Raw genomic sequence first — 72,089 nt, forward strand, 5'->3', positions numbered from 1 at the left:
CCTAAAAAGTAGGCTAGTAAGAAAGCACTTTACTTGCTAGGTGCGCTGCTTCTTGCCTCCCATTTTTAAAACCCAATTCTTTTGCAGCAAGATAAAAAGGAAATCACTTTGAAACACTCTCCCTGGCAACAACGCTAAAATGTTGGCGCACTAAGATGTCTTTTTATAGGCAATCTTAATTCCTACATTAATTGTCAACCCAAGGCAAGTCTTTATTTTAAGAGTGTTAACACTATATATGCAGTGAATTCAGAGGTTAACTAATAATAAATCGTTGCAATTGCTAATGACTATCTTCTTCAAACTCAATCCAAACAACTCTGAAAGAAGTAACTCTGAAAGAAATTCATAACACAGTATGCAATTCTACTTAACCTATCATGAAAGCAAACAGATATGAATACAACTTATAAAGAAACATGCTCTGCAGTCTTAAATAGAATTGAAGCTAACTCCCTCACTCATGAAAGAGAACTTTAACAATGAACAACAAATCCTAAGTGAACAACAAATCCAAATTGAACAACAAATCTGAATTGAACAACAATTCGAAATTGAACAGCAAATGATACTAGAATAGCAAACGGTATCTGAATGGAAAATGATTGTATAAGAATAAAGCGATCAATTCTATCTCTAAAATCTATGATAACATTAATTTAAATGAACAACGATCTGATCTGGAACTCGCATAACCAATTCAATCAAAATCATTACTCATATATAACACACAGATCAATATGAATCTCCAATGAACAACAAAAGAAAATTGAATCCACAATCCTTACGATAATCAAAAGTAACATTAGCTTAACATTAGCAAGCAGTAAAGAATAAAATAGAAAATATTATGACGCAGGTGAAGTAGTATGTCTTCTCTTGACTGGGCCCAGAGTCGCCAGAAGTCTCCGCTAAGAGATACTCAGAATATAAGTATGAGTTCAACACAATCTTTCTTCATTAAAATAAGTAACCAACTTACAGCATCCAAGATAACAGTATTATACGTCCAAAAGAATAATTACAAACTGTGAAATTCTAAACTCTGTGTAGTTTTTCCTTTTGGCCCGATATTTTACATTTAGAAAGTAAATAGATAAAAACAAATCTTGAGGATCAGGGGATCCTGAGGATTTCGATATACTTGATCTGATTCTGTCATAAAATAGTCATTGGTTTGCCCAGTCTTTTGTTGTCCTGCCTTGCCTCTAACGCTGTCTCTTTCCCTTATGAGATGCTATCATTTTATTGATTGAGTAGTTATTGATCAATTTGCGTCTTCTGCACATAAATATAGTAAAAAATAGCTTTTCCTACTTAGATTCGTCTAATTTGTTACTGATTACTTTTACTCAACTTTAGCTATTATTTCGTCTAGTTTTATTCATAAACAGAGATAATCATGTCAGCATGAGTGCTAAATAAGCTATTAACAAGGAGAAAAAATAACATTTTCTTGACCCAACAAGATTTTCACATATAAAATTGTGCAATTTTGGAGGGGAACCATCCTTCCCTGTAGAAATTATGCAATCCTTGTTGAGCTACCTACTAAGATCCTAAATTTTACAATCCAACCAGGTAGCCCTCCCTTAGAAAATATGCAAAATCCAGGCTGACTCTAGGCTTCAAACTAGAAATTACGCAATTATGTGAGGTAGTGACCTACTAACCCCAAAGATTGCACAATGCCTGAGGGACAACCAACACTGCTCAGCCCAGAAACTACACAAATCTCTTTCCCATGCTTGCAAACTATTGCATGTGACTTTAGGTTGACTAGTACCTTAGTAGACTAAGCTATCCTAATTTGCATGCATGGGTTTATTTCACCCAAATTGTAAAATGAAACATGAAAAAGACATCCCTGGATTTTAGGGATCAATTCTAGTAGTTGGAGTGTAGGCTTATATGAGCCTAACCTAGGTTTGGAAGAGTTATTTAGCCAAACAAATCCTGTAGCTACTTGCCCTTTTAGCAACAGCCCATAGAGCGCGAACTGAGGTCTCACCCGAGGTAGCAGGGGAGTGTGTTGGAGCTAGGTTTCCGCACCCTTTGGATGTCTATATGTGGTTTGGAGGTTTCACACACCACTCTGTGGCTTTCGTCCACTCTGCTTCATGTAGCTCCAGACCTAGACTACTCCTTAATACTTATTAATGTGTTGTTTATAGATTCAATCTACTTTTTATTGTCTTGAAGCAAACATTTATTAGAATTAACCGGCTTGCGCACTTAGAATAGATACAGATTCACATATATTCATTTCGTAAGCATACACGCATAGATCAAACAATTATACTAACCATACATTAGCCAGATCCCCAGTAATTCAGATTTAACACAGAATTTCAAAATCAACTTATCTTTATTTACACTTTCTTTACCAATACATCCAGACTTGTCCTGTGCACTCAGCTGCAGGGGTCCACGCATTTTGATGTGGAATCTTCCATGCCTTTGTGCACATAGATGCAGAGCCTCTATCCACTACCCAATACCCTCGACTTAGACTTACAGACGCTTCCAGATTTTTCTCTCAAAAACCTACTACATATCAGATCCAAGATTTCATATCAAAAGCTACTTTCTACCCATAGAGCCTCACTCTATTTATACTTTCCTATGGTTTGCGAACTGACTTACTTCCTATTATCCTATATTATTTCTTGGGTGGACAACCCTTTCACTCGACCTGTTACATTTTGCGCTCCGCATATTTCAGAGTCTTACAATATTTTTATCCTAACTTATGGGCTTTCAACTAAAAAATTGTTATGCGAGACCTCCGCTACCCAACAGTCCCCCAACAGAATCATCTTGACTCGTCCCGAGTCACTTGTCGGTGAGGCGAGATGTGGTACCTTGGCTTCACGGTTCACCTCACTTTGGGTGACACTCGTTGTCTTGCTACTCCTTCGTTGTCTCCTACAATGCTTCGTCCAACTCCTGCTTTGTTGTTTCTACCACTTATCGTAACAAAAAATTCTCATTCTTCTCTGCTTGGTTAACACAGAACACCCCCTCATGGGATCTTAGCTCTAGTGGGGGAGCCTCATACGGGACCTCCTCGTACCACCGTAGTCACTTCCCACCTTTGTATCTTCTTTTCGCATTGTCTTCTAGAGCTTGTGTTGCAATTTTCAAGACCCTGGCTGCTGTCCACGAGATCCCAATCCTCAAGGTACATCAGAGACAACTTATTAACTACACTTCTACTAGTGGTCTCCATCTTTCCATCCTTCCTCTCTTTTGTTGTGGTTTGCTAGCCCACCCATGGGCGAGGCTGTGGCATCCAGACCAGTTTTGCTTTGTGTCTACCATTGTTCAGTACATCCCCTACCGTCGATGTTGAACTCTGCGCGGTGCCCACAGCTCTGAATACCATGATCTTCAGAGAACCCTATTTCTCGATCTTCAAGATCACCACCCTTGGGCTTACTCCTTGTGCATAGATAATGAAGAGTTCCATAACAGTAGGGAAGCACAATAACTTGCAGTTCTCAAAAGTGTAACTCGCTCGGTGGATGCTCCCCTCTGATTTATAAGCGTTTCAAATTTCAAATTTTCTGACTCCTGCCTATTCTGGCACCCTTTCGTGGCAAATTTTCCCATATCTGGCTCGTACCCCTCCTCTTAATTTCCTGCCACCCACTCCCTTTTTCCATTACTCAGAAATCTTGTCATGAACAGTGACAACAACAGTCACCTCTTTTCTTATTAGTGCATCAACACAACCCGCTCCCCGCAACCGTGACCCTTGGGATAGGCAAAATCTATGTGCATCCTGGCAATCACGTCTCCTTCCCCCAAACTACTCTATCGTCCCACACTCTCTTTCAACTGCTTGAAGTGGTGAGACTATCCTTCAGGCGATTAGTCAGGTGGTCAGCCCACCCGTGTAGAGATTCAGGCGACTGCCACTAACTCTTCCTAGGAAGGGGTCTCCATTGAGCTTGGCAAGCTGAACTGTGCCCCCATCGGTAACTTCTTGGACAACATAGGGTCCCAACCAATGCCTTCGGAGTTTGCCAGGGAATTTATCGAACTTGCTATCATATAGTAATAATAGATCATTTTCTTTGAAAGTGCACACCTCGATATGGCGATCATGCCACGCTTTCTCTCATTGATTCTATACTTACTGGTGGAATCCAGCCAAAAATCAGTCCTCCTCCAGTTCCTCTAGTTGCACGAGCCATTCCTCCAAAACCTTGTGGTTAGCCATGCCTATTATTGCCGCTATTCACAAACTAGGGATAATTTATTCCATAGGCATGATGACCTCTTAGTCATAGACTAACCGGAAAGGTGTTTGGCCCGTCAACTTCTTGCACATAGTTTGGTATGGCCATAGCATAGCAGGGATGAACAAGTCCCAATCGTTTCGCTATGCATTACAGACCTTGGTCAATGCAGCCTCCAAAATTTTGTTGAATGCTTCAACAATCCCATTTGATTGCGGGTGGTATGGCGTACTTTGTTGATGATATATCTAGAATTCCTCACTGAGTGCACTGATCATTTCATTCAAAAAGTGTGTCCCCTGATTTCTCATGAGACTTTTGGGACATCCAAAACTTGTCAACATGTTCTCAAATAAAAAATTCGCAGCTGTAGCAGCTGTGTAGTCCTTAATCGGTTATGCCTCTACCCACCTAGTCAAATATTCTGTTGCAGTGATGATATAGTGCATGCCCCTTTTCCCTTGAGGTTCGATAGGTCCTACGAAGTTGATGACCCACTTCTCAAATGGCTATAGCATTATCTGCAGTTTGAATAGAATTCCATCCCTTCGTGATGGTTTCCTAGTCCAATGACAGATGTCGCAAGCTCGAAAGTACGTTCTCGACGCCTGGTGTAGAGTTGGCCACCATAGTCTTGTGTGAAGAATCTTTTGTGTTGTAGCATGACTTGTGAAATGTCCTCTAGCCACCCCACCATGTGCTTCGGCCAAGATTTTTATGCACTTGAATTCAAGCACATATCTGTGTAAGTTTTTTTCGTTGCCCATTTTGTAGAGATGTGCTACAATAACGGTAAAGTTTGCGGCGCATATCACCAATTCCTTCTTTTCCTAAATAGAATATCCTTGCGGCATGGTTGTCATAGTCAAGAAGTGGATTATGTCCTCAAAGTGGCCATCTGGGACATGCACGGCATACAACTGTGCATCCAGGAGTCCGTCCTCTAAATTTGTGGGCTCTTCACCATTCTCAATTCAAGATAGATTATCTGGGCCCGCGTTGAGACATCCCAACTTTATGATAACTTCAAAATCATATTCTTGAAATAACAGCAACCACCTACAAATGTACCTCCCCAACATAGGCTTATTCACTAGGTAATTTAGCATAGAGTTGTCAGTATACATCTTGAAATGCCCTCCGAGAAGATAGTGGCGGTATTTTTGAAGCACATATAGCATCGCCAATCCCTCTTGCTCGGTAGTGGAGTAGTTATTCTCAACTTTTGATAATCGTCTATTGGTGAAAGCAATCAAGTGATCAATTCCCTTTGCGCCTTCTTGACTAAGTACCACCCCCAACGTGATACATGACGCATCAACATGCATGTGAAATTTGACATCCAATTTTTGGAAGACCAATATCGGAATGGATGCCATATTTTCTTTAAGAATTTCCAAAATTTTGTTGCATTCGTCATTCTAGCAATAAGTAGCATCCTTCTTGAGAAACTATTCCATTGGCGCCATGATCTATGCATAAATTTTTATGAATTTCTGATAATAACCAGTGTGTCCTAGCATGGCACGTGATTTTTTGACACTGCGTGGTGCTTGTAGATTGAGTATGACAACTATCTTCGCTAGATCTACCATCAGACCTTGCCTACAAACCACATGGCCAAGCAGATTCTCGAAGGGGATGAGGAACGTACACTTCTTGAGGTTTAGTGTAATCTGGTGCCGTCGGCAAGTATCCAACATTAAGCGTAAGCTCACGATATGTTTCTTAAATAGCTCGAATATGGTCCAATCATCAAGATATACTTCTAAAAACGTATGTACAAATTCCTTGAATGCAGCTACCACAATGCGTGAGAATATCACTGACACGTTCTTCAGTCCAAAGGGCATCACCGTATACTGAAAATAGCCCCATCTAGTGGCGAAATTTATCTTGCTCCTATCCTCTAGTGCGATCTTAATCTAGTGGTACCCCGAGAACCCATCCGTGAAGGAGTAGGCTTCCTGTCCTCCCACATTTTCCAGTACTTCATCCATAAAGGGCATCGGAAATGGGTCATTTACACAGGAATCATTGAGCTTCCTAAGATCCACACAGATGCGAATTTCACCCTACTGCTTCTTCTCATGCACAACCATAGGACTTACCCATTCGAAATCCTCGACTGGTTTGAATATTCCTGCTGCAAGCATCTTGTCCAATTCATCGCGGACCTTTGCTTTGTATTTTGGATTCAATTGGTAAGGTTGTTACTTAATTGGATTTGCATTTGGCTTCAAAGTGATCCTCATTATTCCCAGGTCACCGAGGATCCCTTTTCACTTCGTGATTTTTGTTGGGAATAAATCGCAATATTCTTGAAGCAGCTTGACGACCTTTTCCACCGTGGTTTCGTCCTAATAATCCCTGAGTGTTGCATACTTCATCTCTTCCTTTGTTACAATATTTACTTGTTTCATTTTCAATGGTGCGGTGATGTCTGGATTTTTGATTGCTATTCCGCGCACCTCGAGACTCCCCTCTAATTCTGGAATATTGATGTTTCTAGGGTCATCGCCATCATCTTCTACCTGCACCTTATAACATTCCAGGGCCTAGCTCAACTGTTGCGACCAGTCTAGCTGTATGATTTCTTGTGGTTCCAGCAATGTTTTAAAAATGGCGGCCTTCACCAGTTGTAACACATCGTCCACAGTATCCATCCATTGATCTTAAAAGAGGAATGTTGACAAAAACCCTTTGCACAAGATATCCCCCTCGCCTATGCCATGTCGAAGCTCTGTTTCAGTATACTAGTTCTTGGGAATGATGGGCAAGGTGTGATACAACAAGTGTACCCATTCTGGTTGAGGCTCCTCTCCGTAGGCTTTGATCCATCTGGTAAGGTGCATGCGTGGGTCATCATGTCCATCATATTTCTCCATTATTTGTAGTTCTAGTTTCCCAAATCTTATCTACATCATGTGCCTACAGGCATGCCAATCTTCGAAGGTCCCTTCACATGCCCCACCAATGCGCAAGTGTCATGCGCAATGCCCATCTCAACACATGAAACCGTTGGTGCTCTGGTACCACGCTTTCAAACTTGGTCAAGAATTCATCTATTATTGTCAGGCCATCATACATCGATAGTTCACGATCTTGTGCCCTAACGCAGTACAGAGCTTTAGTCATCATATTGTAGTGTAACGTGGTTACTCCGTTCAACCTATTATGCCACCGCTCATCCTCTTCATCGAAATCGTTGGTGCAGGACTCTGCATAGCCTCGTGATATTCTTCTTTCCCCCACTGGCTTGACCCATTCTTGTCTTTGTGCAAAATTTTTGTAGATATAGTCTAATTCATCGTTACTTTCTTCATTGTGCAAGGGTTCAATGTAGTGCAGTCCTTCAGGCGAATCTAGTGGAATGACTATGCGGATCGACTTCTTTTCAAATATCATTGTCCTCTTCTTTAAATTAATAACCCCATTCATGTTGGTGGCCCAATCTATTCCTAACAACATAGGATAAGGCGTAGTTTCATCCATGGTTTCTATTACTTCAGTCTTTTCTGGTGCTCAAGCCTTCTATATCTACCATAATTCCCTACAACCCTCCAATGGGCAGGATCTTCTGTTGGTTCACCATCCGCAATTGACTAGGAGACCATTGTAGTGAGGCCTACCCATGCACTCCCACGTTTGTTTAGGCAGTATATTCGCATCTAAGCCCAAATCCAAAATGATCTAATCCATCTCATAGTCATCAATTTGTGTCGTTAATCACATCTCTCGCCCCGTCCGTGTTGCGTGTTTTCCTAATTTTCAAACCACGCTAGGTTCTCGTGTCCCTATGCACATATTTATCAATTATTGCAAGCCTCTAACTGCCTTATTGTCGCACAAAAATTTTATGCATGTCTCTAAAAAGGTAGTTAGCATCGAGCAATCCCTGTCCTACTCAGGTTGATCCCTGCTACCTGGGGTAGAGACCTCCGCGAAGCTTTCCCTAGCTTCCAGATATGTCTCCTTTCCAACGCCCACGTCTTCCTTACTCAAGTTACCTTTATCCTCTCCTGTGGACGTGCCATTTCTTAGTACCGTGCTTACTTTGGGGTCTTCATCGAGGGGTTCAGACCTCATGATCTACACGTTTTGGGACGTCGTAGGTCATGCTGCCTTTTTTGCATGAATATGTGCTATCAATGTAGGGAAATCTATCAGCTCATGATCGAATTACTCACAGTAAGTGCATGATATTCTAGTTGGGTTGGTACAATCCCATGCCTAATGTCTTGGTCCTCTGCAATTGTAACAGATTAGCTACCCGAGACCCCTTCTTGGCCCCATTCCGCCCCGTCCTCATCCACGTCTCTGGAAACCACCCCACACAATCGCCGCAGCTGGATCCTGACCTCGTGCCTCAGTCTGCATTCTATAGGTAGGTGACTAGTCCATTAATAATTGATAGCTATGACTATCTCTTTCCTCGTTGCCCACCGATCTGCAAACGTTGCAAAATAACTACTGGGGGGTCTGGTTGAATCTCGGTAGTAGGTGACAGTTATCTATGTTATGATTTCCTCTCACCTGACAGACTCTACACTAGAGCAGGGTTGTCACAGTTGGCCCTGTCTGTGCCTCTAGTTGCAATGGTGTTGGTCCCCCCATTGCCATGTAATTCACTAAGACCAGGCAGTGATCTTTATCATGCCCCTGGCTCCTACAATTTATACACTAGACTTCCTCCTGGACTTCTGGGTCAGGTGCATATTCCTGTTTTAACTTCTTCATTTCCAAACATAGGTTTTGTATCTGTGGTTGGATTTGTTGAACTCCCAACCCCGGGTCCTGTAACGGAGTTTCATGCAACCTCATCGTTGTCTCCAATGCTTTAGCCTAGGTTGAGATCTTTTGTTGTGACAAAGTTGTCCTCAGATGTGGTGTTAATGATTCCATAAACAAAATGCAGTGCTACACATCCATTAGTGTCATGTTTGCTTCGCAGACGATACTTTTCATTCTTTGATTTCAATCCCACGGGGTTTCACCAGGCATCATCATGATCTCGTTGAACCATATCATCGATTGTGTTTCTGACTTCGCCCGGCTAAATTCTTTCTTTAGTTCAGTCTGGATTTCTACTATCCCCGCAGTCGAGTGATCACTTGAGTACTTTATGTACCATGTTAGCGCTTGGTCCTGCAATGCACTAACTAAGGTAGCCTTTCTGATATTATCATCCATAATTCTGTGTGTGTTCCATACTGATGTTACCATGAACCAAAACTGTTCTGGATCTCCGCTTCCTACTCCTTTGAATACTAGTAGTTGGATCGCGCTCATCATTGTCAACCTCTAGTTTGTACGTCAATGTATTCTGAACTACTGCTCCTGATTCCTCTGAACCTTAAATTCTTTCTCTATAGAGTTCCAGTGTTCAACATCAGAAACCCCTTAAGCCGATCCCGGTCCCTGAAATGGAACATTTTCTTGGCTTATATGGGCTTGACCCAGGTTCAGAAGAGTTATTTAGCCAAACAAATCCCGCAGCTACCGGCCCTTTTGGCAACAACCCGCGGAGCGCGGACTGAGGTCTCGCATAAGGTAGCAGGGGAGGGCATTGGAATTGAGTTTCTGCACCCTTGGGATTTCTAGATGTGGTCTATAGTTTTTTCGCACCACCCTGTGGCTTTGCGCCAATCTGCTTCGTGTAGCTCCAGACCCAGACTACTCATTAATACTTATTAATGTGTTTTTTATAGATTCAATCTACTTTTTATGGTCTTTAAGAAAACATTTATCAAAATTAACCAGATCGCGCACTTAGAATAGATACAGATTCACATATATTCATGTCATAAGCATACACGCATAGATCCAACAATTATACTAACCATACATTAGCCAGATCTGCAGTAATTCAGATTTAACACAGAAATTCATAATCAACTTATCTTTATTTCCACTCTTTACCAGTACATCCAGATCTTTCCTGCGCACTCAGCTGCAGGGGTCCACACAAACAGCTGTGGACACTTCCAGGCCTCCGTGCAGACAACTATAAAGCCTCTATCTATTACCCAATACCCTTCACTCGGACTTACAGACACTTCTATACTTGTCTCTCAAAAACCCATTACATATCAGATCCAAGATTTCATATCAAAAGCTACTTTCTACCCATGGAGCCTTGCTCTATTTATACCTTCCTATGGTCTGCGGATGGCCTTACTTCCTATTATTCTATATTATTTATTGGGCGGACAACCCTTTGACTCAACCTTTTACATTTCACACTCTGCATATTTCGGAGTTTTACAATATTTTTATCCTAACTTATGGGCTTTCAGCCCCAAAACTATTATGCGGGACCTCCACTACCCAACATGGAGGTTACATGCAAAGATAATTTTAGAAACCTCCTGCCAAGTGTAGCTTTTCCTAGATATTTGGCATGCACGTCATAACCTCCATCTTATGAAAAATCATGTATCAGACATTGCAAAGCTCATTCCTCACATTGATCTTGTAGCTTTGACATCCCACATCGCATTTATGAGTCTTTGGAACATTCAACTCAACTTTTTTAGGGTAAGTCTGCTTCTAGGTTTCCGTCACTTTTGGTATTTCTCTTTCTATAAGTGTCTCCTACTTGATTTCAATGAATTCTTGATGTCATTTTGATGCATGTTAGCTTGTAGAAGTATTGTTTCAATTCTTTTTGCATGTCACTGCTATCGCGTGCATTACATTGTTTCTACACTAACGGTTGTCATCGCCGCGATTCACTTCACGCACATGCTTGCTTTCTTTGTTTTATGAAGCCTACACTTAATATTTGCATGCATGTTCATTCACTCTTGTTTACACTCAACTTCGTCATGCACTCAGATTTCTCATGTTTTGAGTCGCTCGTCAGCGGGTCTGGGACGCCTTGGCCCAGAACTTGTGTTACTGGTGAGCAATGTAAATTTATGGAAGTGAAGGTTCTACCTTCCCTCTAGAAATTACACAAATCTAACCCATCACCAGACTCCATCGTTGGATTGCGTAATTGTGGGAGGCAGTGCCCTACTGACCCAGAAAATTTCTCAATGCAGTCACTAGGCTTGCATGACCTTAGTGACTGAAACTGCACATTGCGTAGTTTCAGTACTCAGTAGGCAAGTTGGACTATGCATTATGTAGTTCCAGCTGTCAGTCAGGCTCCTAACTGCCAACGCTATGCCTTGCACGGTTTTGGCAGTTAGTCTCCTAGCCTTCTGGTGAAAATTTCACAATCTTTACAATCAGACATAAAGGTATGTTTCAAGTCACGCCTCAAGATTGCTTTGGTTTTCAACTGATAGATTTCTTGCCGTGAGTGTTGCTATGTCTCCAGGTATCACAGGTGTTTTTCTACCTCTTAGTAGCATAGGTACAATGGCCTCCTACGGAGTAGGGTCAAAGGACACAATTAAGAGCGCAACTGGAGATGTAGTTGAGTGAGTGTCTATGATCATTCCTATCTACAAATACACCAAGTTTTTCGTAGACGAGGATATCAATATGAAATGACCGTGACATCATAGATAGCAGCACCATCAGTAGTAGCAGAGAGTAGCAGACTTGCACATGACAAAGGCAATAGGAAGGTTGTTGATAGCACAAAGGTGGAGCAAAGTTGCAAGTTCAAACCAGATCCACTTGTGATGAAAGAAACTTTGGAGATTGAGGCTAAGAGATGATAGCGCGGCAAGGGGATCGTGTAAAGGCAAATAAAGAAACGAAGCATGGAGGAAACAGAGAAGGAGTTGCAGGAGTTTAAGTGACAACTCAGTGTAGAACAAGATCTGCGCAGTGGAGAGAAGGAAGCGTAGCAAGGATAGTGACAACAAGGGGTAAAACACATGCAGACTGATGAAACTACACCCATACAGGATATAGACCCATCCTAGTAGCTAGCACAAAGAAAACAAGGTGAGTAGTGTTGTTGATTGCATGCAAGGTGTTCATTAGTGTGGATGTGATTGTGCACATGCATGTGATCCCATCCATTGACACACTCATCAAGGCAAAGGCAAAGAACCTATTCTGACTGGAGTTTGTAAATGTACTTTGATAATTTGATGCACATAGCCACTAGCATGCACAGGGAGATCAACACAGACACTATGCATCAGTATGTTGTCGCCGCAGCCACACTCAAGACTATGATGCACATGTTATCATATGAGTTGGATAGAGGTGCCAGATTAGTGCAATCGAATGCAATGGAGGAGATAGTTCACTTTCAACAGGATGTCACCATTGAGCATGCGAACACCATCATAGACTACCAAGCTTGGCATTAGTTTTCCACCATCGATCGTCATGAAGATGTCGAAGAATTGGTCTTCCCGCAGTTTTCCGAGTCTTAGTAGTGTCTTGCATGGCTTGCTCAAGCCTATTTTGTCTCACATGGGTACATGCACATATTGTAATGTAACATCTTGTAAAAGTGAAAGACCAAGTGTTGGTGGTCGAATGTAACAGTCATGTAGTAGTTGAAGGGTCATGAGGGTAGGTGGAGAGTCACAAAGGGGAATGCCAACGGTCACCCCACCATTTTCTATTTATAGAACCTCATAACTCATTGTAGAGGCTTTTAGGAGCCAAGCTTCCTATAGGTGTATCTTAGAGAAATCTTGGAGTGTATTGCAATGAGCATTGTCTTTTCCATAGCGTAGAGCTAGTATATCTCTTTAGAGGAGCAGGTGGTAGTGATTGTAACGCTCTGTTGTCGGGACTAGTGGTTGGTCATAGTTCTATGTATGATTGGAGCTTTCACTTTCTTAATATAACAATGCCAACACATTTCATGCATATACTGTTATTGTATTTCAACTATCTGAGTTACTCTAATGATATATGTATTTGTTTGTTATGCATGTATGTATGGAATTTTCTATATATGTTTGTATGAATCTTCTCAACATGAGTTGTTGGTTTAACCATAATTTTGGATCGTTGGATAACTTTGTTTCCAGGTTGTGATGTATCTCTCTCATCCGTTCCTTTTCAAGTTGTGTGCTACCACAGGTTTATAAGGGGTTCACTCAGACCCCCATTACGTGTGTTAGATCCATTCATGTAGGTTCCTTGACTTGCTGCGTTGTTCATACCCTTGATATCAACAAGGACATCCTTCTTTCCTGTATGCAAAACCGTGGTCAAGGCGATATCGTAGAACCCACTACTCGTACTGCTACACCAAACGGTCTGAGGCCTAGTTGGGGCTTCTTAATGGGGAGATCCAATGACATGTTGGCAGGTCTAGAACCATCAATAGATGGTTACATGTGATTTATGATTTTGATCTATGATGGTTGTGTTTTGAGCTAACCTGACATGATATGTTTATACATGATGATTTTATCAATGATGCTAGTTTGAGTTGTTATGACAGGAATGAAACAAGATTGCAAGCGTACCTTACTGTCAAGCTACCAATGAGGTATGAGTTTAAAGGTATTTCATTTTATTTTAATCTAATGTAATTTATGTGCTTGGTACAAGCATTATGGAAATTCCCAGTTGGGTGATTGAAATCGACTGCAAGAATTAGTAGCAATGACAAGAGGAATTATAAAATGCAGCAGTATGATGGTAAAGCACTTCAGGAGTAGGGCCATTGTGGGACACTGGTACCAAATAGTGCCTCTTTATTTCCATGAGAATGTTATGACCAGTATAATGGTTTTGAGGCAGGTATATGCCTTGGTTGTTTTACCTTGAAATTCAAGGAAGCCTTGCCAAGGGATGGATCAACTAGGATAGGGAATGTCGAGGAACTTGGAAGGTGAATGATTGCACGAAAGGGGGTGATATGATTTCCTGAGGGACTATCTAGTTGAGAAGGGAAGACTAGGGATATATTTGTTTAGGTCATTATCATTTCTAGATGGAATCGGATGCACATTGGGAGTGCGCCCTGGAACAATGAGCCTGTAACTCTTCACTAACAGGAAAAGTGTAGAAAGATTGTAGCATTGGATATTGGATGTAGATTTGACTTTGACAGTGGATTCTACACAATTTGGGAAGGAGATGAATACTAGTATTACTTTGAGGGTGGATGTGTGAGTCTATGGATCCCCTTGTTGCAGATGCAGACATCATATCCTTTTATTTTCTCATTTAGAAAATGTGTATATGTGTATATCATTATGAATATTGTATCGAGATGGATTTATAAAGCTCCATAGGAAGTATGATTATTTGTTGGGTGAAGAAAATGTGAATGTGTGTATATGTCGTTGGTATTATAATTATTGTAATGAGATATGTTATAAATCTCTAGTAAACGGTATGATTGTCATGTTTTAGCAGCGGTCATAATAAATACTGCAACGAGATATGTTATAAAGCTCCATGGGAAATATGTTTTTTTTTCAAAAATGTTGTGATTATAAGTGTCATTGAATACCGAGGACTATGTTACCGCAAGGGGGAAGGTTTTGTAAAAACCCTAGTTAAAAATCCATGTGAAAAAGTTATATAAGACTATGATTGATGGGACACTTATTCCAAGCTAAATGATGGGAAACATACTAATGGGTGTTCATTTCAGTTATTGTGGCTAAGGAAATTGGCAAAGGCAATGGAAATGGCTTTGGAAAGGAAAAATGGAATTTTTGGCACATTTATTTATGTAAATAATGAAAATTAGGAGAAGTGGAAGGTGAAAGGTCACACGTTCCATGTGAAGAGGAAATTAAAGAAAAATAATGGAAATTGAATAAAATATAGGCCTCATTGACAAAAGGGCTTCTAGGATCAATCGGCAAGCTCTTGGCTCAAGATTTTGCTCACGTTTTTTGTTGGATCAAGAAAGGAAAAGAAGGAAAGAGGAAGGATAGATCAATAAGGGAAAGGCACGATCAAGCAACTACAACAGCATTCTTTACAAATACTTATTTACATGTGTATTTCCCTTGCTAGATTTTGCATGCATGGTATTGCATGTGGCTATTTTTCTATTATGGCATGGGTTTTCCCAAATATAAAAAAAATTCAGCCTAGCCTTGCCATTTCAGGATAGCCATGGTGTGATGTGGTTGTCAAGTTTTTGTTGAGCTGGATTTTTGGATGGATCAATGTTTAGTGAGGTTGATCTCTAAATGATAGAGGACATGGCCTAATGTTCCTTGAACCAAACTATTGACCCCTGAGCGAGACTGTGGGTTGTGGTAAAGCTAGGATTGTGTTGCCTTGATCAGCCTAGGAAAATTTTTGAATGGAAAGATATACGATAATGCCAAGAGGTGGTTTTCTCTCTTTTGGGCCTAGTAATCCCCAGTTTGGGATATGCAATAAATCCTGGAGAATGGGTCTTAGTCTAGGGCCTATTGGTCTAGGTTTGGATTGCGGTAAAGCCTTAGAGACTAGGGGACAGGAAAATTCCTCACGATGTAGGTGGAGAAATCTGGTGGCATCCATGCTTGTTTGGCCTCGTGATCGGGCAGAGATCATGGTAAATCCTGTTATGACATGTTTATTGTGTTGGCCTAGTGACCTGGGATGGATTACAGTCAAGCCTAGTTTCTATTGATGATGGTGAGGCGACTTAGCCTCGGGATGCCCTGGTTGGTTCTTTTGGTTTGAGTCCCACATTCATGATTGGAATATGGCACGAACGTGAATGGCTGAAGAGAGATTTGGCTAAACCATTCTATGGTAGGGTGGAACATAGTAGTCCCATTCTCGCTTTGGATTTTGTATCATTAATATGACGTTATTTCTCCCTGTATTTCTGAGTATTATATTGATTTATATTTGGATCATATGACTATGATTTCTTTGGTATTTCTGCTACTATTATGTTGATTATATATGTGTTTCATGATAGTGGCTATGTATGGCTCTCATCGTGTTTTTACTTGTAAATTAATGGACATGGTATCTATGACCTAATAGACGATAATGCATCAAATGGTATGAGGGAACAATGGTTCTTAGATATTCTTAGATAAGTATGAGATCCCTATGCTTAAATCTGTTATTTACACTTGTAGATTACATATTTGTGATATGTTTGATGAAATTCCTGTCATGGCTAGTAGGGCTCTGATTAAGGGCTTGTTCAACTATTTTATTTTTCATCATTATTTCCCTGCTATTTTATTGTTCTAGAAATGTCAGTGATTTTTGGGCAGTGACCTGGCCTCTGGGCCTGAAAAGGTGGCTTAAAACCCGGGGAAACTGGCACAACGCTGAACAAAATTGTCCCTGAACGCTTGTATGCCTATAGCATGAGAGAATCCAGAGCCTTCTGGACGGTGGCAATCCTATAACATGAGAGAATCCAGTGTTTAAGTGGTGAAAAACATTAGTGGGACTCAAGGGCTAGCTACCATAAGAGTTGGGATGGTTCGTTCTCAAGGGTCCTATAGCTAATGTGGAAGGTTTGTATGTTGTGTTAAAATCAATTCCATTTCTTGAAGGTCACATAGGAGGTTTAATCTAATCATAGTAGCCCATCATCGCATGTGTATGACGGTTGGATAGTTACTTAGGTAGATGTGGGAGGAGGGTGTTACAGACATGGTGTACCCTATGGGGGAATTTGAAATCAATTTTCTTACCCTTTTTTATTCTCTTCACATGTCCTCTTTCCAGAGAACTATTCTTCCTTCAGATGAAGACCTCTACGAAGCCAAGATTGAGGTATGTCCCTTGACATGTGTCTCTTCCATTTGGAGGCCATGATCAAGTTATTGTGAGAATGGTTCTTTTATTGTGTCAACCTTGTTAAAAAATGAAACAAGTCCCTGTGAGGATGGTTCTTTTACTATGTCAACCTTGTTAAAAAATGAACCAAGTGCCTGTGAGGATGGTTCTTTTACTGTGTCAACCTCGTTAAAAAATGAAACAATTTGTTGTGAGGATGGTTCTTTATTGTTTCAACCTCATTAAAAGATGAAACAAGTTCTTGTGAGGATATATATTTAATATGTCAACCTCACTAAAAAATGAAACAAAGTCTGAGCATAGTTATTTTTGTTTCAAGCTCGCATAAAAATGAAACCCATTTATGAAATTCATGAGCATAGTTTTGTCTCAAGATCATTAAAAAAGGAAACAAATCCCCCTTTAAATTGAGTCTTTCATTTGATCTTATCAATGAACCTTCATTTTATCTCCCTATTGGTAACTTGTCGTTTACTTAAGCAGATCAAACGAAGCTCAGTGGTCATGTGCCTCTTCATGGGCACATTGTAAATTTTTGTATCATGTTTTGCGTGTGGCATTTTTTTGTACTTTTTATGATTTTCTACTACTTCTCATGCTTATCTTCTGTTACAGTTGATTTTCAAATGTCGATTACCCCTCAAAATTACATTGGCCCTTCGATGGCACTGGTTTCAGTACTCGGAATTTTCCTTCCTAAAGCTTGGGCTACTTATTAACCCATTGATGTGTTAGTTTGTATTCATGGAATATACCTTGGTCGAACAATGAATAACATCACAAAATATAGTGTAGCTATTGAGCTATTGTTTCATGCCATTTAATTTGGTATTCTTTAACTAATCATTAGGTTAGATTCTCAACTGATGTATTACATTTAAATAGTGTGTATTTAGTAATAAGTCCCACAATGTTAAGGATTTTTTTACGGGTTCATCTCTTGGAAAGATAATTTGATTACATTGAATATCAACACATTCCAAGATGTTTAAATAGATTAACTGATCCATTGGCTAATTATGTGTTAAATCGAAATTTGTAACATCTATAAGAAAAAAACAATATCCATCCACATATTACACAAAATAGAATGAGATAACAATAGTATTTTTCATTAATCAAAATGTTTGGAAAAAGTGTGGCTTTACAAAATTTCATCCAAAACATACAAGGCCCTGTTGCCTTTATTACCCGAACATGCCGATATATCAAAATACAAAATCTAGCCCTGTGACTAGCAGCTAAGAATGGTGATCATGGTAGAAGACGATGGCACAACCTACTCATCGTAATATGCAATTGATCAGTGTAGGAACTCCCATAGTATACCTTTGGGAACAGAGAGGCAAATCATCGATCCAAACATTTGATATCCAGAATCAACTTGTCTAAGTTATGTTCAAGTTGAGTTAAAGCCTTGACTGCATTAGGATTTTGTACCATAGGGGTTGTTGGTTTCTCACAACGTATGTCAAATGAACGTAATTTTGTCGATTTGACCGTGCCCACATTTGCACGTTTATTTTAGATAGTTAGTTTTGGATGTCAAAAAAAAAATTGAAAAACACAAAACAACCAAAATGTGATTACGTATGTCACCCCACTACACTCTGACAAGAAGTGGGATATCTGGATCACTAGTGTAATCCACGCCCACATACGGGAATTCCTCGATCATGATGATCTAGCATTCCACCACCAAAAACTCCAAGAGTGTATCTCATGGTTGGGCCATCACCACCTCCATGGTGTGCCATCAATGAAACCCACTTTAGCATACGAGGATCTCGAGGTCCTTCTATATCTATAGATACCTGTGGGTAAAGAAGTGGAATCCTCTCTAGAGAAAATGAGACCACAATGGCACCATACACAAAGTTTTTGAGTTTTCCAGTATTCACTCTAGTTCTTTTCCCTTTGAGATTGACAGCAACCTATTCACACCAGTTGAAAATGGTAGGCAATGAACTCTCCATGGAAATCTACATTTCAGCCTTAGTGAGAAAATAAAGCACTACACTTCTATACAATCATTCAACAGTGAAAGAAATGGTCCTCAACAGAAGCCTCTTGATAGTTTTGATATCAATCTGTCCATCTTTGAGCTGGGACCCTCCAAAAAATTGTTGTTGTAGGTAATTTTCTATTGTTTCTCCACCTTGTCTATGCCTATATAAAGAAATATTAACTCCATACCATGGAAGCCTAGTCACTAAATAGATGTCATCTGCATCTATGGTAATTTTATGGTCTCCAATCTGGAAACACTCTTGCCGAACATTCCATGTTCTTACTATCCATGTCAACAAATCTAGTTGAGCCATCATGCTTGGGATCATGAAAATTTTGTATAGACCAAAATCCCACAAGGCCACTAGTGTGTCTAGGTTATCCAAAGCTACTACAACTTGATGTTCATGTTCTCTCTCCTTCCATTCCATTTTTGCAGTTCAAAACCTTAAATAAAACCACGGAGGATGATTAGAAAACAATGTGATAATTTTTTCACAAAACAGTTGGCCATTTTATATATTTTTCAAAACCCTAAGTGTTGTGCGTGGATCTTTTTTATGAACAGAGTGAAATTTTGCGGTTCTTTTGTAAAATATCGTGCAAATCATGATTCTCAGCAATGTAAAAAGAGTCGGTGTGCGCGGTCTCGATGAGGATGAATTGCACATGTTGAGGGTGATTTTTTAAATTCATAAAACCCCCTAAAAAAACTAAATTTATAGTGAAAAGAAAAATGTAAGGAATAAAAACAAATATAGTGGAAATGTCTCTTACCTGGAGAAAGAGGTTCGTGATTTCGTCCATTGGTTTGATTAGAATTCACCTCTGAAGTTTTTGGTAAAAATGCACTACCAACGACTCTCAAATGGTAAAATGTTTTTTTAGTTTTTTTATTTTTATAAGCATTTTAGGCTAATTAAAATATTAATTTTCTCCTTTAGCTTCTGAAAATTCAAAATTTTAATGTTTTTACTATGATTTTTGAGTAGTTATGATGATTTTTTGAGTTTAAATGTGCAGAACACAAATTAATTACAAAAATGAATCATTTTGGTGATGAGTAGACTTTTGTCACTTTTCTAGACTCGTTAAAACCTATGAAAAAGAGAAACACTCAAGTTCTCTTTAAGCCCTTTTTAGACTCCATAAACATGAAATGATCATCAATTATTTACGGAATGAACTAGACTATTTACAAAGAAGGCATATGTTGCCTAATCGTGGTCAACAGAGTTCTCTCCACCATTATTTAACCCTTTTTTGGGCTTGAGAGACTAAATTTATGAAAAAGGACATTTCACAGTTTACTTATGTTTTTCTCCTGACTTCGTAAAAATAAAAACACTGAGCTTTACTTTCTCCAAGATCGTTAAAGCTTTACGTTGGAAGAATTGAGCAAGTTTTCTTTCATTTCATTTCGAACTCTTCAAATATGAAAACGACATCGAGTTACCCTTTCGCTGGAATCATTAAACATAAACAGTGCAGGACTTGTCAATCATGATGAGCCTGAACCACTCCTTCCTAAGGTTTGTTAAAAATACCCCAAAAGGACTTATCCAAAGGATGAGATTAAAGGACAAGCATATGTTATCCTCCTCAAGCTTGCACATAAATAAAGAGGTACTTGCCACTAATGGTTGGGGAAATTTGGAAAGAACGTTTGTTTTTGTATTACAAAAGGTAGTATTTCACTCTTTAACATGACACTTCATCACCTTTGTGTCCAGGTTGGGAAATGCATTTGTATCACAACTAATCATACCTCATTCAAAGTCTTTAGTTGGTTTTGGGTAATATTTTTTAGTTAAATGCTACCAAGTCAAAATTTCGTGTCGCCCATATGTTCAAGAGAAGTCCAAACTCAGTAAAATTTACCTTGCAACTTATAGCCTTCACTCATGTCAGCCATCCCTAGGTCAGTCCTCGATTACTTTGAATTTCTTCTTCAAAACTTTACATGAGTTTCATGTCATAGGCCATCCTGCAACTGGTCGCTTCCAATTGACTTTATCTCACTAGTTAGGAAGTTGATCTACAAACCTTCTTCAATACCTTGGAACCTACGTGCATTAATGTCATTTTTATCACCTTTGACGATAGGTTCTCATCATTTACCTTCGATTGAATGATTATATGAATGTTCAACTTCATGACATATTTTCACACTTCATAGATTATACTGAAAGTACCTTGAGAACCATTGTCATTATTGGTAGTTTCTCTCACACTTGTTAACAACTCACATCATTGACCAATATCAAGTGGTTTCTACCATGTCCAACTACAAGAAATTAAATCACATGGTTATATTCTTACTATGGATCGAGAGATGGAGATCAAGACCCTGGATCTAGTTTCATCCATCTAGTATGCATGGAGTTATTAAATATTCATGATTTTAAATATAGATTCATTGATGGTTGTGTGGATACTGTGTCTTCTATTGACAAGGATCTTCAGATGTATTTTCATACTTATTCTTTGAGATATTTATGCTCAGATTATGGGAATGCCTACCTCAGTGATGATTTTATATTGTATCGTAACATTTTACTGGTTGTTTCATGCCTCCAACCATGATCTCTAATCCAAACCTTTGCATGATAAAGTGCTTCAATCCACAAACATATTTTCTGACTTTGCACTTTAGGTGAAAATATGTTACATGTCATTTTATCAGCATTAGGAAAATGACTGTCAATTTGGATCTTTCACTTTCCATGAAAGTGTTCCAAAGAATTCCCCTGCAAGGCTAGAAGATAAAAAAATCCCAAAAAGAATGAAATTTCTAGATTACAAGGCCCAAAAAAGTATTTTTAATTCCTTACGTAATTCCCTAACCCATTTTTTGACATATAAAGACTTGAATATTAAATTAAGCACAAAAGTGTGCTATGTATTACACTATAGACTGCACACATGACTTAACACAAGTAAAAATAAAAAATAAAAACAACTCTAGAAGCTTTGTTGGGTGAATATTTCCCAACTAAAAGCTTTGAGTGGATGCTTACTCAAGTTTGATGCCTCTCGTCATGGAGCTAATTCCTTCTCTTTGTGGATCCCCTATCACAACATTTGAGAATCTCATCCCATAGGAATAGGATCTCAAACCTCTTCCTCTTGTCCTATAAATCAAACACAGGCAATAGGGTTGGGGAGGACCGTTGAATGTAGGCTTATGATGCTGAAATAGGGCTAGAAGGATTTCCATCCAAGGAGAAGGTTGGAGATCATGGGAAGAGGCTTGTGACATCAAGGAAACCAATTTTTAAGCCATTTCTCCTTTGAATTCAATACACAACAATTGTTCTTTCCTAATTATGTCTATTTTCATATTATTTGTGCAATTCCTTGATCACTCACATGGTTTATAATTGATTATTGATTCATTTACATTTGATTTCATATGGAATATGCTTTGATCCCTGTGAATTATTTTGTCTATGCAGATCTCTTTTGGAGCATCATGGAGAAGCTATGGAAAGCATTACGAAAGTCTCTAAGGCATTGGAGAAAATTTGGTTGTGGAAAGCACTGAAATTACTTCAAAAAACACTTTGTTAAATAGGTAAGTGATTCTTTGAATTATACATGTTTCAATCAGTTATAAGCTAGGGAAAGGTAGAAATTCTTGGCCTATACATAAAGCACTAGCCAAATGGTCTTTGAGGACCATTGAACGTATGCTTATGCTGCTGAAATAGGGTTAGAAGGCTTTTCATCCAAGGAGAATTTCAGAGATAATGGGAAAGGGCTTGTGACATCAAGGCAACCAAGTTGTAAGCTTGTTCCCCTTTGAATTCAATACAAAGCAATTGTTCTTTCCTAATTGTGTCTATTTTAATATTTTTTGTTAGACTCCTTGATCACTCACAAGGTTTATAACTTATTATTGATTCATTTACCTTTGATTTTATATGTAAGATGCTTTGATCCCTTTGCATGTTCATTTCTATGCAAATCTCTTTTCGAGCATCATGGAGAAGTTGTGCAAGGCATTGGGAAAGCCTCTGGGGCATTAAAGAAAATATGGTTGTGGAAAGCAATGAAAGGACTTCAATAAGCACTTCGTTAAATAAGTAAGTGATTCTTTGCATTATACAAGTTTCAATCAGTTATAAGCTTGGGAAAGGTCTAAATTCTTTTGATGTTTGTTACTATGTTTTGTTGGAAACCTTGGGAGATCCTTCTTGTTCGCAAGAAGTGATTTGTCCGCCTAACAAATATGGTCCCTTTGAGATTCTAGAAAAGGTGGGTGATAATGCCTATCAACCCAGTTTACAACCATATAAGCGCATTTACTCAACTATGAATGTGGAGAATTTGAAACTGTACAAACCTTCCATGCTAGATCAAGAAGAGGAACAAGTCCTACCTTCTATGGAAAATTGTGATCAGATGCTCAAGAAGAGTTGACAGAAGACACAGTTTTGCAGAAGAGGTCAAGAACTATAAAACATGGGCAAGATGACCTATGGTAGATATGGTTGAAGGGACAAGTTCCAGGAAAAGCTAAATGGTACATGAGAGAAAAGGTGGAGGAAAAATTTGCTCACCTCATTCAGTAGAAGGTTTTGGGGACCAAAAGCCTCCCAAAATGGACAGGTGTGATCCAAATTGCGTCATTGTATTTTTTTCATCCATCATAATGCATTTAGATTTGAAAATGTGCAGGAATCAGCTCATGAGACCATTTTTACCGGCAGGACCTAGTTTGACAAAATAGGGTATGAAACCTTCCATGAGAATTTTGAGGCATCGAAGGACGTTTTTTGGGGGTAAAAATTTACCAAAATAGTGCTGCACCATTTCATGCTATTCTACACATAGATATTTCCAATGGTGCAAGAAATGTTTCAATCAAAGTATGTATGCAAAATTTGTGCCACTCAAAAGTTGACCTTCCTGTTTTCACAACTATAGTTCAGGAAGATATCCCGTCAGCCCCCTCTATTCATGGAAAAGGGGCTAGCCACATTATTATGATATAAAATAATTTAGAATATTATATATTTTAACTCTAGTTAAGAGTTGATGTAGTCAAAATTAACCACTGGTAGGCTATTAGATTGTGTTATAACCGGACCACTAGGAGGAAGACGCATTCCATTCTTTCGAGAGATTTTTATTCCATAGTTGACAAAAGATAGCCAAGAGAGATAGGAGGTAGAACACACTGAGAATATTTGTGTAATGTAGCAGCTCACAGGCCACAAGCATTACTTCTTTGTACTTGCAGCCATATTTCTAGACATACAAAGTGAAGCAGCCTCACCTTCCAACTGGGTTTTCTCTCGTAATGGTTTCCCATAGAGCATATCTTGTGTCTTATGTGTGTGTGATTTTATTTTTCATTCTCTACTTTTCGGAAAAATTTCCATTCGCATGTGTGCACTAATTACAGTTAAATGTACAAATTTGAATGTTTAATAATATAATATTATTATATCTATTGTGACGAACTATCAAGTGGAATATCCACGGGAGTTTATGAATCAATATACATGCCCCAATAGTTACTTTACTACAGGATCCTATCATCCCACAAAGTCCAATCTCCTTTATCCCTTTGATCGCTAAACAAATAGGTATTACACCCCTTATGGATCACCATAGAAATATTGGTGATGAAGTCATCAACTTGGGTGACCATTGTTACAATAAATCTAGAAAGGAAGTTATTTGAATTGTAACAAAGAGTATAAGTATTTTGATGAGTGGAGAATAAACCAATGTATTAGAAATCCTATAGCAAAGGATCATCTTGAGTATTGATGGGAAAAGAAATCAACAGGTCATCATTGATATAGCCCCAGTCCTAAGAGACATGGGAAATGCTAAAAAATCTACTACTCAAAAGCCTTTCCTAAAACATGGAACAATTGACTCGGATAGTAAAATGATGGCAAAAACAAGTGGAAGATCAAAGGAAATCTTTTGAAGCCAAAAGGCAAGAAGGATTAGAAATGAAACACATAAGTTTATTTAAGTGCTTTAAATTTCTAGTTGAGGAGGAGGAAGTGTAGCTCTAGGAGGTTCATATAAAAAATTTAAGAAACTTAAGGAAGACCATAGGTAGGAGATCAATGCTAGGATTGATTAGGAGTAGAAGATGTGAGTCAACATTCAAGTGTTGAAAGGTCGGGCAACAAAATTAAACAAGGACATTCAAAGAGAGTAGGTCTTATTTACAATCAAACAATAAGCCCAACAAGGTCAACATAGCTTTCGGGTATACATTACAGAGGTAGAATGAACACAATGATACTCTCAATTCACTACCTAGATTAAGCAAGGAGCAAAAGAGGAAACAGAAGTCATTGATAAATATCTTAAAAGTAAAACCCAAGGAAGGTAAGGTGACAACAACCAGATCTCTCAAATTAGCCAAGAAGATGTGGGATGCAATTGAGGAAATGTTTGAAGAATGGAGATGAGGGACTTTGGGAGTCTTGTATAGCTCTACATATAGCAGAATGATATTGCACAACATCTATAAATTCTAAACTACAATAGTCCCCAAGGTTGAATACATTCAAAGGGTAGATAAGGATTCAATTGAAACATTCATTATCACACCCACTAAGAGGGCAACTGAACTCAATTTTGATGCCATTGGAATGAATATTGACAAAGAAAACTCGACAAACCAAGCATTGAGGGCTTGACGATAACTACAGAAGGCCAAAGACCCTTAGATCCCTCAGATCCTAAATATTCACACCACTTGGAAGAAGCATCGACATCAAGTCACATTAGATAGGTCAAAACATCCTCATGATTGCAAAGGCATTACTGGTTGAGGGCCATTTGTGTAACCTCATTGCTTATATATAGAGAAAGAAAATCCCTTTGGGAAGGAGAAGGAGGAGGATGAGGAAAAAGGGGAGAAAATTGTAGAGACTGGATGCCTCTTTTTATAAGGCTGATCAACAATATTTTGTAAATGAAGACCCCATTTTTTTCCAATTAATACATTTTTGTTTTCAAGGAGATATATGTATCGCCCTTGTCTAGTAAATTGCATGTACTTTTTTTCTTGGGTCTTCGATATTAACACTATTTATGTGAATGTTTAAGCTCTGATAAGAGTTGTTACTTAGTAATTTTTGTTTGTGCTACCATTGTTGCTTGATCAATATTTCAGTTGGTTCTTAGTTGTATTTTTCTAAACCTATATTTAAGTGAAGAACTCTACTTATGTTTTCTCATGTGTATTCAATCAAACAATGATTTTTTCTCAATCCTCCACCAATTAATTTAAACAATCAAATTAATAATAACAAAAAAAATGTCACTAATAGTAAAGCACTTAATTTAATCAAAAGTTTCTTCTTCCTCTAAGTGGCAACTAGGACCGAATATTAGTGAGAGGCCACCACACCAAAATTGAACTAATTGGGACTAGTGATAGGGTTTCCTTCCTTCATTAAAAGCATTCCAACAAAAGACTCACATTCCGCCCATCAACAGATTTCATGATTGGTCCACATGTTAAGGCCATGTTTACTCCTCCACATGATTTCAACACTAGGTTAATAGCTATGTGCTTAAGATGGTGTCTAGCTTCAGAAGCGATGTTGGTTCCTAATGTTGGCTCTTAAACCACCTCTAGGAAAAGCATAATGGATATGAGTCAATAAGAGATGTTAGCACTAAAACCACCTTTCCCCAAACCATGTTGAATATGGTCAATAGCTTAATTGATAAATGGGTTTGAGAAGAGATATTGGCACTTAAACCGCCTCTAGCAAAACCATTTTCAATATGAGTAAGAAGCTTAATTGATAAATGGATTTGAAAGGATACAAATCTCCTAATCATACGAGAATACAAGTAATCTTTGTCACACAAACAATTCTTGTATTCATTTTTATCTTCCGTATAAGCTTGTAGTGCCTCTCCGTACTGATGTTGACAACTGTGCAAGTGGCTATGACCATAAACATATCTTGTGATATAAGAAAACTAAGGAAAACATAATAAACATGATGAATTTGCCATTCAACCGCCCTTTTCTAGGAGTCCAATCACAAAGATGGCTATCACAAGGAAAACACCTTATCGACGTACTCCCACTGTTTCATTTGAAATAGGTGAGCACCATTGTTATGTGAATCAATGGGTCCACATAAAAATTATATATGTATGACCGACTGGTAGGCACGAAATTTTATCACTTTGCTGGATTACATAACGCTAGAATGATCTAGTAGTGCCCCCTTATAACGTGCAAAACGATATGATTACATGAAAAGTTGGGACGATGTCTCACTCAGGTAGGTAGTGTCATTGTGTTGTCATAACAGTGACAGGCGTCTCCCCGCTGTGAGATTAAAGTGAACTTTGATATTAAATTAAACCTCTAGTCAATGTCACCCATGTTTGTATCGCCTTATAAGACATTGACAAAACGCCAAAAAGAGAAGAGTGCGGGTCATTCCTATATGTTTTTTATTACAATGACAGATCCATTATCATAGTGGTCACTCTGTTTGAAAGGAAATGGACGTTTAATTGGCGTATTATTATTTTCCAGTAGGAGGAGACTACAGTCGTGCATAGCGAAAAAGAACTGATTTGGAAAAAAAACTGATTTGGTACTTTCAACAAGGAGGCATGCGAAGGTAAAGTAGAGTTGACAGCCTTCAATACGTGTTTGACAACTCTTAACCCTCAAATTTTTAATGTGCATTTTACGTGGATGAAACTTCCCCACAAGTTTAATAATGTCTAACCCTAGCTGTGATCAAACAGTTTTAGCCTCCATTACCATGTGCGCATCGTTTTCCAATTTTTTTATTTTGAAGTGGGTTACCTGCTTGCTCGGTACCACACTAGCGACGAACCAATCAAGCTGGCTCAGGACTTCTTCTTTGCAATTTCTCATTATCAATTCCTCTGTCATTACTTCATTCCTTCACTATTAAATATAAGCTAGAGGCATTCCATGCCCTTTCATCGGCTCACCTTCTGAGGTTTCACATCTCGCAGACATTGGAAGCCTTTGTATTGTTCAAGCCTCCTCCTCGTTTTTTAATAGAATTTGATTAAATTGGTTTTTGTTTTGTGAGTATCAGACCTTGTGAGATTTTATCAGAAATTGCAAGAAATGGAGAATATCCATTCTGGTGTAAGTCATGTTTCAGCAAAGGGTCTTTGGAGATTTCTGCGGATCGCTTTTTTCATGATGAGAAAAGGCCTCACCTCCAAGCGCAAGCTGCTCATGGACATGCATCTGATGATGGAGAGAGGCAAAGTCTGTGGCAAAAGCTTGAGGAATTTGGTGTTCCACCATACCAAAGACAGTAGCAACCAGAGTGGCTTTGGGCTTCAAGAATATGAATTCTCGTGCAGCAACAGCCCTGCCATCTTCAACATGGCCAAGAGAAAACATCACTACTTTCCCACACATATGCTTCACTTTCCATGCATTCATCCACATCAATTTGAAGAAAAGGAAGAGCCTAACACTATTGTTCTTCCCAAGTTGGATCACAGCAATGAATACTTCAGCAAGGATTGCCTTGATCATAACAAGCTGCCTGCTCTTCAGAGGCTGAGCCCTTTGTTGTCTCCGATGTGTCGAAGGATCTCGAACTCGTTCAGTGAAGATAATGACCATCAGGTTGACAGGCATGCTGAGGAATTCATTGCTAAATTCTATGAGCAACTGAAGCAGCAGAACAGGATGTCTTTGCTGCAATACCAGGAGATGCTTGACAGAGGCACAAGTTAATTACTTTCTTCATGATAATCTTCAATACAAGGAATATAGAAGTTTTGTCTAGAAATTGCCCAAACTCAGTGCCACTGACCTGTCTATATGGGGAAATAAATTTTCAAAGGGCACCTTGCAAGTCTACAAAAGCATTTCATGAAGAAGGTCCTAGAAGAAGATTGGAAAATATTTGTGGCAACACAATAGAATAATGTGCACTGAAAGATTGAGTCATGGAAGAATTTGATGCATCAATGGTTAATAAATAAGAATATGACTGTATATGTAGTTTTGTAAGTATCAGGAAGAATTTGGAAAATTTATATAGAGAATTTGGAACTTTTATTGTGTTGTTATAGTTGCTTTTGAAAATTGAATCAGGTTAATAGAATATGTCATTTTTGATGAGCAGATATTTTTTATCCATAATAGAATCACTTCTGTTATTAAGAATTTTAATGGCTTCGTTATTCCGGATTGTCCAATTCTTTTTGTTATTGATTTTTTTTTAACCTTTTTGCATGTTCATATTTTGAGATAACTTTCAAAAATCCTGGTTTACCACAAGTGCGTCCAATGAAATTATTTTAGATAAGTTTATTCTTTGTTTAAAATTGCTCGCTTTGCATGTTGATATTGGAGTTGTCCGACTTTTTCTAGAGATTTCGGTGACGGAATCCGGTGGAAGAAATTGAGGTTAAATCTTGATTTGTTGGAGATAAAACGGTTTTTTAACTGCATATTTGGATTCAGCACTCTGAAAAACCCCTGGGACACTTTGATTGTGTAGAAACAAGGGATCAAACTTGCGATTCCAATAAATGGCTGTCAGATTTTGACCCGAAAAACCCACCAAAAAAACTTCCAAAAAATCACATTATAAACAACTGCGTTGATATTCTGTTCTCAAGTGCCTCGAGTGAATTTTTGTTTACAGTTTTCTTCTTCACTTGTGGCTGCTTATTTAGATAAATTCCTTCTTTGTTTAGGGCTCCTTATTTGGATAAATTCCTCTGCCTTTGGCTGCTTTACATGTTCATATATTGTTACAGAGAGATCAGTCTGAATTTTTGGTCTAGCCCAAGTGAGCCAAGCGAAATAAATTTAGATAATTTTGCTCCTCTGGTTTATTGGCCGCCTTCGGCTTACAATCATTGATATTTACAATTTCCCAAAAAAGATAATCATTGGTATTTACAATCATTGACATTGATGGTTTTGGTTGTACGTGATATTGATGATTTTGGTTGTACGTCATAGATGGCCACATTTTATGGACCCCTTGTGACAAACGAATAAGTAGTTTTCTTTTTCATTAAACTGTGCTCGATTTACGTACCACTACTTAATTATAACGATGGTTTAGGTTATTCCTTAATTACAATGTTGATTTTGATTATTGCGATACACTAGGTTTGGTTATTCTCTAATTATAACTTTGGTTTTGATTATTGTGACTTGCATCTTAGTTCAGGTTTTTATTTTTACTTTTGTGATGTACAGCTTAGTGTAGGGAGCTGTTATATTAATTTCTTATATGAGTTTTATAATATAATAATTATAATTTTTTGAATTTTATATTTATATTTAAATTAATAAATATATAATTATGAAAGTCTTAAGGGTTAGTTCAATCGGTCAAGTTTTTGTTGGTAAGTGTCTTGTGTCTCCATGATTGGGAGGTCACAAGATCAGTTCTCCTCGATACCGTTAGGTCTGATCTACCCAGATTTTCTTATGTGAAAAAAGATTATAAATAAAAAAAATAATATGAAATTAATATAAATATGTTAAATATATATATGAATCCATGTGGATATTTAACAACTAATGCAAGCGTATAAATTAAATGTTTAGTAAATGGTTGGTAAACATTGATAAGACAATGTCATGTCTATAAGTTAGAATATACCTAAATTAAATGGCTAGTAAACATGGAGAGACATAAATACATAATAAGCACCAAAACACTTACTTTAAAACTTACTTATGATACTTTAGAAAAAGGCCATAAAAGTTAACTAAATAATCACATTATTATTATTATTATTATTATTATTATTATTAGCTATAAAAAGAATTAATATATGAATTAAACATGTGTACTTTTAAAAATAATATAACAAGATTATTAACTGTGGTAACTCATCCCCACTCTAACATGGAGAATCGTAACCTATAAGTAACGTTTCTTATAATACCATGTGCCAATATCACATGCCTAAAAAATCATAGCCCATTCACATGACACTTGTACGTACAATTATTTTTTAATTACTCAATTTAATTAAAGGGTATAAAGGGAATAACTAATTTTGATATAAATCTCAATATTTGATCTATGAAGCATCAAAACACTTACTTAATAATAAATCTCACATTACTAGAATAAAAAATTCATATAAAATGAGTAAATTATTATTAAGTATAAAAATAATTAATATAAATTAAACATATAAATTTTAAAAAGCAGGAAATATATTCTTAACCATGGAGATTTACCCCACTTTAGCATGGAGATTCTTAATCTATATATAGGCTTTGTTATAATACTATGGCGTAACAATACTAGATTCCCACAAAACCATAGCTCACTTCATATTCACTTGTTCATGTGCTCATTTTTTTAATTAATCAATTTAATTAAAAGGACAAAAGGGGCAGAATTACATTGAAAATAAATCTCAACCATTGAATTTTGTATCTTACTATAATATTCTAGAACATTTCATTGAGGTTAAGTTCCTACCATCCACCTAATTATAGATAATTAAATTAAAATAATAAAGCTCTTATTCATAAATAAACACACCTATTGGAGTAATTACAAAATGAATTAAAATGAGTTAAACATTTACGCATTTAGAAAAGTATATAACAATATTTTAAACCTCTTCACCCCCATTTTATCATATAGACTTTTAACTTGTAGATAGGATCTAATACAATATCATGGACCAATACCATAGGTTACCAATGCCCCATGTCCAAATACAGTAGCTCATGTTCATCTAACATTTTTTTAATTAATCAATTTAATTAAACGGCCATAAAGTACATAGCTGCTTTTGAGATAAATCTCAATCTTTGATGTGTGACTACTACTAAGAATATTTGAAAATAATTTATGGACATTATATCCCTACCATCTACTTAAAACATATTGATAGTTAAATTAAAACTCTAAAAACCCTATTGTAAAATGTAAGTAACATGTAACAATATTCTTAACCTTGAGATTCACCCCACTTTAGCATGGACACTTTCAACTTAGACATAGGCTTCCTTACAATATCATAGACTAATACTATAGATTACCAATAACCCAAACCGAGATAGCATAGCTCATGTTCATATAAGGCATATTTGTATGACATTTTTTAATTAATCAATTTAATTAAAAAGATATAAAGTGAAAAACTACTTTAAAAAAAATTCTCAATCTTTAATATACAACTACTATTAAAATATTTCAAAATATTATATGTATTTAAATTCCTATCATTTACCAAATTAATTATTAATAATAAAATCAAAATTGTGAAAACTCTATTATAAAATAAACCTATAAACCTAAGAAGCTACTCTTTATGGCTAAATTCAATTGCCTTATTTTAATATTGATAAATTAACAATCTTACTTTCTAAAGTAAATCTGATCATATTTATTAAAATAAAATTAATTATATATATAAAACTAATTAAACAATATTATATAAAATAAACTATTAAAAAGCGTATATATTATAAAATATTTAAATAAACTATTAAAAAGCGTATATATCATAAAATATTAAAAGGTATAGAGCTTAAATCATATTATATAAAAGTATAATTAAAAATATATTTGAAGGGCTAACTTTAAAAGATTTGAGATACAATATAATGTTAATTTAATTCATGATTGGTATGAATTGAATAGAATAGTAAGTCAACAACTGAGGGAGGGAACAAGTTACCGGGAAAATATATTATGATAACACTGTTATTTATTAATTGTTTAATGTCATGCGTACGTAGAGTTAGGCAGGTGAATTCACTAAATAATGATAGTGATGACGGAGTGGTTAATGTTTATGCATTAAGATTGACGGTGATGAATATTTAAATATATAGATAATTATTTATACATTTAATTTAATAAATATAACGTAAGTATAAAAATTTGAATATATAATTTTGAATGATATTGATGGGTTCAAAAAGTGTTTAGAGTAGATTTTTTAATGTGATTTTTATGGAAAGTGTTTCACATATTTAATAATTTTATATTTTTAATATTTAAATATTTTATTTGATTAATAAAAAATAATGGTATTATTCTCTATGTAGGGTAGTTTAAGTGGTGATGGTCATAGAATGAAGTTTCATCAAAATCAGAGATATAACCGTGAAATAAAGCTTTACTTAACTAAAAATTTTGAGTAACGCTACCCTCCTCTAACATAAACATATAAAACTCGAAAATAAAAAAATCTTACCAAACTTACAAACAAAAAATTATTAACAAATTATCCCTTCGTTCCACTTCGATATTATTTATCAATACTTTAAAAAGTTGGAATGTTGAAATTTCATATCTATAGTCCGCTATTATTCCTAAATTTTAGTATAGCCATTTAATGTTTTATCATATTTCCAAATATATATATTTAAATATTTATTTAAATTTAATAAAATTAATATTTTTATAAAATTAATATAAAATTTGTAAATAATTGATATTATAAGAATTTATTTAAATTTTTTAAATATTACAAATGTTTAATATAATATTTATTTTAAAAAAACTAATAAAACATATTTATACATTTATAAAAAAAAAATTATTAATTTAATAAGCCATGCGTAATTTCACACTTTGAATTAATTTATACATCGACATGCATAACTTAATCTTTCACACAAGCATTTTATAAATAAATATAATGAAAAACTTAATTATTAATATTTTAATTTTTTTTATAATTATTTTAGAATTTTAGATTAATAAAAATAGTATTTAAAAATGTAATATATCGAAGCACTTGTATAAAATATTTAAATAAAAAAATTATTACTCATCATAAAACGATTAAAATCTCTCCAATTTTTCTAAATGGTGTAGATGTTAGATCATAGTGACTTTAAACAACATGAAAATTAATATAAAGCATGAGGATTAGGGGCTACTTCCATTGTTCTATTTAATACATTTTATTAAAACAATATTATCCGCCGAGCTTCAAATTATTTTGGATTGTATAGGTTGTTATATATATAAATTTATATTTATCTTGATTTTTTTATTTTTTTTATTTATTAAAGAATATATAAAATTTCAAGGCGTCAGTTTTTTCAAGTTTTGCATTCAAAAAAGATGTTTGTATTTTGATAGATTCGATACCTTTCAATGCTTGTTAGATCTAGAGTTAAGATGGGTCTAAGTTGATTTATCATATAATACATAGCCTTTGTGTGTTTTAAATTTTATTTATTATTTGTGAAAAAAAATAATCCACAAAATGAAGTTATATGAATTATATTACTAAATATTTTGGAGAGTGACATTGTTGTGTGAGAACTCTCTACTCTATGTTTGTTGTAGTCTAAGGACATTGTACTATATGATTGTTTCCATCTGGGGAAATCCTGGTCTATGACCTATATCTTTGTAATATGTCATTGACCATGCTTCATAAAAGATGAATTCAAGTTTTATGCATGATTCTATTACCAACTCCTCTCCTATTCCTCGGTAAATTTGAATTCTTCACACTAAGAAACCTCCTTGAATCAAATCTAGAAATGAAAAGGACTCCTCAACTACAAAAGAGATAAGCTTGTATTGTATCAATTTCGGAGATCAAAACATGAAATGACAGGTACTCCATCATGATTCACATTTCTCTAGCCAATGTATACTAAGTCTAATCACAAAATAGATCAATATTTTTGGTTTCAAATACTAAATCTAAGATATCTAATTAGATCTACACTTGAGCATAGTGTATACAATCATTGTATGCTTTTAACATCAAGGATGATAGATTATAACAATTGAACACCATACACCACTATTGTGTCAACACCACACATCTATATGCATATTTTCATCTCTTGATTAACCTTAAGTTTGACAAAAGAATTGGCCACTATCTTGAGTCTAGTTATCAAACAGTATATCTATTTTCTTTGGGAGATCCCACGTCACCTTTTCACCTTCTTGTTTAATCCCTTTACAATTTCCTTATTCTAGAGACAATTTAGTATTCATACTAAATACATTGACTATAGAGCTGTAGATTAAATATATAAGTTCAATCATCCCACTATTTATGCTTGAAGTTACTTATGAAGGCATCCATGGTCATCATATGCATTTATCAAATATTCAACTGTGTGAGATATATGATCAATTCACTTTGCTTATATGGGGCCTTAACTTTGCAAGTTTAAATTGATTTTTGGAGATGTTCTAGACTTGTTATTAGGATATCTTGAAGGATATCACCATATAAGGAGACCATGGAATGATATGCATCATATATCACACTATTATCATTGCTACAACACCCTCCAAAATTTTGGCCTCCACCAAATTTTGGAGCCTACCTTGGTCTTGCATGTTGCCTTCACAAACATTGAAGTCTATCCCGATTCCCATGTGTCTTGTTTAAGTGTTTTGGTCTCTTTTTCAAGAAAGGCAAAATGTCGTCTTTTAGCATGTTGGTTGTCACATAATGCATATAATTTTGTTTTGGTAGTTTCAAGGGGTTATGATTGTACGAATGAGTTGATCTAACCATGTAAACATTTGTCACACTCATTCCCAAAGTTTTAATCATTGTCGCACAAGTGTTGTCATGGTTGTCATAGAGTGTAACTTTGATGTTGCACTTGTCATAAGTCATCACAGAGGGTTCAATTTGAGGGAAATGTGTGGTTTATGTGTAACAGATGATATATGTTGTTCTGTCACCAAGTATTTAAGTGGGGTCACAGTCAAGTCATGTCATTGATCACATCAGTTCACTGACCCCACAGTTAGCCATTTTTCACAAATTTCCCTGCAACTTAGCCTCATCCAACCTTCCCCAATTGTGATTGCGCGGTTCCAATCCTCAATCTGGATCCTTGTCCCTTGCCATTTCGCAATGCATAGTTCATTCCTCTAGGGATTGCACACTATGTAGTTCCAATGCTTAAGCTCAGTCATTGGACCCTAGAATTGTGTAATCGAACCCTCTAGCCTCACCTCAACTATGCATTATGCAGTCTCTCAGCTTAAGCTCAACCCTTGAGATCTTGAGCTGCATAATTGCATAGTCTCTTAGCTTAAGCTCAACCCTTGAGATCTTGAGCTGCATAATTGCGTAGTCACCCAACATCCTTTTCCTCCTGGAACTATGCAATGGGATGAACCAGTGCCCATCCCCTCAGCTTGTCACCTTGACCACCTAGACTGTGTAGTTTCGTTCCTTAGTCTAGAATGGATTGTGCATTACATAGTCTCAAGGATCAAGATTCACCCTTGAGCTCTTGAACTGTGAAATGGCACATTCACTAAGCCTCTCTCCCACCGTGCAATCTGCTTCTGGCTCAGTCAATGGATCAACATGTTCCATCTTAGACTAGGGTTGTTATCAAACTAATGTCGTCTCATAACGAGTGAATGACAGATTCAGGTACTCTATCATACCATAAAAAGATTATGAAGAAGGAGATAGAGGAGGGAAACATGTGGAAATACACCTATATAGTTGATTATGCATGTTGATTAATCAAGAGAAGACAAAAGGGATACCATCTTGCAACCACATCTCAAGACTTGATATCATTGAAGAATCCTTACCTCTAAGCCATAACGATGTGGATAGAAGAGAATCCTTAAAGAAGACATGTAGAAAGCAGAAGGAAAAGCAGCTTGAAATTTCCATATCATTAAGCAATCCATCTCAGCAGTGTCATGTCATGAGTTGTCATATGCCACATCATTATTGTAGGTTATGTAATTACCCATTCAAAATGTATTGTAAAGTGGAATTCCAAAGGAAACATTCAAAATATGAAGAGTCATGTAAAGTCGAAAAGTCAAAGAGCCATGAGGGTAGTCAAAGGCTCACAAGGAAGGTGAAACATCACCTCATTGGTTATATATACACCCTCACCGTATGAGCAAAGGAATTTTCACCTTGGCTTCTCCTACATAGCATTAGAGAGACAAGCTGGTTCTTTTGGGGAGCAAGGAGTGGCTCCAACGCTTCACTATTGGAGCTAGTGGTGTTCATTGTATACATGTGTCTTAGAACTTTTACTTAATATAAGAAGCATCATGGCCAACACATTCTTCATGCACAGATTATGAATATTTGTAACACTATGTGGATGTTTGTAATTCGTGTTTGAGTTCATTTTTGCTAAAGTAGTTGAAATATTTTGGTTATTTTAGTGCTTATCATATTGGGAATGTGGTGTAATGGTTAATACTGTTGTCACATCCTTGTGGACTATTCTACTAGATATTAGATGGATCTGTCTTATTTATTGGTTGTATTGATGACTACATCTTTGTGGACTATTCCGCTGGATGTTCGATGAATCTTTCTTGCTTACATGTGTTTCTACTAGGGTGGTACTATTACTTCTCTCTTAGAGGCTCAATTTATTTTATCCCTCCAGAGTAGAAGAAACTTGACACACTTTCAACCGAACACTCACCAAGCACACTTACTTGCTTTTCAAAGGCAAATTTCTATTCCTCTCTCTTCCTAATAGTTAGAGCCAAGGAAAATATTTAAGAAACTAGAAACGAAGCCATGTTCCAGATGGGGATCCTATCCCAAATGGTATGAGGTGTAATTATGACCAAATATCACGGAGCCCCCTTAAATCTTGACGGGTCCAACGTGATGCAGTAGCATGAGGCTTTAACACAAAAGACTTTGGATTTTATTCCAAAAAAACAAAAAAAAATTACAAGCAAAGGAGTGGGATCGTCTAACTGACACTTTACAAAGCTTTCTAGATAGGGTTTGAGCTAGAATTTAGGGATTTTAATTATCTTGTAATTAATTCAAGTATTTAGGCTTAGATGAGATTCTTGAGGAGAATATCATGAAGATTAGATATTATCCAGGATTAGATAGATTCGATCCATTGATTTAGGATCTAATTGTTGTATGTACAAGTATTTATGTATTTGAATTACTATAATGGGATTTTGGCTGAGGAGGATTGGAATGTAAAATTTGGAATCTCCCTATATCTCCGTGAGTACTGTGCATGAATGGTCAAATCCCAGAGGTTTTAATTTCCTTCGAAATATTACTGAGTTTTTTTTATTTCCAATTTGAGCCCTTTAGAATTACATTTTATATAATCTTGTGTTGTCACGTCTAAATATTCACTCACTATGCATTGAAACAACTTGGATGTATTTGAAATCACATAATATAATTTAGAGATAGACTAAACTTGGCGGAGGTGCTAAGTCTTGGCGGAATGAGGAAACCCTGTCAAATTCATGACAAACCTAGGAGAAGATCTGAATCATCCAATTGACAAATCCAATGGATCTAATGGTCATCGTGTGCCAACAAGCACAAATGTTAATCAGAAAAGGAGAGTGGTCTTCCTAGGTGTAAGCAGTATCTTGCATGGTCTCAAAGTGGTAAGTGGTATTTTACAAATTCACGTGATTAACCTTAGTGGTTGACACATAGCATAGGAAAACCACTTTTCTTGTTCACTCTCGACTTGTTATGGATTGTGCAAGAATCCACGCGAGATTACATGATAGCCGCTGGATCAAGCGAGATTGATCGACAGTGGAGATCGGCCAAGCTAGTTAGCAAGCAGGTGATGTAATAGCCATTTGATTAGACAGGTTAGATCTAACGATGATCGTGTCGAAAGATGCACGTGATTTAATTTAAATTTCATATGCAATAAGGTTATCAACTGGGGTTTTATTTCTTTTTGGTTCCTTGGTAAAGTTGAAGTTTTGCCATATATCGGGTCAATTAAGTAAGTCTACTATTTTAGCAGAAGAGATAAATTTCAAGGTTGATGATCGATACTCCTTAGGAAAAATGAGAAGAAGTTCCACCCAAACTTGAAGGAATAGTTTCTCATTTTGAATGATTATCCTTAGCACTTGCAACCAGCCAACCATTAGTGGTATCAGAGCCACCAATTAACACTGTGCAAGATCTCAAAGATTAGAAAAATAAATCCAACATGGCTTTTAGAGTTTGAGGAAGATGTGGTGGTGGCCAAAGAAGAGGAAGACTAGTTGCAAATGCTGAAGTGTTGGAAGCAATGCAACAAATGCAAACTAGATTAGAAGAAACGGAAATGGGAAATCAAAGAGATGTAGGTGTTGGAGATGTTAGTGAGCCTAAAGTTGAAGCTGCAGAAGAAGAGGAACCTGCAAAAGTTACAATGGAAATGAGATTGTTTAAAGCAGTGTTGGGATCCACATCTAAATCCAAACTTGAGGTTTCAGTTTATACAGAAGGTTTAAACCCTGAGGAGTTGATAGAATGAATTAATGACATGGATAAATTCTTTGATTATGAATAAATGGAAGAAGGAAAGAAGGTGAAATTTTGCTATCACAAAATTGAAAGCACATGCAACACTTTGGTGGGATGGAGTGCAGGTAGAAACAAGGAGACTTGGTAAGCAGCCAATTAAAAATTGGAACAAAATGGTGGCGAAGTTGAGAGGTAAGTTTTTGTCAAGTGATTATCAACTTCCATTTTTTAGATAGATGGAGAATATTAGACAGAGGTATTTGACAGTGAAAGAATATACAGAGGAATTTTACAAAGTGAGCATAAGAGCTCGACAAATTCAAGACACAAACTAGAAGGTTGCAAGATATATAAATGGTCTCAAAATGGAGATCCAAGATGAGATATGTGTGTTGTCTCCTCAACCAATAGAAGAGGCTTATCAGATGGTATTGAAGGCTGAAGAAAAACTCACGAGGAAGAAATCTGTCAGAAGTAGAGGTACTTTCTGAGGAAGAGGAAGTCAAGGTGGTAGAGGAATATCTACAACACCTAGAGATGGAGCTAGCAGCATTTTGAATCAACATACACCCATAGAAGTTGATGCAAGTGGAAGAAGGCTTTTTTCTAGAGGAAGAGGAGGAAGAGGCAAAGGAAGAGAAATCAGATGTTAGAGATGTAACAAGCTGGGATACAAAGCCTGTAAGTGCCCAAAAAACGCAGGGACAAATTATAGAAATGTAATTGTTGCTCAGACTAAAGTGGAAGTAGTAATGGTGCCAGAAGAAGAAAATGTACCAAAGAAATGGGAATCTTTGGTAGTTAACAAAGTTTTGTTAAAACCATCAAAGGAAGTTGTTGAAATAGCACAAAGAAAGACTTTTTTCAGGACTATGTGCAAGGTTCAAGGAAAATTTCAAATGGTAATTGATAGTGGCAGCACCGATAAATTGGTCTCTACATAAGTGGTGGAAAAGTTGAAATTAAAGACAAAGAAACATCCAACACCTTACAAGGTGTCATGGCTTCAAAAAGGACTTCAGTTGTTAGTGCAAGAATAGTGTGAAGTGGAATTGCAGTTATGAAGCTACAAAGATAAAATTATGTGTGATGTGATGCCTATGGATGTGCGTTACATATTGCTGGGAAGACCTTGGCAGTATGACAAAGGAGCTATGCATGATGGGAAAAAGAAAACATACAAATTTGGTAAAGATGGTATTAATCATACATTGCTTCCTATGGAAGAAGAGGGTGCATAAAGAAAATCTAATCCAAAGACTCTATTGCTGAGTGATAAAGAATACTTGCAACAGATTGAAGAGAATGATGTAAATTTTGCATTGATTTGCAAACCCAAGGTAATAACTACTTCTACTAAAATTTCTGATTTGCAAATTGAAATTCAAGAGATGATGGAAAATTATAGTGATATCATTGTAGATGATTTGCCTAATGAGTTATCACCCATTAGAAAAATCAGTCATCATATAGAATTGATTCTAGGGGAAAATCTGTCAAATAAAGAAGCTTACATGATGACTCCCACATAAAATGAAGAAATCAGAATACAGGTTTAGGAATTGTTAGATAAAGGATTGATTAAAGAGAGTTTGAGTCCTTGTGCAGTGTCAACAATGTTGAGTCCAAAGAAAGGTGGAGGCTGGAGAATGTGCACTGATTCAAGAGAAATGAACAAAATAACAATCAGGTACACATTTCCTTTACCTAGAATTGAATACTGGATGGGTTGTTTAAGTGGAGCAAGATATTTTACAAAGCTGGATTTAAAAAGTGGGTATCATCAAATAAGGATTAGAGAAGGAGATGAATGGAAAACTACTTTTAAAACAAACAAAGGACTGTATGAATGGATGGTAATTCCTTTTGGGTTATCAAATGCTCCTAGTACATTTATGAGGATTATGAGTGAAGCGATGAAAGAATTTATTGGTAAATTTGTAATAGTATATCTGGATGATATATTAGCTTACAACAGATCTAAAGAGGAACATATGTGACATCTAAATTATGTCTCACAGTGGCTACAACAAGAAACGTTACTGCTAAATTTAAAGAAATGTTCATTCATGAAGGAAGAGTAGGTATATTTGGGCTTTGTTGTTTCTGCTGATGGATTAAAGATGCATCTAGAGAAGATAAAGGCAATCATAGAGTGGCCTTCACCGAAAAGTGTTTTTGAGGTAAGAAGTTTTCATGGTCTTGTTAGTTTTTATAGAAAATTCATAAGGATTTTTAGTAATATCAATGCTTCTATTATTGGCACTATAAATAAGGATAAATAACCATTTAAATGGAATGTTGACACAGAAAAGAACTTCCAGCTGTTGAAAAGAAAGATCACTGAAAAAACTATTTTAATTTTCCATGATTTTAATAAACCTTCTCAAGTGAAATGTGATGCTAGTGGAGAAGCTATTGGCATTGTTTTAAGTCAAGAGGACAGACCGGTAGCTTATTTCAATGAAAAACTAAATTAATCGAAGAAGAAATATTCTTCTTATGATAAGGAATTTTATGTAGTTGTGCAGTCATTGAGAAGGTGGAGATATTACTTGATGTTTAAGGAGTTTATACTTTATTCAGACAATCATATATTGTAGTACATTATGCAATAGCCAAAGAATAGTTAGAAACATGCAAAATGGGTAGAATATCTTCAAAGTTTTAATTTTGTGTTAAAACATATAAATGGCCAATCAAACAAGGTAGCAGATGCCTTAAGAAGAAAAAGTATCCTAGTTTAGGAAAGTTAAATTCAAGTGTTTGGTTTTTATTTTCTTAAATAATTATATGAGAAAGATTTAGATTTTAAAGAGGCATTTGAAGCTTGTAAAAATCTTGTTTTGTTAGACAGAAGTAAGTGGCTAGATTTTTTCTTGCAAGAAGGATTGTTGTTTAAAAGAAATTAGTTGTGCATACCAAATTTCTCTATGAGGGAAAATTTAATCAAGGAGAAACATAGTGTGGACTTGGAGGAAATTTTGGTGCAGACAAGACTTATGAACAATTGAATCGGTTTTATTTATGGCTGAAGATGAGATATGAAGTGGAAAAGTATGTAAAAATTTGTAAACTATGTCAGTATGCAAAGGGAAGGAGCCAAAACATAAGTTTGTATGTTTCATTACCTATTCCAGATAGACCTTGGAATATGGTAAGTATGGATTTTGTTTTGGTTTTACCAAAAACTCAAAGAGGAAATGATTCAATTTATGTTCTGGTTGACAAATTTTCTAAAATGGCACATTTTATTCCATGTTATAAAACCAATGATGCTACTTAGGTTGCTAATCTGTTTTTAAGGAGATTGTAAGGTTGCATGGGTTACCTAAGAGCCTTGTTTCAAACATAGATACCAGATTTATTGGTCATTTCTGGAGGACCTTGTGGAAGAAACTTGGCACTAAACTGAGTTTTAGTTCAGCTTATCATCCTCAGACTCATGGACAGACTGAAGTTGTAAACAGAAGCTTGGGTAATATTTTGAGAAGTCTTGCAGGTGAACATCAAAAATAGTGGGATCAAATTTTGGAACAGGCTGAATATGCTTATAATGATTCTCCTAACATGAGTACAAGATAGAGTCCATTCCATATAGTGTATGTAATGCACCCAAGAGGAGTTTTTGAATTAAGAGACTTGGGAAAAGCTAAAATGAGAAGTGCTAAAGGAGAAGATTTTACTTCAGAGATTCAAGTAATACATGAACAGGTAAAACAACTATTACAGGATAGAAACACAAAGTAGAAGAGCAAAGCAGATTTGAAGAAGAGAGAAGTTAATTTTGAGGTTGGAAATTTGGTTTTATCACACCTAAGGAATGAAAGATTTCAAAAAAGGGAGTATAACAAGTTAAAATTTATGAAAATTGAACCATGCAGAGTCTTGAGGAAATTTTCTGCAAATGCATATGAAATTGAATTACCCTCTAACATTGGAATATCTCCAATTTTCAGTGTTGCTAATTTGTACAGGTATGAAAATAGAAATGTAGATGATATAATAGAAGATAAAGAAGAACAAGAGGTTGATTGGGTAAAACAGTTACCTAAAAAAAAGACATTTCAGCCAGAAAAGATTATAGACAAGAGATTGTTCAAAAAGACAATAGGACATGAGTATTTTCAGTATTTGATCAGGTGGAAGGATCAACCAATTGTTGATGCTACCTAGATGACAAACGCCATGCTATAGAAGTTGGGTAGTTCTGTAGAAGAGCTCAAGGACAAGAGCCCATGAAGAATTTTGTCCTCAGAAGTCTGATGCAGGAGCATGAGGATTGAAGACAAAATACTTTGAATTTTATTCCAAAAATACAATAAAATTTTACAAGCAGAGGAGTGGGATCCTTTAGCTATCACTTTACAAAGCTTTCTGATAGGATTTGAGCTAGAATTCAGGGATTTGAATTATCTTGTAATTAATTCAAGTATTTAGGTTTAGTTGAGATTCTTGAGGAGAATATCATGTAGATTAGATATTGTCTAGGATTAGACATATTCGATCCATTGATTTACGATCTGATTTTTTTATGGACAGGTATTTATTTAAGTTTTGAATTAGTAGAATGGGATTTTGGTTGAGGAGGATTGGAATGTAAAATTTGGAATCTCTTTGTATCTCCGTGAGTACTGTGCATGAATGGTCGAATCCCGGAGGTTTTAATTTCCTTTGGAATATTACTGAGTTTGGTTGATTTCCAGTTTGAGCCCTTTACAATAACATTTTATATAATCTTGTGTTGTCACATCTAAATCTTTACTCACTGTACATTGAAACAACCTGGATGTATTCGAAATCATAGAATATAATTTAGAGAAAGACTAAACTTGGTGGAGGTGCTAAGTCTTGGCGGAATGAGGAAACACAATCAGATTCATGAGAAACCCAGGAGAAGATTTGAATCGTCTAATCAATAGATCCAATAGTAATGTTCATCGCGTGCTAACAAGAGCACACGTTAATCAGAATCGAAGAGTGGTATTCATAGGTGTAAGAAGTATCTTGTGCAGTCTCAAAGTGTTAAGTGGTATTTTACAAATTCACACGATTAACCTTAGTCGTTGACACGTAGCACGAGAAAACCACTTTTCTCGTGCTCTCTCAACTTGTTATGCATCGTGCAAGAATTCAGATGAGATTACGTGATAGACATTGGATCAAGCAAGATTGATCGATGGTGGAGATCAGCCAAGCTAGTTTGCGAGTAGTTGACGCGATAGTCATTCGATTAGATAGGTCATATCTGACGGTGATCGTGTTGGAATATGCATGTGAGTTAATTTAAATTTCGGATGCAATAAGGTTATTAACTGGGGTTTTATTTCGTTTTGGTTTCGTGGTAAAGTTGAGGTTTTGCCATATATCGGGTAAATTAAATCAGTATACTATTTTAGCAGAAGAGCTAAATATGGATATTGATGACTGATAATCCAAAGGAAAACTGAGAAGATGTTCCACCTGAAATTCAAGGAATAGTTTCTCATTTTGAACGATTACCCTTAACACTTTGATCCAACAAAACTACATCTCAACGCCATCAAAATTTATGGAAATAGAAGGAGGGAAGATAAGTTTTTATGGCCGATAACCTCTCCAACCCAAATCCTACTTCCTCTAGTCAAGGAAATAATATCACCCGCACCTCCCTTGTGCATATTCCTGAAGTTGGTAATCCTTCTCATCTCGAGACTGTACAAACTTGTGATATCTCTTATGAATATGTTTGGGTCATCTACCCTATCACCCGTAAGTTTTCAAGATCTATTGGATTGATACCTAGAGTACATAATATTCCACACTTTCCAAAGAGGAACCCGACCACCCCCACTAGGATAGTGGTTTCAATAGTTGAATATTTGGTTCTCGCGACCCTTGAAGAATTATAAGACTCTAAAGAGAACGTAGAAAAGAAAAAACATCCTCCATCCTTCAATGGTGGTGACGGTGATAATTTCATGATTTTGGATGATACTTTCTATGGGTTAGTTGGCGAAGAAGAAGAGGTATATGAATAATATTTTGAAGAAGAGGGGGGAAAGATGATGCATAAATGGTGGATCAAGATATGGATTGGATGACTCATGGCCCACTTGCACTTCCTGGTGTGTTACACAAAATTCTGAGGCACCCAGAGAAGATGTTAACAAAGCCTAACCCTGACAAAGCAGTGAAGGCGAAGGACCATCTCGACAACTTTTACCTACATCAGAAAATTCTTGAGATACGTTAAGATGATGTTGCATGTATACTTTTTCCATGTACCTTATATGGAAGAGCCATTGTATGGTATTACAACCTTCCTCCAAACTCAATCCAGAATTGGAGGGGTTTTAAGAAACTATTTCTTAAAAAATTAGCTGATGATAAAACCCCCACCATGCTTTTAAGAGATATGGACAGTCTTAAGATGGAGCAGAAAGACAAAGTGAAAGATCTCAATCATAGGTTTAATTGTATCTTGATTATATTTACGGTTCACATGAAAACTAATGACTCCATCACCATCAATTGTTTCACATCTTCCTTACCAACAAGCATTGTGTAGTTCATGAAATGAATTGCGAGCACAAATTTGGCTGAAATGTTTGAAGAATAAATCGAAGTTGAAAAGGTATTGCGTGTGATTGGAGTAATCACAGATGAAAAAACAACAAAGGAATTCAAAGACACAAGTAAAAGGTCTTAGGCCTCCATAAGCGAGGTCAAGGAGAAATAAGAAATTGATTTTGAGAGCTTGACCTACACTATCAAGTCTCTGTCCAATGAGCTAGAAGAATTGAAACAAAGGTCAAGTGAGACCACCATGAGCATCAAGCCTCCTAGATTCAACATTCTAAAAAGGGATGCTAACTCTGGCAACAATAACAACCATCCAGCCAAGTTTGTGCAAAGCTTAAATGTTATGTTGAATGCTTGAGAGTATGGGCATGGATCAATATTATTCATTTCTTGGAGAGTATCATTCAAAAATGACATGCTTGCAATGCAACCACAACATGAATTCTCTTACTGAACACATTATTGATATTTTTCTTTAAGATGAGAAGACTAAGCAAGTGGAAGAGAATGTTGCAGATGAAGAAACTATAAGTGCCAGACATGTAGTGAACACACTTAGTTGTGTTCTTGCAGCTAAGAAGAAGAGTGTCGAAGAAAATTCGTTGAGTAAGGCCCAAGGTCAACAAAAAAACACCCGATACAACCTTAGAAGCTAAGGGTTTGCCTCCACACAAGAGTTGATGAAGCAAAAATTTAAAGAGTATTTACTGAGAAATATTGCACCACCTGTCAACTCATGCTATAACACTCAGAGAAAGTATGGAAACATGACTATAATGGAAAATACTTCCCTATATAGTAAAAATAAGCCCATCACTTAGAAGTAGTAGATAAAGCAACTCCACCAAACACTTCAACAATATCTCCATCACTGAATTATAACATAGTTGATGAGATGAAGAAAAACCACACAGATATTTCACTCTTTGAACTGACAAAGATCATGAGCCAGTGGGAACTACTTATCCATGCACTCGAATAGATTGCCTCAAATAACAGTGCTTCTTCATAGAAGGGATCTGGTACATCCTTTGGTTCCCTCAAATATGTACTTAACACTTTAACATTAGATGCAAACATACTTTGCCCTCCATTTCTTTTAACATTAAATTTTTAATTATAATGTGCACAATTCCTTAGTTGATTCTATTGAATCTATAAATGTAATGCCTTTATTAGTAGAAAATAAAATCAATGCAAGTGGGATAAGACAGATGCACAAATCATTCAGCTAGACATGAGTCTTGTCCATGCAATTGGTGAACTCAAAAATTTGCTTATTCGCATATCATCTTACCAATGAGTTCACCAATGTATAAATATAGGAATTGTGGACATTCCGGAAGCATACATGTATTTTTGAGTAGAGACTGGTCCAACAAGCTACAAGGGTATTTTCCTATGGGTTGGACATGTTTGTGGCTTCCGTATAAGGGAAGGAACAACCATATCTGGGTGAAATCATAGCGATACATGAAACACATGGTTACTCCCTTCGAAGGAAAAAATGAGTCAATGGCATTCACAAATCTTATCTTTGGGAATTACTTCTTGAAAATGATTTGGGGTTCTACCTTTCTTAGCCATCCCCAATCCCACTTGACACATAGTTGGAACTCCGTTCTAGTCCAACTAGTGGAAATGAAACTTATACATGCAGCAGTAGTAGTAGTACTAGTGCAACACATAGTCCCTGTACATATGATGTTTGGACATTATACTTTGATGGTTCTAAGATGCAAGAGGGCTCTAGATCTGGGAATGTTTTAATAGACTTGTGACAAAGGAAACATATGATATCTACCTGCTTGGAATTTGAGTGCACCGATAACATCGCAGAATACGAAGCACTCATTTTGGGTTTGCAAAGAGCCATCGACCTCAAAGTTGCAGTCCTCAAAGTGGTAGGTGACTTAGAAATTTTCGTATGAAAGCTATGTGATACTATACACTATGTGTCACCTCATATAAAATGGTATCAACAAGAGGTATGGCATTTGATTTCTTGTTTCCATGATTTTAATATTATTTTTGTTCCTAGGATGCACAACACAGCTACAGATCGTTGCTAGGTTTTACTACTTAGGGACGATTTTTATGTATAGATTCTTTATAAACCATTTTTCCATAACAATATAACTAACTTACAAATTTTTAATGACAACCACCAGGTACTATCCTTTGTGGCTAACACTGATGTATTCAAGGATGTAATTGTCCATGAAAACAAGCATGAGAAAGTGTTGCAGGATGCAGCCTGTGAAAATAAGGAAAAACCCATGCCAAAAGGTGTGGTATCACTTGAGAAGTCGTAAGACCTATAAAATCACTTATGAGGGTCATTGAACATGAAAAATCATAGCTCAATGTTGTTGCACACACAAATAAATATTGGAACAGAGAAAGTTCCAAAATTTGTCAATATTGGTACTTGTTGTACACCACAGAAGCGGAAAGCTTTCATCTACTTGTTCAAGCAGTACCACGATGTTTCTGAATGGACATATGATAAGCCCAAAACTTATGACACATGAATAATCTAACATGTTATTCCAATCAAAGAAGGGGCCAAGCCTTTCCAACATAAGCTATGAAAGGGACATACAACACTTGAGCCCCTAATTCAAAAGGAGTTGAGGAAATTTCTAGATGCTTGGATCATATATAAATTGCGACATTCTACCTAGGTATTAGATTGGCTCCTAGTAAGGAGGAAGCGTGAGGAAAGCCACTTTTGTTTATAATTTTGCAATTTGAATCACGCATGAGATAAGGATAAGTACCCTCTTCCATCTATGGAGTAGATATTGCAGATAGTGTTGGGGTCATATATGTTTTCTTTGTTAGATGGATATTTAGGTTACAACTAGGTTCTAGTCTTAGAGCTCGATAGACTCAAATCACATTCCACACAAAGTGGGGCATGTTGACATTTATAAGAATGTCATTTGGGTTAGTCAATTTCGGTGTGACATTTAAACGCGCCATGGAAATTGCATTCCGTGGACTCATCATGAAAAGTATAGTGGTCTATCTTGATGATGTCATAGTGCTTTTGAAGAAGAGATCCGACCGCTTATGCCATTTGAAGAAAATCCTCGAACGATGTCACAAATATGGGATATCCCTTGATCCCAAAAAGAGAATTTTCGCAATGTCTGAGGTTAACCATTTGGGCCATATTATAACAAAGAGTGGATTAAAGTAAACCTAGAAAGGTCCAAATCCATCACACATATTCCCTTCCCAGTGAACAAGAAATATTTGCATTCCTTCATAGGAAAGATCAATTTCCTCCACAATTTTATCTCTGATTATGCTTAGATTATTAAACCCATACAAGAGATGGTTAAGAAGGACATGATATACAAATGGGATGGAAGGGAAAATTACGTGTTATACCTTATTAAGAAAGCCATTGAGGAAGCACCCTCTTTGTATAGCCCAAACTGCAACAAATATTTTCTGCTCTACACCTTCACTTCTCATACTTATCTTGCCACAATGGTTACTCAAAACGATGATCAAAATAACGATTAGCCAATATCTTTCATGAGTTTTAGCCTTCAGGGAGCCGAACTCAACTACCCAACCATTGATAAGAAGACATACATAGTTTATAAGGTGGTGAAGCACTTCCAACCCTATCTCTTAAAGAACCATTGCATTATCTTTGTGTCGCACCCAACAGTTAGATCACTATTTGTTTAGCAAGGGCCAGGTAAGAGAAGAGAAAACTAGATGATTGGTTTATAGGAGTATAACTTAGAATTCAAGCCAGTTCATACAATCAAGGGCCACGATCTTTGTTGGCTTGTAGCACAAGCAATAGATGTGAAAGAAGAATATTCATTCTGTTGGGATCATGATATCGAAATGTACAATGTTTAGCTAACTTCCCCCACTAACATTACAAACTCTTGGTACACATATGTGCACCAAAATATTGAGTATGACACCTTGCCCTCTCACTTATCAACATGGCAGAAGAGGGAACTGTTGGAAATAATACTGAGAGGGGGGGTGAATCAGTATTATCTAGCAATTTACCAAATCTTCCTTATTTGATCTTTTGAAATATTCTTGCATATCAGTACCATAAAACAATGAGCGTGAATAAAGAAAATAGACAGTCACACCAAAGAACACAAGATGTAAGGTGGAAACCCAATGCGGGAGAAAAACCACCTGCTGCAATATGTCTCTATCTTCTTTCAAGAAATTCTTTTTACAATGATTTTGTACTGGTGCAGTCCTTTACCAGCACGCAGGCTGCAACCTGCAGAGAGCTACAACTCTCTCTCGTTTTCCAGTCTCTCCTGGAAGGGAGCTACAACCCCCTACTTTTTTTCATGAAGAATCAAATGATCAACAAGTATACAACAGATACAGTCTACTACAGATATCAGATCAGTAATTACAGAAACAACCCAGAACACCTTATGGACAGAAATATACAGTCAACAGATCATCTTAAGACAGGGACGCATATTTTCTTTCTGTGGCCTGCGACTGGACGCAGTGTACCTTATGCTGTTTTGCGTGCAGACGCACTGTTCCTCTTTGCTTTTCTGCGACCGACGCACACAGAAACACTATCGCGCCGCGTCTTTCGCTTCAGAGACGCACCCAATACCACAGTCGCGCCGCGCCCTTTGCCTCAGAGACGCACCTGAGCCTTTACTGTACTGCGTCCTGGTGCACTTTCCCTTCACTGAATCTGCGTCCCTTCAGATATAGAAGATAAGAGGACTTCAGAACCAACCCAAACACTCAGATCCACAGATCTGATCATGCGCCATATAGATCGTAGTCCATTAGAAGATTCGCCCTTATAGATTTGGACTAGATCTCACCAAGAGATATTCAACCAAGATGATGCTTAATCCAAATGAACTCCTTTGCTTTATATAGGCAAGCTTCTCCCCAAAGCGTGGAACAATACCACGAGCCGACATCATAGAAACACAAAACCGTCGGCTAGATACCACACAAGAAACCCCCACGTGCTTTTCTCTGCCTTGAAATGTGTGCACTGGGCGGACGCACCTCCTGAACGGCTGGCCTGCGTCCCTGGACGCGGGTTCTGCATGGTCTACCTGCGGGGACGCACTTGCTGAACATATTTTCTGCGTCCTTCTTGATTTATCACCTGAATGAGTTTGCCATCAAGGACAACCCCTGAATCATAATGCCAACAAACTCCCCCTTTGGACTTGATGGCAACCACATAATCTTCAGCTTCATCATTCTCCCCCTTTGACATCAAGGGCAAAGGGTATGCTCCCCCTATGCTCATGCTTCTCCAGATCTGTAACCAGAAATCCATCATGAAGGAGACAGAGACATATTGCAGCTATTTCCAAGATCTCCTTCTCCATAATGCCAACAATGCATTATGTGCTCCCCCTGAGCTTATACCATCAATAGGAAGAGGATCAATAGTGAGATGATGCATCAACAACCCCCAGCTTTTGCCTGAGGTATTCAAAAGTGTCCCTGGGCAACGGTTTGGTGAAAATATCAGCAACTTGTTCCTTAGAAGGAACATACTCCAACTTGACCTTCTGTTCAAGTACTTGTTCCCGGAGAAAATGGTACTTGATTGGTATGTGCTTGGTTTTTGAATGCATAACCGGATTCTTTGAGATGCTGATTGCACTTGTGTTGTCACATAAGATAGGAATAGGAGGTGTACAAGTGATTTGATAATCCTGCAAAGTCTGCATCATCCAAAGAAGTTGGGTGCAACAAGATGCAGCAGCAACATATTCCGCTTCAGCTGTAGACAAGGAAATTGAACTCTGTTTCTTGCTGAACCAAGATACCAGTCTGGGACCCATAAAGAATGCACCACCACTTGTGCTTTTCCTGTCATCCACGCTTCCGGCCCAATCTGCATCTGTATAAGCATGAAGAGTGAGATCTGTATCTCTAGGATACCATAGGCCATAATTTTGAGTCCCTTGAAGATATTTGAAGATTCTCTTCACTGCTTGAAGATGAGTCTCCTTTGGATTTGCCTGAAACCTTCCAACTATTCCAACTGCATGCATGATGTCTGGTCGGGTACCTGTCAAATATAGTAAACTTCCAATCATAGATCTGTAGGTTGGTTGATGTACTGCTGCAGATTCATCATTTGCACTGAGACTACATCCTGTGACCATGGGTGTACATACTGGTTTTGCATCTTCCATGCCATATTTCTTCAAAATCTGCTTGAGATACTTGGTTTGAGATAAAAAGATTCCTCCTTTCTTTTGTTGGATTTGCAAACCAAGGAAGTATGTCAGTTCTCCTAGCAAGGACATCTCAAATTCTTTCTGCATGACCGAGGCAAAGCTTTGACTCATAGCTTCTTCATTACTGCCAAAAATAATGTCATCTACATACACAACAAGTATTAGTAATTTGTCATTTTCAACTTTTATATAAAGATTGCTATCTGCTGAACCTTTTGAAAAACCTTGTTGATGAAGATATTTGTCCAACCGGTAGTACCAAGCCCTTGGAGCTTGTTTGAGACCATAGAGAGCCTTTTTTAATCGGCATACAAGATTTGGATCGTTTCCAAGAATGAAACCATCTGGCTGTTCAATGTACACTTCTTCATCCAAGTCTCCATTTAGAAAGGCTGATTTCACATCCATTTGAAATACTTTGAAGTTCTGACAACTTGAGAGAGCAAGAAACATTCGGATGGCCTCAAGTCTTGCAACAGGAGCAAAAGTTTCTTCAAAGTCTATTCCTTCTTGCTGTGCATACCCTTTACAAACAAGTCTGGCTTTGTTTCTAATTACTTCTCCATTTTCATTCAATTTATTTTTGAAAACCCATTTTGTTCCGATAACATTCTTATCCTTTGGTCTAGGAACCAGCTCCCAAGTGTTGTTCTTTTCGATTTGCTCAAGTTCTTCATCCATTGCTTTCACCCAACATTCATCTTTGCATGCCTCTTTCACATTTTGTGGTTCAGTAGAGGAGAGTAATGCCAAATAACTTGAAGCTTCTGCAACTGTTCTTCTAGTTTGTATACCTGCTTCTTTTTGTCCCATGATCTGAGATTCTGGATGGTTCTTTTGAACATATCTGGATGGAGTCTTTTCTTCTATTCTTGTTCTTTCTTCTGCTTCTTCGTGAGGTCCTTCTTGAGATTGTTCTTGCGGTTCTTCTTCTTCATCATTCTGTCTTTGAGGGTAGCTTTCATCTTCTTCAATGTCTTCACGATGTATTTGCCTAGGAATGTATCCCTTCTCATCAACCACTACATCAATGCTGTCAACAATTCTGCCAAGTCTTTTATTGTAGCATTTGTATGCTTTGCTATGTGGAGAGTAGCCAAGAAGAATTCCTTCATCTGCTCTAGGATCAAGTTTGCCAAGCTGCTCCTCAGTATTCTTGATATAGCATTTTCTCCCAAAGATTTTGAAGTGCTTTACCGAAGGAGTTTTACCACTCCAGAGCTCATGAGGAGTTTGAGTGCTGTTCACTCGGACATTTGTCTTGTTGAGAATAATAACTGCCGCATGTGCAGCTTCACCCCAGAAGGTTGCAGGAGTTCCTGATTCATCAAGCATAGCACGAGCCATTTGCTGGATTGTTCTGTTCATTCTTTCCACTACTCCATTTTGCTGAGGAGTTCTAGCTGTAGAAAATTCTCTCCTTATCCCATGTTCATCACAGAAATCGAAAAATTCATTTGAAGTAAATTCTCCACCTCTGTCGGATCTGAGGCACTTAATTTTGTGACCTGATTCATTTTCAACCAAAGCTTTGAAGGATTTGAATTTTTCGAAAGCTTCATCTTTGTGCTTCATAAGTCCTAACCAAACAAACCTGGAGAAATCGTCAATAAATAATATCAAGTATTCCTCTCCTCTAGGTGTTCTTTTTCTGAATGGTCCACATACATCTGTATGTACTAGCTCAAGAGGCATGCTGGCTGATCCTTCTTTCTCTGGAAAGTTAGTTCTGGTCTGTTTTCCAAACTGACATGATCTGCATATGGTGTTGTCAGGAATTTTGATATCTGGAAGATCGCGAACTGCCTGATATTTGCAAGCTTTCCTTATTTGTGAGAAGCTTAGATGTCCCAACCTTCGATGCCATAACCAGTGCTCTTCATCCTTGCTTAGATAGCATTGTTGTTGTCCTTCATCAAATATGTATAGATTATTTGGAGTTCTTTTTCCTTTGAGAACTGTTTTACCTGTATCAAGATCACGAACAAGACATCCATTTGATCTGAATATAACCTCGGTTCTTTGATCACACATCTGGCTTACACTTAGAAGATTATGCTTTAGTCCATCAACAAACAAAACATTTCCAGCCTTAACATCTTCTTTTAAAGGAGCAATACCTTTTCCTTTTATAGTTGCAGGAGTATCATTTCCAAAAGAGACTTTCTTTCCCTTTTCTAAATTAGAATAAGATTCAAGTTTTTCTTTATCACCTGTCATATGCTTTGAACATCCACTGTCAATGTACCATAGATTTTCTTGTCCTTCTGCATAGAATGCTATCCCACATCTTTCTGTTTGAGGTTCCTTTATTTTCCATGTTTTGGTGCCTGAGGCTTGTTCCTTTTTTTGTTCTTGTACCTTTCTTTCCGGAAACCTGCTTCTGCATTCAAAGTCTTCATGTCCAAAATTATTGCAAATAGAGCATTCAACTTCATTTTCAAGAGCTGAAAAGTTGTTGTAGGTCCTTTTTGTAATCCCTGTCATACTTCTTTGTTTTTGAGCTTCCCTAGTCATGATTGTTTTATACGCAACACATTGAGCTGCTTTGTGACCAAAGTTATGGCAAGAAAAGCATTGTCCATTGAAGAAGTTTCTGCGATTATTGAATCTACCAGCCAACTGATTGTAATTTCTATTTTCATCTATTCTTGAACCAAATTGGGAAGATTTTACCTGTGGCTGGTTGTGGCTTTTGTTCACCCTTAAGCTGGATTGCCCCTGATAGTTTCTGTTTGACGTTTGTCCCTGCTTTACCTGATGATCTTCCTTGTGCTCTTGCTCATTTCTTCTTGCTGCATCAAGATAACTTTTTGAAGTGGATGCTTGAGAAGTTTCTCCATTATAGCCCAGACCTGTCTTATTTAGTGGAGACCGCTGCACACTGATAATCTCATTCAAAGTTTCAGATCCTTTGACAAACTTGAGATTAATAGTTTTTGTTTTCTCAATTTCTTTTCTAAGACCAACAATTTCACCTTCTAATTTTTCAAGATGTTTTTCCTTTTCATCAATTTGAAATTGTAGAGTATCAATAATCATGTTCTTTTCTTCTATACATCTCTTGAGTCTAGTAATTTCATCATAAAGGTTATCCACATCTACAACATCCTCATAATCATCATCTTCAAATGCCATTAACAATCTATATTTGTTACCTTGTTCATCTTCATCACTGTTTGATAAGCCATCACTATCTTCATGGGTGTAGTAGCTTTTCTTATTTGCACTCTGTTTCTTGTTCCATCTAACTGGTTCCTTTCCTTTATCCTTATAAGAGCATTTTGCAGCATAATGACCTACTCTTCCACAAGCAAAACATTTGAAAGGTAGCTTACCTCTGAACCTTCCAGAACCCCTTTGAAGATTTCTGACAAAATTTGATTCTTCTTCCTCTTCTTCTGGAACATGACTTGCTTCATAGTGATCTTCTTTGCCTGATGCTTTAAAAGCAACTTCCCTTCTGTCTGATGGACCTCCCTTTCTCATTTCATAAGCAGTTAGAATTCCATGCAGCTGAGACATAGTGAGAACACGGAGATTTTCCTTTTCTTCTACTGCAGATACTTTAGATTCAAACTTGGGGGATAAAGATCTTAGAATCTTTTGAACTACTATAGTCTCTTTTATTTCTTCACCCAAATTTTTCATACAATTAACAATCTCATCTACCCGAAGAAAATAATTAGCCACACTTTCATCATTATACATCTTGAGAGTCTCATATTGAATCCTGAGAGTTTGAAGTTTAGCTTCTTTTACCTGTTCATCTCCTTCATAGCTAGTGATCATTTTGTCCCATATCTCTTTTGCTGATTTGAAGTGCATGACCTTCATGAACTCTGTTTGAGATATACTTCCTAATAGAGTACTGACTGCTTTTGCATTTGTTTCATACTGCTTTTTCTCAGCTGGATCTGTAGGAGTAGCTGAAGGAAAGGCATAGCCTGATTCTACAATGTTCCAAACTTCTGTACCAAGAGATTGAAGATATGCAGTAACTCTTACCTTCCAATAATTGAAGTTTGTCCCATCGAAGACGGGTGGCCTGATTGATGCTTCTCTCTCGTAGTTGCTCATGATGAACGATCTACCTTCAAGCGATCAAGCTTTTCTGAAGAACCTGGCTCTGATACCAATTGTTGGAAATAATACTAAGAGGGGGGGTGAATCAGTATTATCTAGCAATTTACCAAATCTTCCTTATTTGATCTTTTGAAATATTCTTGCATATCAGTACCATAAAACAATGAGCATGAATAAAGAAAATAGACAGTCACACCAAAGAACACAAGATGTAAGGTGGAAACCCAATGCGGGAGAAAAACCACCTGCTGCAATATGTCTCTATCTTCTTTCAAGAAATTCTTTTTACAATGATTTTGTACTGGTGCAGTCCTTTACCAGCACGCAGGCTGCAACCTGCAGAGAGCTACAACTCTCTCTCGTTTTCCAGTCTCTCCTGGAAGGGAGCTACAACCCCCTACTTTTTTTCATGAAGAATCAAATGATCAACAAGTATACAACAGATACAGTCTACTACAGATATCAGATCAGTAATTACAGAAACAACCCAGAACACCTTATGGACAGAAATATACAGTCAACAGATCATCTTAAGACAGGGACGCATATTTTCTTTCTGTGGCCTGCGACTGGACGCAGTGTACCTTATGCTGTTCTGCGTGCAGACGCACTGTTCCTCTTTGCTTTTCTGCGACCGACGCACACAGAAACACTATCGCGCCGCGTCTTTCGCTTCAGAGACGCACCCAATACCACAGTCGCGCCGCGCCCTTTGCCTCAGAGACGCACCTGAGCCTTTACTGTACTGCGTCCCGGCGCACTTTCCCTTCACTGAATCTGCGTCCCTTCAGATATAGAAGATAAGAGGACTTCAGAACCAACCCAAACACTCAGATCCACAGATCTGATCATGCGCCATATAGATCGTAGTCCATTAGAAGATTCGCCCTTATAGATTTGGACTAGATCTCACCAAGAGATATTCAACCAAGATGATGCTTAATCCAAATGAACTCCTTTGCTTTATATAGGCAAGCTTCTCCCCAAAGCGTGGAACAATACCACGAGCCGACATCATAGAAACACAAAACCGTCGGCTAGATACCACACAAGAAACCCCCACGTGCTATTCTCTGCCTTGAAATGTGTGCACTGGGCGGACGCACCTCCTGAACGGCTGGCTTGCGTCCCTGGACGCGGGTTCTGCATGGTCTACCTGCGGGGACGCACTTGCTGAACATATTTTCTGCGTCCTTCTTGATTTATCACCTGAATGAGTTTGCCATCAAGGACAACACCTGAATCATAATGCCAACAGGAACTCAATTTAAAAGCATTATCTTATCAGTTGGTGCAGAGGGTTCTTTATAGGAAGCACTGTAATGGAGTTCTTCTCAGATTCTTGGAAGCACACAATTCAGAGAAAGTATTGTGTGATCTCCACAATGGAATAGTTGGGGGACACTTTGTAGGTAACACAATTGTGCACAAGGTTATGCGTGCTAGTGTTGGCCCACATTATTCAAATATTCTCACACCTATGCCCACAAGTGTCTGGTCTGTCAAAGGTGTGCCGACAGATTAAATAGGTAAGATTTCCCATTGTAACTTATTGTAGTGGAAGAACCATTTGAACAGTCGGGCTTAGATGTGATTGGTGGATTTTTTCTATGCTTGCCAAAGGAGCACCACTACATCCTCACTGCCACAGACTACTTTACGCTGTAGAAATTTCTCTATAGATCAGTTAGCTCTGATACCATGTAGAAATTCTACAAATTCTCTGCAAATCTACCTCTAAGACCATGTAGAAAATTTGATTGTAGAATAACCCGATAATGCAATATAACCAAAGAAAAATACTATAATCTACTTCTACTATCAATTTTCTTTGTGAAAGTTTAAAGAATGAGCAAGATCGAGATGAACACATATAACCAGAAGAAGAAGAATCAATGCACATGAAACACAAAAAATACTCAGGGGAAAGTCTCAGCTAAAAAACCCACTATCTGTATTATCATACAAGGTGGAAATACATCAGAATTATACAAAGCCTTACCTCTCATAGCTAGCAAGCTCTCAGTACAATCCTCCTGGATGCTCATAGGAAAACATCGCTTCTCACAAGATTTCTCCTTTGCCCTCCAAGCTCCTATTTCCTTGCGCAGTTTCTCCCGGGTGATCCCCCCGTTACCAAGTGGAACACTGATCTCACACCCTGTCAGAACTGTGCAATCCCCAAGGAACCTTGCCTTGACTACATGCATGAGTTTCCTTTATAGGAGAAAACATGTAACTAATAGTACACTGTCCTTGACATTTAGATCAACCGGGTCTTTCTAATAATAGAAATGCATGAGTTTTTGATGAGGGAGTATTCAGTTATCTGGAGTACACTGGTTGAGTGCATGAATGCATCAACTAACTTATAACTCACAATTAGTTCCTCAAACAATTTGGAACTAATTTAACTAGACTGAACTCAGTAAACTGAGCTAACTAATTACAACTCAAATATAACTCAATCTTGTCTCCTTAATTAAGGGATAATCTCCTTAATTTAAGGGATAATTGTTGCATGACTTCAGAAATACTTCTAACTTGAATTTCTCCAACTAATTAATCCATAATGAATTAATTAATTATTTCCAATCAGATGGTGAGACTAAATTCGATTTTAATTCAAGGACAAATTAACATTGGAATTTATGGATTCTATTTTTATCATTTCTTAGTGCTATTTTCAACACGTTGGACAAAATTAGCTCTACTCAAACAGGTGAACGATCAGGATGTCATGATCTTCCTTAAGAAAAACATCGTTTCCAGGTTTGACATTCCGCCTTCACATGTTTTTGACAATGAAAGATATTTCTCATCGTTAACATTATATGATTTTGCATTGGAAAATGGAAATGTATTGAAACATTCATCAAACTATGATATGCAGGGAAATGGTCTTGCTGAGTCTACAAACAAAAATCTCATCCACATGATCAAAAAGACCATTTTATCTAAACAAAGGAACTAGCACTCCACTTTGGTGAATGCTTTATGGGTTGGCTAAGTCATGTCAAAACCTTCTCTAAACACTTCCTCTTACTTCCTAGTGTATAGAAAAGATGCCATCCTGCCCATGAACATCTACTTGCCTTTCCTTCAACTTTCACAAGAATCCCAGGGAAAGCCATGCTTATTGGTTCAGTGTGTGTTAAACACTCTTCAAAAGCTACTAGAAGAAGCAAAAAAAGAAAAAGATTTTTTTTCACTTCACCAGAGTCATATCAAGAGGTGGTTTGACAATAAGTTTTTCAGGAAGAATGAATTCAATGCAGGTGACCTAATCCTTAAGTGGGGAAAATCCCATGAGGACAAAGGAAAATACACTAAGTTCAAATCCCTATGGATCAGACCATTCACTATACATGAAAACTTTGGCCAACACACATTTCATATGGAATCACTAGACGAGAAGATTGACTCTCTTCCTATTAATGGCCAAGACTTAAAACATTATTTTCATTGATCATATGGGTTTTATCACTTCCCTATGTACATGGCTTATTTTCTTGCTTGCCTGTTTGGTGGCCTTGTTTTGTTTTGGTTGTGTAATTAAGCGTCGTGTGTGAATGTGCTTTCCGGCTTCCTTGTGTGTGGCTAAATTGAAAAGAGTCACGTGGCACCACAACATTTGGCTAGCTTTCATCCTCCTTCCGTGTTTTGGGTGACATATTTTGGTCAATGAAGTTCCAATGGAAAATATGATCCATCCTTAAGGATATTTTTGGTCAAACCATGATCCTTGTGTCTATTCTAGAAACCTTATGCCACACTTGGTACTTATGTTTCTATGTTCTCACACTTATCCAATCATTATATGAGGAAAAGGGGAGCAATATAAATGAGAAAACGTAAATCAAATGTCTCTATACACTTCTCTAAAGGAACAACCTCTCAAGATATCTATACACTTCTCTAAAGGAACAACCTCTCATTCTCTCAATAAGTCGGGATCCCTCTTCCACCCAAAAAATGATTAAGTGCTGATTTACAATCGTCTTTAAATATATAAATAAAGGTGAAAGAAGAGAAAGGCTTCCTACACAGAGAGGTGAAGAAGGTAACTCCATCAGGGTATTGTCTAGGTGTTAACGTCGCCGGACCCCCCAACATGTCAAGGGGATATCCCCGATAAGAAGTCCCAATTAGACCTCAGACCATTTAGTGTATGAATCCTAGGAGTGCATTGTATGGTAATTCCTTGACTGCGATTTCACACAGAGGAAAGTAAGATAACTATGTCAGTAGAAAGGGTGTGACCGCTACAATGAGTCAAGAAAGGTGTGTGAGAAGTTCTAGCACATGGGGGCAGATATGAGTGTGCCCCTTAGAAGCCTGTAACAGTACTCAGCTAGGAAGAGAACACACAAGCAGAGATGCATCACAAGTTGGAAGGAAGGTCTACCAGTAATCCGAAGTGATGGTTAAACCAACAACACATCTGCAACAAGATTCATATAATTGCATACAAAATAGTTCATAGACAACTACGTAAGTTAAACAACATACATCGCTAAAGCAACTAGAATAGTCCAACTACAATAAAAACATATGCATGAAAATGTGTTGGCTCTTATTATATAAAGAAGTGTAAGTTCCAATCATACAATACATCCATGTAAACCCGCTAGCCCCAACAATGGAACATTACAGCCACATCTGCCTGGTCCTCCAAATAGATGTACTAGCTCCATGCAGTGAAGAAGACAAGACATGTTACAATACTATCTAAGATTCCTCCAAGATAGTCTTATCAGAAGCTTGGCTGACCAAAAGCCTATACAATGAGTGATGAGGGACTATTTATAGCAAAGGATGGGGTGGCCCTTGACATTCCCCTTTGTGACTATTCAACTACCATCATGACTCTTCACCTACTCTATGACTGTTACATCCACTGTTGACACTTCACTTACACTTGACATGACAGAACATTACAATGCACATGTACCCATGTGAACACAATGGCTTGAGCAAGCCAAACTAGACATCACTTTGACTTAGACAACTATAGAAGTCCAGCTGCTCAACATCCTCATGTTTATCAACAGTAACATATTGATACCAAGCTCTGTAGTTGCTAATAGTGTCTGTGTGTTCCACAGTGACATCCGTTTGAAACATGACCTTTTCCTCCATAACATCTAAGTACATTCTTGGGCTCCTCTGTCCAACTCATCTGAAAGCATGCACATCATTATCTTCAATGTGGCTGGGCCAGCAACATATTTGTTCATGGTGACCACAGTGATAGGAAAGTCTGGGATGGTGGCAATGTGCATCAACTCGTCAAAGTACAAGTCAAGATCTAGTCGAATCTGCTTGTTTGTCTTCGCCTGGGTGAGAGTCCTGATTGATGGGATTGCATGTGTGCACACCATAAAATCCATACTCTTGAATACTCATGCATGGGAGGCTTGTATGCTACTGATGAACTACGGGAGCTATTCATAGTTCTAGATTTGACTCTGGATATGTGCCTTCAGCTGGACCGCATTGACCCTCATCATCTTAGGCAAGTGAAGTGGGGCTCCCTTTTACTTCATTGTCCATGTTTGCATGTCATCAACAACATCATGCACGTTCATCAAGATGTGTGCTCTTCTAGGACATCGTTGCTGCCATCCATTGAGATGGACGACTGCCTTGTGAACTATATCAAACTTGGAGTACAATGTAGTCATAACTGTGTCAAGGGACAATACTTCATCTTGTATCGCCTTCTTCAGTTCAACTTGGGTGGACATTGTCACCAAGTGTCCTCCTTGATTGGTTGTCTACAATTCCTTTGCATTTGCTCATTCTACGCTATTAGGAACAAAACACTTGATCTAGTGGCTTCGGCATACACTCTGGTTTCATCGGCAAAGGTAGCCAGATGTTTGCACACATCAGTCACGATCACTTGTTCTTCAACTTGCGCAGGAGATATTTGATCCTTCAAAGTTCAAATTTTGTGAGACTGCACAAATCTATGTTGGGATTCATCAAAAGAGATGTTGTGTATCTCTTCTTCCAGCTAATCACCAAGGATCTCAGTGCCTCCTTGGTCATGCAAGACTTTCTCATCATCTGGATGCATTGAAGCAGGCGAGTCAACATCTTTATGGTGAGGCATGAGGTCGGTGTCTTCTTCTAACTCCTGCTGCTCCATGTATACATCTAGTTGTTGAAGTGCTTTTTCTACCTCATGAGCAAAGTCTTGCCCCTGCGATGGTTCACCCTGTTCACCTAATGCCAGTTGTTTAGATGAATCAACTACTTACACGAGAACTACTTCATCTATTTGCATATGTTGCGTCCCCTGCTATATCTATTGTTGTTGTGTTTCCCTCTCCTGTTTGTGTAGCTCTTTTTCCTTTCGGAGTTTCTCTCTCAGCTCATACAACTCCTTCTTTGCTTCTTCCATTCTCTTTTTTTCCTTCTACCTTCATGCAATTTTTTTGTTGCATTGCTGCCTCTTCACCTCTATAGCCATACTTGATTTCTCTACAAGTGGATCTGCTTGAAACTTGCAACTTTTCTACTCCTCCATGCGATTGAAAATCTTCCTCTTCCCTTTATCACACACTGGTATGCTTGGATCTACTGTCACTATATTTGCTACTGGTACTGATGGTGCTCTCCGTGATGCCACTTTGCTAATCACTCCGTAGTGAAGCTGACTGGTTCATTTGGTCTAGACAAACTATAGCAATATCTTCATGGGTCCTCCTCGGCCCAATGAAATTCCCCATGGATATAGTTGAACTCAACTCTCATGCAGTGATCTTTAATAACACAATGTAGGTCATACGGCTTGTAGATTTGAAGTCCGAATGGGTACTTCTTCATCAGTTCTGCTTTGTCATCCGCTCGCTTGATACTTCAAATTTCATATAACCTAATCCGCAATGGAAGAGTGGGCCAAGTTACCTTCTTCTTCCGATGTAGTCTAGCTATCAATCCTGCCGAGATGTGATATGCTACTTCCTGCATGATAAGTACGTCTAAGGAAAAATTTGGTAGAACATGCAGAGGTTGCTCCGCACTGGAAATTCGGTTGAAAGTGTTGGACGGTTAGGCATAGCAATCTGCAATGCCTATCAATGCCTCCATTTCTTCCTTAGACATGCAAGGTGGATCCTATTCGAATGTCATCTTATACATAGGGGCGAAAAAATGATCGGACAACCGTGTGATTACTCCTTTGAAGCCGCATTCAGACAAAAACTTGAAATATGTGTTCACAACAGTCCCCGCCCATGACCATGCCCACTCTAAGCCCGGGGACTCCTGTCGAGCACATACTGCATCTAAGAGGTAGGTGGACATGTAAATCTATGCATGCATACCTCTGGGTGACTGTCAAGCCTTCGTTACTTGTTCCTTCAGCTGATGAGGCAGTATGCTGGACCAGTTACATGGTATTCCTTCTCTAGCCAATTGGTCTAGTGCAACTGCCAAACTCTGTGGGAAGGTTTTTGTTATTGCTTAGCCATACAGTCAACAAGAAAATATGATGAAGTATTTGTATGCCTTCCACAATATCTTTGTCTTGTATTTCTGGTTGGGTGTCAACCTGAAACGAGCTGGCTCCTTTACCCAATTCTTCAGAATGTCTCTGGGGTTAGCACTGTTATTGGGTAAGCTAAATGGAGTCTCCATGACAATCATCGGCTCTAACATCTGATACATCTCATCATAATCTCGTTCCCAGAAGGTTGCAAGCTTTGTTCCACCGACACTACTGAAGGTCATTGTTTCAGGATCAATGTGAGAGACGATCTAGTGTATCATGTCCGCGCATGGGAACGTGAGATATTTGCATCCAATCAGGTACAAGCTGGACTTGTGAATGTTCATGTACACCCTACGGTCTTTGAGATATTCACCAAAAGTGCCTGTAAATGTTTCATTTACCTCTTAGCATTTCAGTTTGATGTCCTTGTCTAGATACAACTTCGTATCTTTGTAGATAGACAGACTAAAGGAAAGTTGCTCAACTACTGCTACAACTACATTTCCATCTGTGTCCTATGATCCTATTCTCTTGGAATCCATTGAGACAGATGAAAAGATGAAATATTTGTAGACAAGTAACATACATGGCAATAAATCTGCTAGTGGAAACAAAGCAAATTTGGGGAAGGACACGTCACATATCTGGGAATCTGATGGGAAAGATTGTGTAATAGCTTCTACGAGGCTGCGTGACTGGCTTCCAGAACTACGTAAAAGGTAGTCTGGGCTATTTGGGAGGTAGGACTTGCTACTAGATCTGCACAATGCACAATCCAGACTGGTTGTTCGCTGTTTGGATTGTGCAGTGCACAATTCCAAATAGGAGTGACTAGAAGCTAAGGGACTGCATTGCGTAATTTTCTGGGCCAACAGTCACTGCCCCTCAGAAATGCACAAAATAGTCCTAGAGGGTAGTGCTGGGTAGAAATGCACATTTCTGGAGAGGAAGGCACAACCTTCCTTCCCCTGATTGTGAAATGCAGTCTTAGTGAAGGTAGAGTCAGGGCCAAGGTTGGCCCGACTCGCCAATGGGGAACTGAAAGAAAATAATACATTGAATGCATGGCAACATTAAGCAAAAGAATAAGTGATTGATAATGCATTTAAAACACGAATGAAAGATTCAGCAAATGGATCAACATGCATGTGGGTGAAGCGATTCGCCGACTCCACGAACGTTCATGCAAAACAATTTCATGCATGCGAAAATAGTGGGATAGAAATGAAAAATTAAATAGAGCTAGGACAAGCTAGTATACATGTAAACAATAGAAAGCATTCAAACAAATCAAGCATTAAACACTCACACAAGCGAATACATAAAAAGCGACAGAAATGTTGAAAAAGACAAGTTGAGGCCACTTACCCATGAATAGCTAAGCCATATGTGTCGAAGAGTCCTGGATGTGCTATGGGATTGCAAATATCCAATGTCTATGTGAAATAATGAGCTCCAATGCATCGAATAAATAAGTTTGGGCTCATGACGCACATGCCACAAATCTAGGAAAAGGCGACACTTGGAAGGAGACTTCTAAAATAACTTTGCATGTAACCCCTAGCTGCTAAAAATATCTCCCTGAATCATGGGATGGCTTTTTCATGTTTCCTTTTGCTATTTTGGGAAGAGCAAGTCATGAATGCATGAAATTCAAGTTTCCTTGGTCGTGGGTGGAACTGGTCAACCAAACTGCTCATGCATGTAGCTACTTAACTTCTTGAGAAAAATGTGCATTTATGGCTGTGAGATGGGCTGAATACCCAAGATGTTTGCATAATTTCTGGGTAGAGTAGCTGAGTGTTGCCCATATTTGCACAAATTCTGGGCTGAGCAACTCTGCTGGGGAATTTTGGGCAATTTCTGCTGGGAGTGTTGGCTGGCAGAATTGCGCAATTCTAGAGCCCAGCAGGTTGCTAGATAGAATTGTGCAATTTATGGAGGGAAGGTTGATTTCCCTCCAGAAATGCACAATTTCCTTGGGGGAACGACCTAGCCTACAGCTGGACCAAATTCAGGTGAACAATCTATGAGAGAAATGCATCAAGTTGTGATCGATAGGCTGCCTTTGTGCATGAAAAACACTGATGCTTGTGTACTTGATGAAGAAAGAGAAGGTGCTTCGAAAGGTTGGTAGGGAAACTTCAAAACGAGATAAGGCAAAAAGTTTTAGGGTGTTTGTAGCCACAACAACACCAAGCTCGCTCAGAATGGAGCAATGTTTGTGTTCCTGTAGTGAATCTGTCAGGGTACTGTCCATGCCTGCTGGTAGTGGAGTAACATCCAAGATGAAAAAACTATACTCTAAATATCTAAAGCTCATGAACCTCACTACCCATTCCAATTCGAAAAATTGTGATGTTGTTGAATCTTTTGTTTATGTTCAACCAAGAAAAGAACACTTTACACCATTTTTATTCATAGGGTGAGTGGGGAAGCCAAAGTGATTTTCATGATGAATCAATACTCCCTGAGGAATTGACACCTTGAATAAACGAGTTGACCAAGACAAAGAATCTAGAATTCCACTATTGTGTCACCAAGTGTTGTATATGCTACAACACCCTCCAAAATTTTGGCCTGTACCAAATTTTAGAGCCTACCTTGGTCTTGCATGTTGTCGTTGCAAACATTGAATTATATCCCATGTGCCTTATGTAAGTGTTTTGGTCCTTTTTGCAAGAAAGGAAAAATGTTGTCTTTTCACATGTTTGTTGTTGCATAATGTGTAGAAGCTTGTACTTGTGGTTTCAAGGGGCTATCCCTGTGTGAATGACTTAATTTAACCATGTAAACATTTGTCGCAATCATTCTCGTAGCTTTAAGCATTATCACAAAAGTGTCGTCATGGTCGTCGCAAAGTGTACCTTTGGTGTCATTCTTGTCATAAGTCATCACAGAGTTGTCGCATTGAGGTAAATGTGTGGTTTATGTGTCACAGATTATATATGTTATTGTTTCATCAAGTGTTTAAGTGTGGTCACAATCAAGTCATGTCATTGATCACATCAGTTCACTGACCCCACACTTAGCCAATTTGCACATATTTCCGAGCAGCTTAGCCTCATCAGGCCTTCCCCAATTATGCATTGTGCAACTCCAATCCTCAATTTTGTTCATTGTCCCTTTTGACTTCACAATGCACAGTTCTTGCCTCCCACGACTTGGCACTACTTCATTCCCATGCTCAAGCTCAGACCTTGGCCTCTAGAATTATGCAATCCAACCCTCCATCCTAGCCTCAATTCTACATTGTGTAGTCTGTGAGATCAACATAAACCTTTGATCTATTGAGCTACATAATTGTGCAGTTACATAACCTCATTTTTCTCTTAGAACTGTGTAATGGGATGAACAATTCCCCATCCGATCAACCTCTCACCTTGACCTCCTAGATTGCGTAGTTTCCTTCCTTAGTCTAGCCTAGACTATGCATTGTGTAGTCTCAATGCTCAAGCTTCACCCTTGAGCTCTTGAACTATGCAATTGTGTAGTGACTGATCCTCTCTCCCACCCAACAATCAAGTTCCATCTCATTGAATGGACCAACATGTTCCATCTTAGACTAGGGGTTTTATCAGACTGATGTCATCTCGTCATGAGTGAATTGCATATGCAAGTACTCTATCATACCATGACGAGATGATGAACAAGGAGATAGAGGAGGGAAATATGATAAAAGACACATGTGTAGTTGATTATGCAAGTTGATTAATAAAGAGAAGACAAAATGGACCCTAGTTTGTGACAACAAGTCAAGACTTGATATCATTGAAGACTCCTTACCTCTAAGCCATAAGGAGGTTGATAGAAAAGAATCATCAAATAAGACATGTAGCAAGCAGTAGTACAAGTAGGTTGACATTGCCATATCATCAAGCAGTCCATGTCAACAATGTCATATCATGAGTTGTCATATGCCACATCATCATTGTCGATTATGTAATTATCCATTCAAAATGTATTGTAAAGTGGAAGTCCAAAGGACACATTCAGAATATGAAAATTCATGTAAAGTCAAAAAATCATGTGAATTCAAAGAGTCATGAGGGTAGTCAAAGAGTCACAAGGAAGGTGAACTATCTCCTCATTAGTTACATATACACCCTCATTGTATGAGCAAATGACTTTTGACCTTGGCTACTCCCATATAGAATTAGAGAGATAAGATAGTTATTTTGGGGAGCAAGGAGTGGATCTAATGCTCCACTATTGGATTTAGTGGTGTTCATTGTATACATGTGTATTAGAACTTTTACTTAACATAATAAGTCTCATGGCCAGCATGTTCTTCATGCATGGATTATGAATATTTGTAGGACAATTCCTGTGGATGTTTGTAATTCATGGTTGTGTTGATCTGTACGAAAGTAGTTGAACTATTTTGGTTATTTTAGTACTTATCATATTTAGAATGTGTTGTAATGGTTACTAATATTGTCACATCCCTGTGGACTATTTCTCTGGATATTAGATAAATCTCTCTTGGTTATTGGTTGTATTGACTGTCACATCTTTGTGGACTATTCCGCTGGATGTTCGAAAAATATTTCTTGGTTACGTGTGTCTATTCTAGGGTGGTACTATTACCTCTCTCTTATGGTCTCACTTTATTTTCTCCATCCACAGTATAAGAACCTTGAAACACTTACAACCAAACACTCATCATGCACACTCACTTGTTTTTCGAAGGCACATTTACATTCCTCTCTCTTGCTGATAGTTAGAGCCAAGGAAAATATTTAAGAAACCGACAACTGGGCCATCTTTCGAATGGGACTCGTATACCAAATAGTATGAGGTATAATTGGGACCACGTATCGAGGAGACCCTTTGAATGTTGAGGGTCCAACACCGTCAACACACAACTTCTCTAAAAAAATAATTAGATGGAGAATGGGGAAAAATATTAAATTTTGCTAGAAGGATTAGATGAGTATGAGAGAATGATAAACAATATTGGATGGGATGGAGAAATTCATAAGTACTATATAGAAAAATAACAAATATAACAATTGTACATATCCAAGGAATATCACACACCTCCAACAAGGATAATATGTGAAACACTTCTAAAGCAATGCCAATTTATATCCCTTCAAGACTCAACATCATGCAAATAATCCTAATTGGGTTTGATTGTTCTCTTGAAAAGGTCATAAATTATATGATTCTTTTGAAAAATATTTGAGACATTTTTTAATATTTATTATAAAATTCTAACAATTGATTCTAGAATCATGGAAAACAACAGTAAAATTTGTGATCATGGAAATCAAATTTGATAAAATATATAATAGTTTCCTTCATGGCCTTGTGTACTTTAAATTTTATTTATGATTTTGAAAAACAAGTCTTTAAAATAAATTATATAAATTATATGATTCACTATTTTGGAGGGTGACACTATAATCTAGGAATTTTCTATTCTATATTTATTGTGGTCTAAGGAATCCACATTATATGATTGTTTCAGTCTAGGGCCATTTCTTTCTATAATCTATACCATTTCAATACTCCATTAACCATGCTTCATGAATAGATGAAATTAAATTGTGTACACAAGTTTGTTACCAACACCTCTCCTCTTCCTCGATGTCTTTGAATTTCTAATGCAAGGAATTGCTTCCATTCAAATATATAAATTAAAAACAATCCTCCAATACAAAAATCATGAGCTTATATTTAACCAATTTCATAGACCTTTACATGAAATGGAAATTGCTCCATCACAACCCACATTTTGCTAGCCAATTTGTACTAGTCTAAGCACAAAAATGATAATTTTTTGGGCTCCATATAGTAGATTTGACAAATCCAATCATATCTACACTTTAACTCAATGCATGCAATCATTGCATACTTCTAACATCATGGATGATAAATCATAATAGACGAAAATCATACACAAATATTTTATGAACATTATACACCTTAGAGTTCCTTTTCATCTCTTCATCACCCTTGAGTTTGACTAAAAATTTTGCATCTGCTTTGAGTCAATTGATAAAGCAATATATCCATTTTCTTTGTCAACCCTCCATCACCTTTTTTACTCTATGTTTGACCCCTTTAAAATCTGCTTACTTGAGAAACAATTAGGGATTCATGCCAAGTCTTTTGACTTTTAAGTTGTACACTAGGGATATAAGTTCAATCATGCCATAGTTTGTGGTTGAAGTCACCTATCAAGCCATCCATGGCCTTCATATACATTAATCAAATATTTTCTCTTGTGAAATATATGATAAATACACTTTACATATTTTGGGTGTTAGCTCTCCAAGTTTAAATGAATTTTTGGACATGATATAGACTTTGCATGAGGCTATTTTAGAGGAGATAACCATGCAGAGAGACCATGGAATTATATGCACTATATATCACCTCTTTTGCACAAAAATTGTTTGACGGACCATGAGGAAAAATATTATATTTTTCTAGAAGGATTAGATTGGTATGAGAGCCTAATTCATAATCTTTCATAGGAAGTGTATGTGAAGTGGTGTACGATTTCATCCTAAACAACTAGACTAATTCATAATTACTATACATAAAATAACAAATAAGACAATGGAACACATCCAAGGAATATCACATCTCTCCATCAAGCAAAACATGGGAAAGACTTCTAAAAGGATGTCAATTTATATACCCTAAAAACTCCACATCATGTAAAGAACCCATATATTGGACTAGTTATGCTCTTAAATAATTCATAACTTATATGATTATTTTCAAATATATTTTGGACAATTTTTCTTATTTATAATAAAGTTCTAGAAATTTACCCTAGAACCATTGAGAACGAGATTAAAATTTGTGATCATGTAGATAAAATTTAATAAAATATACATCTTATTGACCTAAAGAAGGTAGTTTCCATCATTGAAATGATAGGGAAGTATTGAATAATAGTTTCATTTACCCATATCCCATTGTTGATTCGATGTCTAACCGAATTCCTCTTGGTAAAAGACAAGGGCAAAAAGAGTCTACATTAACATTCACAATTTGAAGAAGAAACGTGTTATGGTCTTACCATAAGGCCTTTATGAAAATATGAGACCAACTTCCCTAAATAAGGCCAATTAAATATATATCTTACATGCATTAATTGTAAAAAGGGTCCCTCTTATTAAAAAGGCCCAAATTAGTTGGTAGACGCTCATTATAATGGGCCCACATGTGTATAATATTATCTATTGATATCTATATATAAAATATAAATTTATATAATGTTTTGCTAGGCAATATTGTTGTATTCTAAACAAAGCTCTTTAAGGTTTCCCATTGAAGAGGAAGGTGAAGATAACACTCTATTTTTTTATTACTAAAGAGATGTATATTACGGTATATCTCTATCTTCCTTTTTGTTCTTTGGTTTTTCATTATAGTTATGTGAATTCCATTATAAGTACTATCAAATATTTTTCGTGGGTTTGAAGTGTGGGAATTTTTTTGGAACAAAGTTGGAGACATTTGTTTTTGGTTATTTATTATAGAATAGAGAGGATGGCATCACATGGGTCAATTTTTAAAACATTATATTCAAAATTTGAAGAATACAATCCAAGAACTATTTTTTTTTGAAAAAATGTTCAATTTAAAAATATGAAAGAAAAAAATTATCCAATTTAGAGTTCAAGAAGTGAAGTTATCCAAAATTTTAAATTAATAATGTTTTGTATATTTTTTTTATATGAAGGTTGTGATTTAATATATTTTTATAGACAGAACGTATTTGATAGAAACTGTTACTACTAGATATAATTTTTTTATGGCAATTCATTATTTAAATATCATGGTACATAGCTATATATTTTCACTAGAAGTGGTCAAGAAGTTCTTTATAGCCTACTTGGGATGATTTTCTTCCAAAATGTTGCATGGGTGGCCACAATGGCTTCTTATTGTTGAATGATGGTATAGTATCAGTTATCATGTAGATGCTAAAATGATACCATATGAATTTTATTGTGAAAAATTGTTATTCGTGCTAACATATGTACTAGGAACATCTAAGATTCATGCAATAGATAAAGTTCTTCACTCTAGAGAAACCATTATCTATATCATTAAGGAAAACTTTGTCACGGCATAAAATAAAATGAATTGACAAGCTTATTAACATAGATCCAAAAATTATTTTTCCAAAGAGGAACAATTGTTCCTTCCATAGAATTATAATAAACGTCATTAACATTATCATAAATGCCATTAACATTACAATAAATGCCACTCAAAGGTAGATGTATCCAAAAGATATCTCCTAACATTAGTGGTCCTTATCAAGTCATAATGTGCACTAGTTAGGTTGCATACAAGTTATCTCTTCTATCCCACTCTAAGGTTCTATGATTGGAAAGAGTACATATATCATGTTCTTCCTCATACTACTCTCTTTGCACTTATGTTGTCATTGATGTGAACTGTAGTATCATTGATGTCAAAGTCAAGTAGCATGGGAAGATTGTTGACTGTGTGCTACCATTAATATGATATTCAAGAATGAGAATTAAA

General features: G+C 37.1%; 1 protein-coding gene across 1 annotated transcript; it reads left to right on the forward strand.

Moving 5' to 3' along the window:
- The first annotated feature begins 27,857 nt into the window (after positions 1-27,857).
- On the forward strand, positions 27,858-28,957 carry LOC149199848 (uncharacterized). Its single transcript, XM_089399467.1, has one exon. It carries the CDS (start codon positions 28,039-28,041, stop codon positions 28,663-28,665), a length of 627 nt encoding a protein of 208 aa, XP_089255593.1. The 5' UTR covers positions 27,858-28,038; the 3' UTR covers positions 28,666-28,957.
- Positions 28,958-72,089: the final 43,132 nt, after the last annotated feature.

The sequence above is a fragment of the Pinus tabuliformis genome, chromosome 2_1 (genome assembly GCF_031772625.1).
Source record: "Pinus tabuliformis cultivar Carrire ecotype Pingquan chromosome 2_1, CPIR1, whole genome shotgun sequence".
Taxonomy (NCBI): domain Eukaryota; kingdom Viridiplantae; phylum Streptophyta; class Pinopsida; order Pinales; family Pinaceae; genus Pinus; species Pinus tabuliformis.

What these genes read in the sequence shown, in the direction of transcription:
- LOC149199848 (XM_089399467.1), top strand. Translation starts at nt 28,039, where the DNA reads ATGGAGAATATCCATTCTGGTGTAAGTCATGTTTCAGCAAAGGGTCTT.